General features: G+C 36.6%; 1 protein-coding gene across 1 annotated transcript; it reads right to left on the reverse strand.

The window, feature by feature from the left end:
- Window positions 1-3,616: 3,616 nt before the first annotated feature.
- Window positions 3,617-53,304, reverse strand: TRUB1 (TruB pseudouridine synthase family member 1). Its single transcript, XM_020988141.2, is given in 9 exon segments — window positions 3,617-10,525; window positions 11,274-11,330; window positions 17,104-17,243; window positions 19,033-19,105; window positions 23,080-23,161; window positions 36,218-36,273; window positions 47,044-47,142; window positions 52,900-53,023; window positions 53,025-53,304. Coding segments are annotated over 9 exon segments (1,107 nt in total). The 5' UTR covers window positions 53,241-53,304; the 3' UTR covers window positions 3,617-10,265.
- Between the last annotated feature and the right edge of the window lie 18,785 nt (window positions 53,305-72,089).

The raw sequence follows: 72,089 nt of genomic DNA on the forward strand, positions 1-72,089 counted from the left end.
GATGATCAGGATGCTCTCAGAAAAAGCTGGAGAGACTTGCATGGGCTGATGCGAAGTGAAATGTGTTGTGTATAAAGTAAAAGCATTATTGTAAGATGATCAGCTGTGAATGACTTAGCTATTCTCAGCAATGCAACAATCCAAGACAACTGTGAAGGACTTACAATGGAAAATGCTATCTATCCCCAGAGAAAGAACTGATGGTGTCTGAATACAGATTGAAACATTTTTTTTTTTACTTAATTTTTCTTGAGATTTTTTTTGGGTCTGTTTTCTTTTACAATATAACTATTATGGATATGTTTTGCATGACCACACATGTGTAACCTATATCAAACTGCTTGCCTTCTCAACAAGGAGGGATGGGGAGGGAGTTTAAAAACAAATGTTAAAAATTTTATTTAGAGGACCTGAGTTCAAATGTGGCCTCAGACACATAACACTTACTAGCTGTGTGACCCTGGGCAAGTCACTTAACCCCATTGCCTAGCCAAAAAAGAAAAAATAATAATAATTCTTTTTATATGTAACTGGAGAAAAATTTAAAAAAAATAAATGGATGAATGAAAAAGGAAAAAAGAAAAAGCCTTCCCCCTCAGATTTCTCCTAGAACTTTGTTTTCCGCTCTCTAGTGAACTTGTGTAATTTTTTTTACAATGGATATCTGTATTTGTCTTATCCCCCTACTAGTCAGGATGTTGTGTCCTTCCTAAACTTTTACTAGTGCCTAGTGCAGTGCCATGAACAGAATAAGAACCTGATAAGTGTTGGTTGTGTGATACCATCCCTTATGAGATTTAGCCATTTGGGCTCAAAAGGAGACTGCTCTGACTTTTAGAGAAAGCAATTTGATCCAGAGACACTGACCCAAGTAATCTCCTTCTTTGAGATTTGTTTTGCATTGGAGGGAAGCTAACCCTGACACACTTTATTAAATAGCTTTCAACAAGATAATAGCTAATTACAATGTTACACTAATGGAACACTAAGTTTTTAAGGAGTCATTCTTCTAACAGTAGATAACCACTGTCATAAATAGCCACACTATTTGGCTAATTCATGGTATAGTAATCAATACTGGGCTTTGTAGTTATAAGGCTTGGGTTTGAGTCCTGACCTAAATACTTAGCTAGCTAAATGAACTTGGACAAGTAGCACTTCAATAGCCCTGAATCGCAATTTCCTAGTTGAAATAATAGTAGTTGGGTGTTGACAGTGGAAAGAGAACTGGATTTAGAGTCAAAGTCACTGGATTTGAATTAATTTATTACTTTTTATTTATTTCTTACCTGTCCTCATTTTCTCAAACCTATAAGGTGGGTGGCCAGATAAAGTGCTGGATTCATTGCCAGAGGACCTGTGTTCAAATCCTAACTCATTATCCATGTGACCTTAGGCAATTCACTTAACCTGTCTGAGCATCAGTATCCTCATTGTTAACATGGTCTCCAAGGTCCTTTTAACACTAATTTTGCAGTTTCACTCTTAGGACTGTTCCGGTTTTCACCAGGAACCTTATCCTTGCAAGAAAAGTATCAATCCTTTCCCTCCCTCTCTCCTTTCCAGTTCTCCTTTATATTTTGTCTTCATCTTATCAGTAGAATGTTAAGTTCCTTGAGGGTAGGGATCATTCTGTTTTATTTTATTTGCATCTGCAGTGTTTATAGCACAGTGCCTGGAACTTAGTATGTGCTTAAGAAATGCTTTATCGACCTAAATCTGATGATAATAGTTTGCTGAGATAGTCTCTAAATTTCTTTTAGCTCTAAAATCTTACATTAGCATAAAAATTTGATTGTTGCAAATTGTTATGATTTCATTTAATCTTTATTATCTTTAATGACAACTATTAATACTCTGATTCTTGGATCCAGTAAATCACTACATTGTTAATTTTTCTTTAGAAATGTATCATATTCATCTCTTTCCATTGCTCCCCATATTCTATTTTAGGGTTTATCACCTCATGCTGAGACTACTTCATTAATCTCCCGCATCTATCTGATATATCACTTCCAAATTTATACTTTCTAAAATACCACTTCCATTATTTTGCTTTCTGCTGTTTAGTCATTTTATTCATGCCCAACTCTTCCCGACCCCACTGGGAGTTTTCTTGGCAAAAGTGTAAATTTTGCTCTTTCTTTCCCCAGCTTTTTTTTTTTTAAAAAGATGAGGAAACTGAGGTAAACTGGGTTAAGTGACTTGCCCAGGGTCATACAGCTAGTGTCTGAGGCCAGATTTGAACTCAGGAAGATGTCTCCCTGACTCCAGGCCCAGTGCTTTGTGCACTACAGTGCCACCTAGCTGCCCCTGTTGTAGAGTATGTAGGTGTATAAAGTCCCTAATTATATCGTAAGCAATTTGAGATCGGGACCCATTTAATTTTACTACACCTAGAATGATGATTTGTACTTTGCAGGTACTTAATAACCATTTGATTGCAACACTTGAATTTGAACCACTATATTACAATCTGAATCTGAGTATCCGAAGAAAACAACCATCTGTACCACTCTCATGAGCTGTGAGAATAAGAACTTAGAATATCTGGGATCCAGTCTTGGCTCTACTAATACTTTGCTCAGAGACTTTCTATGCTTGAATTCCCTTATCTAAATGCTGAATTTTTTTTTACATAAGCTTCTACATTTATTAGCTTAGTTGCAGCATTTTCTTAGCCTGAAAACCTAAAATGAATGTGAACGGTCCAAATGAATCAATTGAGTTTATTTACCATAACTAAACTTTTTAAGTGAAATAACCTATACAAAAGGAGTTTAAGTTAGAATGTGGTGTTCTTGTATAAGGGGTAGCTAAATAGCACAGACAATAGAATTCAGAAATTGGAGTCAAGGAAGACCCGAGTTTGAATTTTCCCTCAGATAATTAATTACCAGCTGTGTGACACTGGGCAAGTCACTAAACTGTACTATGCTTGTTTCTTCATCAATGGGGATGATGATAGCACCTACCTCACAGGGTTGGGTAGATCAAATGAGTTAAGGTATATAAAGCTCTCTGCAAACTTTAAAGCGCTGTATAAATGGTAGCTATTATCATTACGATATCTGAGTATCTGGTCAGATACGTCCCTAGATGTCTCTGAATGGTGTTTTCCAGTGGGATGCTTCTGATACAGGATACTTGGCACTTAGTGGAGACAAAGAGGGAGATGGAAAGGAAGAAGAGTCTAACATGACTGTGAACATGTGCCTTCCCTCTCTGGGGCCAGGGTGCAATTGGCAGGAACTTCTCTAGTACCGCAAGGCATGACATTCAGGCAGAGATCCATTCTCATCCTGCTGAGCTAGAGCAATCAATGATCAGTGCAGCATGAGGAGCCAGTGTGCCCCAGGAGCTGCTGCCAGCTTCCCTAGCCATTTTCATAAGAGACTGAACTATTACTCCCTTATCGTGCTGTGGTGGCAAAAAAGCAAGTTTAGAAGGAGGTAAGGGAATTGCCTGCCCTCCACGCCTATGGATACATGAAGCAGAGGTAGGGGAAAATCAGACTTTAGCCTAAGGGTGGATGAGATCATACTGGATTGAAATGAAAGCATTACATTATCGTTGTTTGATGCTTTTTGATATTACCACACTTCCTCTAATCTAATTAAACTGTGTCGCTTTATTATGATATGAAGTTTAAGTTAGTTTCAAAAGCTGAATCTAATTAGGAGTTTCCAGTGAGTGGGTACTGAACCAAGAGAACAGAATCGGCTCACACATACATACCAATTACACAACTTGCTACAGTTAAAAATCTTGAACTTGGAAAAGAAATAAAATGTCAATTTCAGCTATTTCAAATGACATCTAGGCATTATTTGTTTCCAAATAATTTAACTCAGAAAATTAAAATATGGTTTACCAAGTAAGCTTATTGTTAGCAAGGCAAACTAGATCTGCTAAAATGACTTAATTTAAAGTAGCTTCAGGATAACCCTATTAAACTATAGTCATTGTAACAATTTCAATGCATAAAACCCTTAACTATTTGTAATGTTATTCTTTTGAAACTGTTGTTATTCAGTTGTGTCTGACCCCATATGGGGTTTTCTTGGCAAAGACAGTGGAGTGGTTTCTCATTTCCTTCTCCAGCTCATTTTACAGATGAAAAAACTAAGACAAATAGAGTTAAGTGACTTTCCCAGGGTTACACAACTAAGAATATCTCAGGCCAGATTTGAACTCAGGAAAATGAGTCCTCCTGACTCCAGGCCTGGCACTCTTATACCTTGCACCACAAAAAGCATGGTATGCCTGAAATAAAGTACCTTTTGCTTTGCAGTGACTCATTCATTACTATTCCATCTGGCTCAAAATGTATACTTATCTGAATAGAAAATCCAAAATGATAAACTAAATCCTCACTAATTCAGACAAATAGAAGTGACATGAATTAATGAAAAAAATCTAAATTGGAAAATAAATGTTAAAGAAATAGAAGTATATTGGGCCAGCTAGGTGGCACAGTGGGATAGTGTTCCTGCCTTGCAGTCAGGAGGACCCAAGTTCAAATCCAGCCACACACATTTGACACTTACTAGCTGTGTGACCCTGGGCAAGTCACTTAACCCCAACTGCCTCATCAAAAAAGCAAAAAAAAAATTTAAAAATAAATAAAAGTATATTTATGCAAAGCAACTACAACTAGGTTAACAACTTGTTGTTCAGTACAAAATCATTAGAAACTGGCTAATAAATAGGTCAGAATGACTTATCATGGGCACAATAATATAAATGGACATTTCTGAAGTCTTTAACAAGGGTAAGGCTCTCTTAGGCATTTTAAATACTCTCTCTTCAAGTTTCATGGCACAAATACCTATACATGATCACAAGCAATCTTCTCTTGACTCTGCTATCACAGACCTGGAGAATACATTACTCAGGGAGGACACAGTAGTCTTTAAATATTTGAAAACTGTCACAAGAGAGGATTATACTTGGCCCCAGAATGCAGAACCAGGTACATTGGGCTGAACCTGCAAGAAGGCAAACTGAGGCTTCATGTCAGGAAAAGGTTCCCTAACAATTAAAGCTTCCCAAAAATGGAATGGGATGCCTCAAGGGGTGATGGGTTCTCCATTATACATAGCAACATCGTGCAATGATCAACTAAGGATGACTTAGATTTTCTTAGATATACAACGATCCAAAACAGTTCCAAAGAACTCATGATGGAAAATGCTATCCACATACACAGAGAGAAGTGACGGAGTCTGAATGCAGATCAAAGCATACTACTTCCTCTTTATTTTCTTCGTGTTTTTTTTTCTTTTAGGTCTGTTTTTTTCTTTCACAACATTACTAATATGGAAATATGTTTTACATGATTGAACATATAAAAACTATATCAAATTGCTTACTATTTTAGGAAGGGGTAAGGGGAGGGAGAAAAATTTGGAACTCAAAACTTTTTTAATCAATGTTAAATTTTATCTTTACATGTAATTGAAAAAAAATACTATTTTCAAAAAAGAGGTGGTGGGATCTCTTTCATGGAAAGTTTTCATGAAGAGGCTATACAGCGGGAGTTCCTTTTGTGTATGGGTTGAATTAGATGGCTGCTCGGATCTTTTCTATGTGATTCTGATTTCACCTGTATTTAACTTTCTTATGAATACATGCAGCAAGGTATGGGTGTAGATCAATCAAGGCAAGCTCTTCACATTAGGAAAAAATGACTACCTATTGATAGTCAACCAATGACATCAACTTTGAGTATAAATAAAAGGTTCATTTATTAATTGGCCCCATGAAGAAAGGCCTCTAGCACCAGGTGAAACAAGGTCACATGGGATAGTTAGTTCCCTAAGCAACAACATATATAGAAGCTATGTTTGAAGTTGATCAAAATTTAGACTATAAAATTTTTAAATGTCTTTATAGAAGCCTGAAAATATAATCATGGGTAGAGGGCTGGGCTAGGCTATGCTGCTTAGTGAAAAGTAAAACCCAAGTTTAGCAATTATTTATCCAAATAAATAAATAAACAAACCCCAAAGCTATTGCCCACAGATGAGGAAAGTACACAGACATGCAAAAGAATAGAGCGAAGGAAAAATACTGGGCCCTTGTGCAAAGTGCATGAGTTATTGATTAGACCTGGAATCTAGGAGTTCAGAAGCCAAATTTCCCCTAACTTTTCCTTCTTATGTTCAGTTCAACAAATATTTATTAGGCATCTAATTAATGTCCAAGGCATTATGGTAGTGCCAGAGATGCAAAAACAAACTAAAAAGGCTAGAGTAGGAAATTCAATAGGCAGTGACTTTTAACTTACATGAGCTGGGCATTTGCTTCCCCTAGTCTCTTTTCCCTTATCTTAGAGAAGCAGTTTAGGTGGATTGATGAACTTGGTATCTTTGCGAATATATCTTTGTAACAGGGGTAAGATTAGGGTAAATTACCCTTTTGGTATAAAGCACTAACCATCTCTTTGTGATATTTAACAACCCAAATGGAGAACAGACTTAACTACAAGGGTGACTCTGTTATAAAACTTTGCCTAGTTTGAGATATGCCCATACTAAGTAACAGTATAATTTTAGCCCAGCTTTCTCTTAAAATAACTTGGCATAACTTCAAATAAACGTTGGATTTGTGTATCCTCTAACAGGGGCTCCTTAAAGACAAGGACAATTATATTTTTGTCTCTGTGTCCCCAGCACTTTACACACAATGGGCATTAAAAGTTTGTTAAACTGAGTTTTAAATCAGGGAACTGCAAATTGTTAACGCTTTACTATATAATCAATCTGAAACATCATAAGCAGAGATTCTTTGATATCATTCTTTATAATTGTCAAAAGAAAGTGAGACAAACCCTTTAGGAATAGCAGAAATTAAAAATGCCAAATAAAACGCTGTGGGATTTTTCTGTTAGGAGCATATTTTGAAAAACCTTTTATATCAGGAATGTTTATGTTGGCCATAGAGCTGCCAGGGCAATGTCCTTTGAAGATTTTAGAACCTTCTCAATGGTTGAAAAAAAGAAAAAGAAAAAAAAAATCCCTTGGTTGAGGATGGGGAAGAAATACCAGTAGTGCTTACTAAATTGAAATCAAGGTAATGCCTGATATAGTATACCAAGGAAAGCATTTGAAAAGTCTATCTCTTCCTGTGGACAAGATGAAGGTATGCAGAATGATGTTAAGTGGATTTAGGAACTGGTTGAACTGGACCCAAAGAAGGATCTATATAAATTCAGAAGGAGGTTTCTAGTGATTTTCATTTTTATCAATATCCTAGATGAAGCCAAGTATAAGATGTTTAGCATATTTGTGGATAACGCAAAGCTGAAAGAATATTTTAATAGTTGGATGACAGATCTGGGACCCAAAAATGACAATCTAGGACATGAAGCCAAACCTAATAAGGAATTTAGTTGGGAGAAATGTAAAGACCTACATTTGGATTAAATAAAAAATTGCCTACAAGATGGAGTAAACTTATTTCATGTGAGAAAGAGCTAAGTGCTTTGCTGGACTACAAGCTCAATATTAATTGTGACTTGCCAGCCAAAAAAACCTAAGACCACAATTCTCCAGACACGATCATAGATGAACACAGATCCTTTCACTTTAAATTTCACTATGTTAGATACGGACTAGCTTGATGACATAAAAGGATAGCAACAAAACGATGAAGACTTGAAACTATGTATTGCTTTAAGGAACTAAGAGTATATTGACAAATCTGGAGAAGACTAGTGATAAGAAGGGTAGAAGAGAGAAGCAGACAGACATAATAGTTGTCTTTAAATTTTAAAGAAGGTTTCAACCTGTATAATAGTAAATGGGAGGAGTTTGTGGAAGGAGATTTCAAGTTAAATTAAGGAAAACCTTCTTAGTAAAGAGTCGTCTAAAAATGGAATGGATTGCTTTCAAGTGAATGCTGGATGGCCATTCAAGTGAATGTCCAGAATGCTGTAGCAGGTAGTCCTACTCACAATATAGTGACTAAATGACCTCCAAGATCCTTTTTTCAACTTCAAGACTTTATGGATTTAAAGTAAATACAAAAGAATCCTTTACCATTTTTACTCATTATAAATTTAAAATCTTTTCTTTAAAGGAAAGGAGAAGATTGGAAAGAATGTAGTTGAAAATATATAATTGAAATATATACATGAGACTCTGGAACTACTAAATTAGTTGGTTCATTTTTGCAAAATGACCAGAAGAATATAAAACAATTAAATGTCATTTTATACACTGAAATTTATAAAATAGAACTGGTCAATTACCTGTCACCTCAACATTAGGAAAAATATCATTTGAACTCAGTAACTACATGAATCGATATTATAATGTCATTAAAATACATATATTTCCACTAGTTTTCACAAGTTGTAGGGCATTAAATTTCCTTAAATTCAAATTACAAACTTTTAATTTGAAGTTCAAAAATCATTTTGCTATTACAATTAAAGTATCATTAAAAAACCATTTCTTTTTAACACTGTATGTGAAACCAAGTGGCATAAAAACTTCTCATTAACTCTGATAAATGCAATGATTAAGATTCCAGAGGACCAATGATAAGGAACGCTACCTACCTGCTGACAAAAAGGAGGTAAGACTAAATATATAGAATGATACACATTTTTTAACACAGCCTATGTGAGAATTTTTTTGACTATGCATACTCATTTAAAAAAGGGGTGGTTTGTTTGTTTCCCTAGTGGAGAGCAAGGAGAGAAAAGAAATACCTAATTTTGAAAAAATTAATTAAAAAAAACCTTCTCATTAAACATGAGTTATTATACTCTGTATATGGGGATACAGTCTACCAAAACAATTATGTCTATTTTATAGCAAATGTTAGATTAACTACAATTAAAATTAATTTTATTTTGTATTTTTTAATGTGGAATTATAATCAAATGTTTTAGAGGATAAAACAACTTAAAATGATTATCTCGAGAAATTTTCAATGGTCTTGCTTTTGAACTATAAGAATGTGAAGAGAGACTATATTAAAGACAGAATAATACGTTATACTTTCCTATAAAGTAAAATATGAAGTCCCTAGTACCCATAAACTTGAATATTGGTTAGTGACTATACTTTCTAAATTATGCAATTGCAGTGGTTGAAAGAGTTGGGGGACTCTCAGTATAACCCAATGAAAAAAGCATAATAATCAAGACTTATTTAGAGCAGAAGTCTAACTGGAAATGTAATAAAGCCATCTTAGTCAAAGCCAATGAGTATCACTCAAAACAATAACTGAAGTTTTTATAAAATGTCACAGGTAGGGATAAAGTTTTTTTTAAGAGAAAGATAAATACTTTACTTTCACTCTAGTAAAATAAATAAATAAAACTTTCCTATTCCCTGCTCCAAAATCCCCAACGTAAAAGGAAAATATGAAGGGCATGTTGCATTAGATAATGGCTTGGAGTAGATCAAGTCTACTGTATCATTGATTCAACCACTAACACAAGAGTCCCTTTGCTACCTACCAATTAATAAGCCCTAATTGCTTTATCTTTTATTTTCATGGAATAATCATCCGAGTCGATAAATATAAAGAGTACATTACCTATTTTAATCCTATTAATGAAGGCAGTAGGTAATTATAATTAGAGTCCATTTACAGATATTTATTGTATCTGGTTGGTACCTAGCCTTAAACTAACAAATATATTGTTATAGGTAGATATAGTCTTATCCAAGTAATATTTCTTTATAATGATTAATTCCCCAAAATTACGTTCATGAAGCAAATGAATTGCATAAAGGCCCACTTTAAGCTCTGTTTAAAAAACAATTCAGCATGATATTGTCTTCAGTGGATTATCAACAAAATTTCTCTGGATAGTCCAATAAATAAATTTGAATTAATGAAAACAAAGTACAATAATAATTTTGTTTTCATTAGATTAGAAAATACATTTAACTTATTTATTGGTGTAGGTTACTGATGAGTGACTAAATTCAGAAAATTAAGTTTTCTGAAATTTTAAAATTTTTATTGTCAATATGATAACACAAAAACATTCTAAAAGATCATTTAAGGATATAGCAAAGAAGTTAGATTACTGATAAACCCATTTATAATGCAATGTATCAGATGAACAGCATGTTGTAGAAATAAGAAATTACGGACTTTTTTTCCATGCAGAGAGAGAGAGAGAGAAAGAAAGAGACAGAGAAGAGAGAATTATTTTTTTTAACAATGCAGCTTGTTGTTTTGCACATAAAAGATTATAAATTCAACCAGGAAAACATAACAATCCCAGTCCAATCTTAAGATGTTCCAATAACTCCATCTTTTTCCCTAACCTGACTTATTGTTTTGTCTTCTGAGCTTGCAGCTTGTACTTTAGAATCTTCAGTTTTTAATTTTTTAACAGAAGGTTCTACTGAGAGAAGAGGCATGCAGCGCTCTAGGGATTGTGCTATTCCATCAATTGTCCATTTGTCTTCACGAAGAGCATGTTCCTCTAGTGTAAATGGTCCCTGTTTAGTTCGGGTCAATTCTTGCACAGTGGCACAGGAAGAAAGTTCTACAGCAGGAAAAAGGGGAAAAAACAACCCCTAAGACAGGTTTCTTGTTTCACATTTTATATTGGTTTTATATAAGATTAAGGTTTAAATCTCATATATATATGTATCTCACTTAAAAATAAAAATGGAATAATCCAGAAGAATAAATCACACAACAAAATCACTTGGGATTAAAAAAATAATAATATTTTCTTTTTCAATGGGAAAAGTCCTTCCCCTCCCCCCACGGAGAAAGCCAGAATATTAATATTATTTCTGCTTGTCCAAGAGATTTTGGTTTTATACCTTTTTTAAAATGGAAGCATCCCCCCAAACAACTTTTTAAAGGATAATTTTATAGCCTTGCACTTTGGACCACAGCTGACTCATTAAGGGTTCAGTTAAGTGCAACTCACCCAGGTATATTGGGTTGTTTAAAAAAAAAAAAAGCAAAATCTTTACTGATTTTCATCTATTTTGGGCAACAAAAATGAACTGAAAATTACTATTAAAAAACTGTTTGCCCCTTTATTTTCTATTCCCTTCTTTACTTTTCTGTTCATCTTTTATCTTCCTCTCCTTATCACAAGCATTTCACTGCCACTGCTGATGTTTAGAAATTGCAGGCCATAAACCTAACAATACTATCACGAAAGCAAGCAAGGGAGTCCAGAACACAGGGCTGGTAACTCACGAGATGTAGAAAAACTGAATACTGAAAAAAGAATATAGCTCCCTAAGTAGTAATTCTTTTTCATCTATCCTTACCTTTGCCAATGTCACTGACCAAGCTTCTGATATAAAAACCTCCTCCACATTCAACATCTGGAATGTTAACAGTGACATGGTAAATTGCAAACACCCCATGAAATCTACTTTACATAGAAATGATGCCTCTAAACAAATGTAAAAAATGCACTACGCAAACAATCAAGTGATGCAATATTTATGGGATAAAAGATAAATTATTCATCCTGAAGCATATGTGTGTGAGAGATTGCAAAGTCAGAGTACTGGGAAAGCAAACAGAAGCAACCCAATGAACACATTTTAAATTAACTAGCAAGTCATGGCATTTTAATAAATATTGCAGCCTAATTCATTTAAAAGGTTTTAAAAGGTTAAATATCTCACTTTGCAGTGCTGAAAAGTAGGCATTTTTAAAAGTAAATATTTCAGACTTATAGAAAGGTCAAGATCTTTTCCCAAATGATCATGGTTGTAATTCTGGACAACACACTATAGCTAAAGAAATGACATTTTTAAAGTTTCTTTTTTTGTGACTGGCTGATAACTGTTTAACAAGTAATCATAAAATAACTAATCAAATCAGAGAAACCATGCAAATTAAGCACGTACCAAAACTTTTTTTTCCTTAACTAACACTGATGGCCTTATAAGTTGAAGAGAAGGTTATAGGTCAATCTGTATCTGAGTATGGAGTTCACAATTATTCTTACAAGCTTCATCTATCAACAGAGCATCTCTTGTAAATGATCCCTCCATTTCAAATAGAAAAGGTTACTTTTTTTTGTTTTTGCTAGGCAATCAGGGTTAAGTGACTTGCCCAGGGTCACACAGCTAGTAAGTGTCAATTGTCTGAGGATTTGAACTGAGGTCCTCCTGACTCCAGGGCCAGTACTCGATCCACTGTGCCACCTAGCTGCCCAAAAGCTACTTTTTCATTCTGGTTTTAACCACACAATATTTCAGTCATGTGAAGAGTAAATCAAGACAACAGGGTGATTTTAATATTTTTATTTTATAATAAATTGTTAATATGTACTGAAGTCATAAAGCGTCATTTATTTCCACATAAGTATTAACTTTATTACTCCTAGGACCAAAAATGATCCTTAAGACCAAAGAAAGGTAATGGAATTTTAACATCACATTTGTACTCATAGACAGCCACTATGGTTATGTCCTTTCTTATACAAAAATCTTTAAAACTTAAGTCCAGGTAACAAAAAAAATCTAGGTTTTCAATCATGTTCAAATATGTTATTTTCAAAGATAATATCTTTTCCTCCAGCCAAAGAGCTATTACATTTCCATGGAATAATTTTTTTAAAACTATTCATTTTTGTGTTACCTAAGTACTTCTCAAATAATTTATGATCAGAGCTTCTTAAAGACAAAAGAAATTTCTAACTGTTAAGTACAACACCCTGTAGGCACACAAGTTATAAAATAATGCTAATGGAAAAGGAAATGAAATTTAGAAACATAACCCAATTAGGAGAATATTTCTTAAGGCATCTTTTCTAATATGCCCTGTGAACTGACTTAATAAAATTAAAGAGGGGCTAGAGACTAACTAAATCCTTGGCTCTTTAAAAATCAAGTATATTTCAAGTTTCATACATCAATCTCACTGTAGGCAGGAAGATTATGAGATTATTTCTCTGGACAAAAATAAACATTATCTCTCCCCGCCCCACTCTACCCCCAAAATCTAAGATTTAGACCAGGGGTGGAGAATCTGTGGCCTCATCTGGCCCTCTAGGTTCTCAAGTGCAGCCCCTTGACCAAAACCAACTTTGAAGAACATACCCCAGGACTAGAGGTGATTACAAAACTTAAGCTATTGCTACAAAAAAAAAAAGCACAATCAAAGGAGAAAGAATCCAACCATAGAAAGTTATTATGGGAATAGAGAAAACTGATAAGACCTCAGAGGAGGATGGTGAAGCAAAGAAACCCTCTTCTATTCTATTGCAAAAGAGTAATGTCAAATGGTCATCTGCCTAAAAAAGAATTTTAAAAATCAAATGAGAGAGATTGAGGAAAAACTAAAAAAAGAAAATAAGAACAATCAAGAAAAACAAGATTATGAAAAGAAAGTCAACCAACTGTAACAGGAAATCCAGAATCTTAAGGAAGAAAATGACACCTTAAAAATTAGAAGTGGGCAAGGGGAAGCCAGCAAAGTTATAAGAGATCAAGAAATAATAACACAAAACATAAAGAATGAAAAAAATAGAAGAGAAAGTGAAACATCTTATAAGAAAAACAACCGAACTGGAGAACAGATCGAGAAGAGAAAACATAAGAATAATCAGACTACCTGAAAGCTATGATAAAAAAAATCTTGCTACAATAATATAACAAATAATTGAAGAAAACTGTTCTGAAGCATTAGAACAAGGGGGGGAAGTAGAAATAGAAAAAAATACATCAATCTCCACTTGAAAGAGATCCTATGAGGAAAACTCATAGCTATATTATAGTCAAATTCCAAAACCCCCAACTCAAGGATAAAATATTAAGAACAACAAGAAAAAAAATTTTAATGTGATGGTGCCACATCTAGAAACACACAAGACCTAGCAGTGGAGATACTAAAGGACCACAGGTCTTAAAACATTATATATTGAAGAGCAAAAGAATGGTTCCTCATGAAGAGGTAAACAGGAAAGAGAAATCATAAGAGATTTATTAAGGCTGAACTGTTTACATTCCTGCATGGAAAGATGATATTTATAATTCATGAGACCTTTGTCAGTATTAGCGTAGTGGGAGGGGAAAAATTATATGTATGTATGTATAGATAGATAGATAGATAGACAGACAGACAGAGACAGATAGATAGATAGATAGATAGATAGATAGATAGATAGATAGATAGATAGATAGACAGATAGAGGGCACAGGGTGAGTTGAAGATGAAGGGGTGATATCTGGAGAAAACAATTAAGGGGTGAGAGAGGATTATACTAGGAGAAAGAGAAAGGGAGAGTAGAATGGGGTACATTATCTTGCACAAAACAGACAAGAAAAGGTTCTTACAGTGGTGGGGAAACAGAGGAAGGTAAGAGGAAATGAGGGAATCTTATTCTCATAGGATTTGGCTTAAGGAGGGAATAACATACACACTCAATTGGGTATAGAAATCTGTCTTACCCTACAGGAAAATAGGGGAGGAAGGAGACAAGAGAGCAGGGGGGTGATAGAGAGAAGGGCAGATTTCAAAAGGGGTAATCAGAAGGAAATACTTCTGAGGAGGGACAGGGTCAAAAGAAAGAATAGAATAAATGGGGGGGGCAGGATAGGATTAAGGGAAATAGAGTTAGTTTTTCACAATACGTCTACTTTGGAAGTGTTTTGAATAACTGCACATGTATGGCCTGTACTGACTTGCTTGCCTTTTCAATGAGGGTGGGTGGGGTGGGAAGAAGGGAGAAAATTTGGAACCCAAAGTTTTAAAAACACATGTTTAAAAAAAAATGTTTCCACATGCAACTGGGAAATAAGAAATATAGGAAATGAGGTACAGAAATCTATCCTGCCCTACAGGAAAACAGAAGGGGAAGGGGATAAGAGAAGGGGCAGGAGAGATAGAAGGGAGGGTAGACTAAGGGAAGGGGTATTCAGAATGCATGCCATCTTGGGGTGGGGGGAGGGGCAAGATGGGGTGAAAATATGGAATTCAAAATCTTGTGGTAAAAATAAATTTATACACCATAAATAAATTAAAAAAAAAAAAAGAAAAAAAAAGAATGGTTCCAGCCGAAAATATCACACCCAGAAAAGTTAAGCATAATGCTGAATGAAAAAAAAAATGGAAATTTGATCAACTGTCAGACTTTCAAGGACTTTGTTAAGAAAAAAAAAAACTGAACTTAACAGAAGATTTGCCATACAAGAGCCAAGAAAAACATAAGGTACATACCAAAGACTGACTACAAGGGATTCAATAAGGGCAGACCATTTACCTTTTACATATGTAAAATGTAACAATGTATGTCTAAGATTGTCATGAGTAACTGGGTAGTTTGTAAGAAAAACTTGGGGAGACCCAAGTATGATAGGACTTTAAAAAGTAAAATTGTTTCAGAAGAGCTAAAAAGAGTAATTATTTTATACAAATGAGGTGCAAGAAGAAGAATCAACACAAAAGAATTCGATGGGAGAGAAAGCTGGTAGTTCTGGTAACCTACTTTCATTGGGAATGGGTTCAAGAGGGAATAATATGTATATATCTAGAAGAGTTTCAAATTCTTCTAAATTCAGAAGAAATAAAACAGTAAGGGGATAGGGAGGGAGGAGAGGATAAGGAACCGATCTCTAGAGGGGAGGAGGGTGAGGGAATAGGTTAAAGAAGTAGACCTGAGTATGATATGACTTGAAAAAGTAAAACCATTTAGGAACAGCTAAAAAGTAATTATCTGTAACATCTGTGAAGTTTCGATTCAGTCAAGGGGCTGCACTTGAGGGCCATATGTGGCCTCGAGGTAGCAGGTTCCCCACCCCTAGTCTAGACTATATGAATTTTATGAATTATTATTTTTCAGGGAGAGGCAAACATGGTAAGGAAAAGCTAGAAACTCACAACCTAAATATAAATCTGATTTTTCCTAAGTAGACATACTCCTTTCCATTTATTTCCAGATTACCAAGGATCTTCAATTATAAATGTTTTAGGTTACAAGGAGAAAGAAATTATCTTTATTCTGATGAATTACCATATAGGATCATAGATTCAGAGCAGTAAAGCATGTTCTAGGTCAATTAATTTAATCCCCTTATTTTACTGATGAGACAACTCAAGCCCAGAGGTGTCAAAGGTCACATGGCTAGTGTGTGGTAGTGTTGGGGTGCTTGGGTGCTTATGCTTAGGTGCTTATGTTTGGGTGCTTGTAATCAGACCCCAATTTCTCCCTAGCCTCAGAAACACTGTCCCTTGATAATCATTTAAGCTCTGAGTGAACTAAAAGCACCTCTTCCTGTGTCAAGCAAATTCCAGGGCCAGACAGAGCTGATCAGTATTCTTCCTGTTTGTTATCACTGGGCCCAGGATGTCTGGGACCAGATACTCTCTTGAATAATGGGATTTTTCTTATCTTGAGTTTCAATTGAGAACTAACCTCTCCTTAACCACTCCCTCATCCCACCCTGATTCACCTAGTTAGCATATTGGGCACATGTTTTATTGTATTTTATGCTATATAAACTTAAACTGTACCCCTCTAAGGTTGCAGGATCCTTTAAGAATCCTTGCCCGCTGAAAAGCGTAACAATAAATCTTTGCCACCTTGAATTAAAGAATGCTTGAGTCTGTGAATTCCTTCCAGACGGCCCGTCCTGTACTCCGGTCTTTGAGGGGTCACAACCTCTCAACCTCTCAGCCCACAACAGTAGCAGAGGTAGGATTCAAACCCAATTTTTCAGACTCCAAAACCAGGAAATATTACACTATACCATTCTCAGAAAGTCTTTTGCCCCCAAAAGAAATTTCACACCAATTAAGTCTAACACTTGGTGAGGAGCTAGTTGGTACAAGCAAAAAGAGGAAAGGGTTATAAAATATTGTTATCTTAAAATAACTTTATATATTGATAGTTTGATAAATGAAAATCACAGCCTATTTAAATAGGAAAAGTATTTTTAAGGTCCCACATCATTGTGGCCACCTCCTAAACTGTGTTACAAAGAAAGCAAAGAAATTAGGAAATTTTTGCCTAAGAAAAATTGTCTAATAATCACACACACATAAATCTTCATTGTATTCCATGGATCACTTTGAATTGCATCTAAACAATAAAATAAAATGCATGAAAATTGAATCATTAGCATTTTAAACTTCTTCCCTTACCTAATGTAAATAAAGGTGGCTGGAATTTTTGAAGGGAGAGGCTATACACTGTGACTGGTCTGGCAGGTTTCGCCTCTACTACTTCACCTTTCTTCATCAAAGTAGAAAGTCTCTGTCCATCTTTCTTTAAAGCAGAATAGCTAACAAAGGTTGAAAAAAAATCTCATCAGATATTAATGTAGTACACAAATAACTGATTGCCCTGAATTAAATCTATCACTAACTGAAGCAAATCATTCCACCCTGTCAAATTTAAATTTCACTTTTGGTAAAATGGATTAATATTTTTTGCGTCACGATGGTATCAGAGATAATGACAATTCCTTAAACATCTTTGAAACAAATATATCTTATACTGGCATTTACTGAGCAATGGTGCCCTTCCAATCTTCAGTGAATTCTCTGGTGGATTTGGTCCAGTTCTCTGTGGTCCCTAGCACCATTACCCCAAACTTCAGAATTCTGTAGAATGAAATGAAGAATAGGGTGGACTAGGGTGAAAGAACAAGGTAAGATTTCTCAGGGAACCGTGCCCAAAATTTACTAAAACAATGATGTAATTATTCATGACTTCTCAAATAATGAAAGTGCTTCATTTTCATGTGGAAGAAGTTTTCATGTTTTAAGATTTCTGGCTGAATGTTAAATGATTCACTTAAGAAATCTCATTGTGTGGTCAAGCTTTATGATTAGAACAGGAAAGCCTGGAAGCAACTACTATAAAGAAGATACTAAAAACAGACTTCAGTAAATTCAAAAAATAAATATTTAATTATTGGGTCCAAAGTACAATTCACATTGCTCCTATCTGTTAAAGTCATTTATATATCAGCCAACATTTACTACTTTTCAAGTCAAACGTCACTCCAAACATTACAGTATAGCAAGTTATAATATTCTTTCCCTCCAAATAAGGAAAACTAATTTAATCAGTGTCTCTTTCAGGACTAAACTTTGTTTGGGTATATTTTTATTTTGTTACTTATAAACACCTTTTAATGACCCAAATGAAATAAAATACTGTAAGTTATTGTGAATTTAATCACGTAGATATTCTTTTAAATCATTTAGAATACTTTTCACAGGGATTCAATTGTCCTTCTGAAAACTAGCCAACACAAGTAGTATACTCAAACAAATGTTAGTAAACATAATAATTAATCAGTGTCCATTCAATCTCATCCCTGAATGTCCATGTACTCAGAGACTATATTTAACAAATATAGAAACATTATCTGTGCCTGCCAGAAGACACATTCTTGGTCTTTTTTGCCTTAGCAATATGAGGAAATGAGGGGCACCTAGGTGGTGCAGTGGATAAAGTTCTGGCCTTGGAGTCAGGAGAACCTGAGTTCAAATCTGGCCTCAGACACTTGACACTTACTAGCTTGTGACCCTGGGCAAGTCATTTAACCCCAATTGCCTCACCAAAAAAAAAAAATGAGGAAATGCAAGTTGCTAGTCCTCGAAAGCAATGTCCATACTCTGTTATTCAGTCACTCTAGTGCACATTAGGCTCTCAGATGCCTCTCACACATGTCCCTGAATCAGTCCAGATTACATAGGAACAGTGACGTCTAAGGCAGCTCTGTACTGAAGATATGATCTGCTGTTAGAAAAAGAGGCCTAGGTGATAGCAAATATTATAAATATAATCTCAAAGCTTAGTGTTCACTCACATAACATGCTATGTTGACACTCAGGCCTGGATGATAGACCACTTCCTGTGTTCTCTATGATATGACAGCATTTCTTAGAAATTATTAAAATGTTCACAGGATCTTGTCTAAATTAATCATATGCATCTGATCATTCACTATCATATTTAATGGATGTTTTGCTGATACCATATTATATATAAAAGGAACTTAAATGACTTTTTTTACTGTGGAAAACATTAAAAGTTTACTATTATTAATATTAACTTACAGAGGAGGTACTTGCATTATGTTTCCTGTAAATTTCTGGAGAATACCTTCAATATCTTCTTGCTTTATCTGATCTGCCAAATGTGAAAGAAAACAAATATTGACTCTACCTACACATGACAAAAGAAACATATATGTAAATTTCATAATGCTGACAAAGCTCTAAAAATGTATTCACTTTATTTTTTAAAGCTGCACCATGATGTACACATTACCTACCAATATCTTGTTTCTAGAAACATGAAATAGCAAAATAAATACTGCTGTGAGAAATGGGGGGGGGAAAGGGGGAAAAAATGGGGGAAAAAAATCTTTTTTAAAGATTAGATTTTTTTTGTCCTAATTTCCATGGGAAAAAATAGGCCAATGACCTTCTATGTGTTTCATCAGTTTTTACTAAGGGTTTGGGAAGATATGAAAAAAAAATCCTGCAATTTGTCCTGCAGTGATCAATATCTTAGAAAATATAAAAGATAAACACACTGCAACATATATCAGGCAATGTGTTAGGGGCCAAATATTTTAATGTCTCAATGAGGATTATGCTCTACCCTACCTTGTCACCTGCCAAATTCAGAAAACTACTAAAATGGCATAAACTTATTCTTAGATTTAGTTTTGTTTATATGAACAAGCAGACATCTTTGTCCTTCCTTCTTCCTGACTTTTAGCTCACCATCTCCAAATCACCTTGAAACAAAAAATCTATCTGGTGGGGAACCAGGGAGAGGAATGTAGTCACTAGGTAATTTACACTTGGAGACAGAGAACATACAACTTTTGACATTTGTGTTCAGTTCTTTTTGGTTCCATCCTTTTTCATATACAATAGTACACACATTATATTTCTGTCACTAAAGGGCTTCAAAAGTTCAATATAAACTTTAATTCAATAGTTACTGTTACTACTTTTGGAGATTTTCATAACTGCTGAGATCTGAGGATTTTGAACTAGTTCCCAAATATTGATAAGCAATCTAAATTACAGAAAAGTTATGTAATTTGTGGGCACAGTCAGCAGCATCACATGTTTACAATACTCCCACTAGTCTCCTTTCCTACTTTTTCTTCCTCTTTTTGGGAATTATATCTTAATAATTTTTATTCTACTATAGATTTGTTACAAGAGATCTTATATGGCAAATAGCGAACAAAAATCCCATGATTAATCTCTATTTAAGTTGTATACAAGCCTTTCTCGTGCCAAGGGCTCCACAGACTGATCAAATTTAAAAAAAAAGAAAAACAAGATGACCCATCCTCAAAGTTTAATATTAACATAGCAAGCAACACTGACCTTAGTTCGACCTCCTTTTTTTTTTAGGCAATTGGGGTTAAGTGACTTGCCCAGGGTCACACAGCTAGTAAGTGTCAAGTGTTTGGTCTGAGGCCGGATTTGAACTCAGGCACTCCTGACTTCAGAGCCAGTGCTCTCTTCTCCGACCTCAATTCTTGAAAGCTACACAGAAATAGGTAGCTAAAGTTTACTAAATTCAAACAGGAACAGAAAAAATTCGAAGTACAGGAAATACTAAGACCAAGTACTCTGGCAATATTCAAGTGCTTCAAAATAGTTGTTTGTTTATAATCTCTTCTACTAGGGGAGACCAAGGATGGTAGATCACTTGAATTTGTGAGCTCTGAGTTGTAGTACGGCTAAAATCAATTAGGTGGCCACACTAAGTCTAGACAAATATGGTGAGCCCATGGAAGTATAGGGCCGTTAGGCTGCCCAAGCCTGAACAAACAAACCCAAATTTTAAAAATGGAACAGGTTAAATCTTCCAGCCTAAGCAAGATAGGGAGACCCAATCTCAAAAATAAAAACAAAAAAAGGAAATAGTTTCAAATCACCATCATAAAAAGGCAACTTTCACTAGGAATAAACTTTTATTTAGCAGGCTTTATTCTATGTTCTTTAAGTGTTCCTTCTCTTGATTCAATTCTTCTCTGACATCTCACGGTATACAAGAAAATTTACTTCATGAAGAAAAATTTTATCTCCACTACAACATCGATCACAATTACTATTGATTACCTACCAAATGAATATTTCTAAAACACAGATGGCAAATGCTTATCATAATGTCCAGCAGCTGTTTAAAGAAGTGTCATTAATGATAACCCTGCAATGATTCATTAACCAGTCAAGGTGACAAGAAAAAAAATGCATGTTGGAAGCTGTTATGACAAAACCTTTACATGTGAAACACAAAATCAAAGAATAACCCAATTAATGGGAACTTTTAAGTAGCCTATTATAGGTTATCAGAAACATGTGTTCAGAAACCTTCAACGTTGCATCAATCCCAATATTATTAGCCTTCTATTCAAAGTCTAGCATATTGTGGCCACTCTTTAAGTATACTAAAGTTATGGCCCACTACTACCTAATATAAACCTTGTTACATAAATACAAATTACAATAAAAAATTTTAGTGATATGGACAAGTGAATTAAATATTCTAGGTAACTGAGAATTGATTTTACTTTTTGTCTGAACCCTTACGAAAATCTTTCAAATAAATATTAGTGTTATTATCATCTAAGTAAAGCATAGGCTATAGTGCTTTAGGATCACAACAATAAGTATCTGTATATCAATTCTCACTATAGTACTATAGATGTACATGAAGGAGACTGTGTTGAATGTTCATGGAAGCAGAGCATAGTAGGAAATTAATTTTATTTTTATTAAATTCTTGAGATGAGTATATTTACACGGCATTCACCCTTCCTACCTGGGGAAAAAAAAAGATTTCTAATTGGATTTCAATTAATTGAAACTTTATCATATTTTCAAAATATATGTACAAAATAACTTTTAAAATACTTGAATTGCAATATAATTCAAAAGCTCTGCTTTAAAAGAAAGCCTAAGAACACATAAGTGCATTTTAAATTTTGCTGATTGATCAAACAAGGTACAAAAGAAACTGCAGAGCTGAAGTTGTAACAGCTAGGAAGGTAAATGAGTTCCAGCAGCTACCTTAAACTCTTTCCTACCAGGACAATGGTGTAACTCAACACAAGAACACAGGAAGACTAGATGAGCATTCATCTCCTGCAACTGAGTCAAGTGGGAAAAATATCAACCACAGGCAAGAGTTTAAAAAAAACAGAAACCATACAAATAATTCACACTTTGTGACAGAATAATAGGGGTGAACTTACTGTATAAACCTACTGTTGTTATAAATAGAATGTGCACTGTGAAGGTTGCTAGGAGACCATTTCATTTATCTTTCTTTTAGAGTAGTGAAAAAAAGGGATGGTAGATAAATTAAGATGGGCCCCAATTAGTTCTATTTTACTTCCAAGAGAAAATACTCTTTTTCTCTGCCATGTTTACATGTTCCAATAACAAGAGGAAAGAATTAGTTTTAAAACAGTGACCCTATATACAAAAATTAATGGGCTTGCTTATTTAAATAGTACAGAGTAATCTGTAAAACAGATTGTAACATAGGTAAAAAATGAAAAAAAGTTCAAAATTGTAATTACAAGGATTTGGGTAGGAAGTTGGAATGAAGGAAGAAGGGAAAGTAAAGGAGTCATTTTGAAATGGTCTCCCTCAGGATTTGTTTCAAATGAAGCAATTTTAATGAAAAATGTTAATGAATATAATCCAATCCATGCGTTCATTCATTAAAATATTTATTAAGGGCCTAAATTTATTATTAACAATAGCTGAAATTTATGTAGCACAAGGTTTACAAAGATCTTTATGTGTTATTACATTTGATTATTAAATACAAGGCACTGAGCTAAGTGCTGAAGGAGATAAAAATACATGCTTCTCTGTTCTCAAGAAAATAGCAATCTAAAAGGTAACAAACAGATCCACTAATCCGCTAATTTTGATCTTCTTTCATTTATGTAAATTGTTTGGAAAATTGAAATCACTTATTAAGATTGGTTTTAAATTTAAAACAGCTCAGAGCAGCCTCCATTTCTCTTCTACTTGTTAAAACGAAATATTGAGTAAAATCTAAGTAAATGTAATATAAAGGTTTAATATAAGTAAAATATAAAGCTTACTTCCTACCATAAGGTTTTTCTTCTGTAATTTTCCCTGTTGAATCCAGTGTATCAGTAGCTTTCCCCAATTCTCCAGTAGCAATATACTTCTATAGGGAAAGGAAATGAGCAAATCATACAATGAAAAATACTAATGAGCATGTCAAGGTTCATACAAAATTTTATTTCAGTTTAAACCAATATGATTAACCTGATACAAAATTAAGGTAATAATCAATGACTACATATTTGGGGTTTTTTTAAATGCACTTTGATAAATTAAGAATAGTTTTGAAAATTTTCTGACACCCAACATTATAAAAATAGAGTCACTTTTAAAATTAAGACCTAAAAATACACGATGAAATATAGAATACAAAAATAATATAATAGCAGACAACTTTTAAAGTGATTTTCTGATGCCTAACTATGGCAAGGAGCTAGCCACTGTATGCTTGAAGACTACACAGCAGGGAAGTGCAATATAATTCATTAAGCATTCAATAAGTGCAAGGCCCCATACCAGGCACAAAAACAAAACTGTCCCTGCCCTTAAAGAACTTACTAACCTTTACTAGGGGAAAAAAATCATACACACATAGGTAAGTAAAGATAATTTTTTCTGGTCTGGAGCTGTGGTTTTAATAGTCTACGGAAGTTCTAGTGTAAAAACCAATGTTGGTATTTCTCTATAACTTCTAGTGTTACCAAATTTATTGGGGGCACTGAGAGGGTAACTTGCCCACAATCACACAGCTAGTTATGTGTCACAAGCAGGATTTGAATGAACCCCGGTCTTTCTTACTTGAAGGTCAACTCTCTCCCTACTCAGCCAACTTCCTCTTGAATGAAAACTATATGCAAAATAATTTGAGGTGTGGGGTGGAAAAAGAAGTAACAACTGGAGTGATCAGGATAAAACCTTTTATAGCAAATGTCAAAAGAGCAGAAAACTCTTACCTGGTTGAAAAAACTTTAAGTAGAGGTCTGATGACAAACTAAGGTATAGATAGAGCTTTCATCTGTAAACCTAGTTATCTTGTCTATCAGGTGACACACCTTTTTGACCATGGTAATTCATAAAAGTATTTACAGTGTGTGAAAGGATTGGCATCTTATTGGTGAGGGAATGCCCACAGTAATGAAATCATGAGTAACTTGCAACACTGTAGGGCTTTTTAAATATAACCAAAATTAATTCACCAATCCTAATGAGAGGTATTTAAAAAGCTTCAACAATTTAAAAACATGAATAAAAAGCTAAAACTACATAGAAAAGTCACCTTAAGTTCATGAACATTATATCTGTTGTTGTTGTTCAGTTGTGTCTGACTCTTTGTGACCCCATTTGGGGGTTTTCTTGGCAGAGATACTAGAGTGCTTTGCCATTTCCTTCTCTAACTCATTTTACAGATGAAGAAACTAAGGCAAATAGAGTTAAGTGACTTGTCCAGTATCACACAGCTGGTAAGTGTCTAAGGTCAGATTTGAACTCAGGAAGATGAGTCTTCCTGATTCCAGGCCCAGCACTGTATCCACTGATATATATCGTCTTAATAAAGATTATATTTTCAGATCTCTGAAGAGGGAAGTGAGTCTGTGCTCCATCTCTACTAAATTTCATTTTTATCAGAATTAATAATTGTATTACGATCAGTGAAGAATTAGCTCATTTCTAGTCCATTACTAACCAAAGGCTCTGCTTACCATTCCAGAATAACTACAGTACATTTTGCTCATTCTTCTACTTGTCTATATCTGAAACATGTTTTGTTTAGTATGTTGAAGGTACACTATAAAAAACCTAATGAAAATAATTTTTATTTTTAAAATGGGGAATTCATTGTATTTCTCAGAAATATCTAATTAATCCCACTACGACAGCATATATATATTGGCTATAAAGCCAATGGAAGACATGGTGGAGAAATGAGACAAAATTTATATGTGTGTGTGTGTGTGTGTGTGTGTGTGTGTGTGTGTATACAGACACACATACATATGTATGGACGTATGTATATATGTGGTCATTTCATCCAACTCTTAGAGATAAAGGAACCAAGTTTCTTTAAGTGATTTTTCCCCCCCAAGGTCACTCAGGTAGTAAATATATAATCTGGGATTTGAGGCCTGGTACTCTGACTCCAAGTCTAGCAATCATTCTGTTGGAATAAAAATGTCTACCTTTTATATAGTCTATAAGAAATCCATGCCCCCTTTGACAGCACCACTACTTTCATCTAATTTAATTAAATTCATCAAATATGTAGTACTATGTATGCAAGGAACTTTGTTTGCAGAGTACATATTACAGAATAACTCAAGATTTTCTTTTGTGTATACTACGCAGAAAGATTTGATTAATTTTAAAAAGCCAATATTAGTGACAAAAGTAAGCTGTTGATAACTTTTCTTAGTCATACTATATTGACTGTCCATTTTCTGCTATGATTCTGCTACATTATCTCCTATAATATGGAATACAAGTACAAAAATAGATGTTAAAATGTTTTCCATATTATAAAGTAACAGTAGTCAGAATGGTTGCTCTGGTTAGAAACAATACCTAAGAGAAATGACCCTGAACAAAGGCTTCCATATCTCATCTCACCTTACTAAACTAACTATAAACTACATGAAGGCCAGGACCATGCCTGATTCATCTTTATATTTCCCCCACTTAACATTTAAAGTCTTACATATGGTAGATAATGAATGGATAAATGCTAAAATGAGTTCATGCTGAATAGACCCTAACTTTGTAACACTTTCTATAACTGTGTAAGACAGATACAACATGAATTCCTTTACTTTCCCTCTAATTAACCTGAGACATTTTAGTTAGCAAACTTCAACTCTTTTTAGAGGGAGAAAGTTAATCAGCATCTCTCCTAAATATGCCTGACTTACTGCAGACTCTCATCTCACTTTCCCTGTTGCCTATCATCCATTTGGCAATTATGTGATATCATTGATTACTATCTATTTTAGCTGTGTTGGCACTAGCTTTGGAATAAGAAAACTTGGATTCAAAGCCTATTATTTATTACCTGTGTGACCTTAGGCAAGTCAACTAATCTAACCTCCCTAGGTCTCAGTTTCCTCATCTACAAGATGAGGGGGATGTATTAGATGGTCTCTATGGTCCCTTCCAGCTCTAAATCTGTGATCCTATGAAATAAACCATAAAGTTCTTGAGGGCTGGCATCATGCCTGATATACATGCTTCTTGTACATTCCCCACAAAGCCTTATACATACAAGATGTTTAACAGTCTATCAGAAAATTATAGGCATGCTGAAGAGTTTCTAATTTATAAAGAAAACTGTCTATTCAGCCCCCTCCCATGAAATGGAAAGTTGATAAGACAATTCTCTAGATTAGGCACATTTCTATACAGTGATAGTTGACATTCATTTAGACTTTTAAGGTTTGTAAAGATTTTATTTGTATCTATATCTATATAGTATACATGTATCTTCACAATAATCCTGTGACGTAGGTGCTATTATTAAATCCACATTATAGATGCGAAAACTGAGACTTAGGTTAATTAAGTAGCTTGTGCAGGTTCACAGGACTGTCTAACGCAGGATTCGAACTCTGATTTTCCTAACTCTAGTTCCAACACTACTTATTATTGTGCCTCCTATCCATATCTAAATCATGACAGTTCACTAATCAGATAATTTTATTTAACTTTATTTTTTATTTATTGAATGTGGAGATAAGAAATGAATCACAGAGTTTTAAGGGTTAGACGAAACTTCAGTGGCCATACAGTCTAAGCCATACCTGAAAAAGAATAGGTACTGTAACATACCCAAGAATTGGTCAGTCAACCACTGTCTGAAGACCTTTCATTGTGATGAAAAAACTACCTCCCGAGGCAGTCCATTTCATTTTTAGATAGCTCTAATTATTAGGAAATTTTTCTGACATCAAGTCTAAATTTGCCTCTTTTTATGATGTCCATCCATTGTTCTTACTTCTGCCCTACAAGGCCAAAAAAAAAAAAAGTCCAATCCCTCTTCCACATGATGTTAAAGACAGCTGTCAAGTCTCATCCTGCTCTCTCCTTAGTCCTCCAAGTCTTTTCTTCTCAGGCTAAACATTCTCAGTTACTTCAATTGCTTCTCATACGGAACAGACGAGAGGTCCTTTCAGCATTCTGATTACCTTCCTCTAGAGGCCCTCCATCTCAATAATGCCATTCCTAAACTATAATACCCAGAACTGAACACAATACCTAGACCAGAGCTGAGGACCAATGAGCTAATGCCTGCTCATTCCCAGAAGTTATGCTTCTCTTGATGTGGCCTAAGATCTCATTACCTTTTCGCTAACTTACCATAATGTTGATTCAAAGTGACTTATTCTAAGTCAATCATTAAAACCCTCAAGATCTCTTTCAGAAAAACTATCTAACCATGCCTCCTCCATCTTCTTATGAAATAGTTCCTTTGAACCTAAGTTTAAGAAATTATATTTATCATGAATGTATATGTTGAGCCTATATTAATTTACATGTTGTCTTGGGGGGCAGGTGAGAGATGGGGAAAAAATTTGGAGCTCAAAATCTTAGGGAAGTGAATGTTGAAAACTAAAAATAAATTTATTTTAAAAAAAGAAATCATATTTATCCTTATAACATTTTCTTTATTAGATTTAGTTAATGACATACTGGCAGATGTTTAACAACTGACTCTTCAAGAGAAGTATATTCAAGACACATTTTAAAATTTAATCTCATATTAACATTTTCTGCATCACTGAAATCTAGACAATCAAAAGAACAATCATTCAAGCCATGATTTATACTGTCTGCCAATTTCTGAGGTGTAAGTGCTCACACTGAAAATTTAACAATCAGCTCTTCCAAGCTAGTTCAAGATGACTCTAGCACAGCTCCGTATTTAGCCCAATATTATAACCTGTTAAGACATTTTTGGATCCTGGCTGTCATCCAGTATATTAGCTGTCCCTCCCAGTTTTGTGTCATCTGCAAATCTGATAACAACACCATCTAACTATGCCACTAAGTAAAAATGACAAACAGCATAGCTCCAAGCACATATTCCTGGGTCATACTACTAAAGACTTTACAAATTTACATTGAACTATTAGTGATTCTGAGCCTGGCCATTCAACTAGTCTGAAACCCATTTAACTGAATTATTATCCAGCCCACATCTCAATCTTTTCCACAATAATTACATGAGACATTCTATCTAAAACTTTGCTAAAATCTATATAAACCAGAGCTTCAGAAATCTCCTGGACCTACCAGTCTAATTAGTTATCCTGTCCAAAAAAGACATGTTAGTCTAGCACAAACTACTCCTGACAAAGCTATACTGGCTCTTTGTTATCACCAACCATCTCTTTAACAATACATTGTAGAATTTTTGCCAGGAATCAGTCAAACTTACTTAGCCTATAGTGTACAGACTCTATTCTCTTCCCTTTATTGCAAACTGGGAAAATGTGTCCTATACCAGTATCATGGTGACTTTCCCGTTCTTCATGAATTTTCAAATTATCATCTATAAAGGGTAAGTAGTGACATCTATCAGTTCTTTCAGTACCCAAGGACATGATTCATCTGGGCCAGCTGTCTGGAATTTATCATGGGAGCTAGGTATTTACTATCTCCTTATTTATATTGATATTTATATCAGCTCCCTATTAGCCATTTTTATTCTGTCCTTTCCAGACCCAAAGTCATCCTCCTCAGCAAAGAAAACAGAAGCAAAATGAATATTACATAGCTCTTATTTCTCTGTTATCAATTTTCATTTTGCCATACCTACCATTGAGGTTTCCTATCCCTTCTTTGATCCTTCTCTTTTCCCCCAAATAGCTTAAAGAAATATTTTATAAGGGGCAGCTAGGTGGCACAGTGGATAGAGCACCAGCCCTGAAGTCAGGAGGACCTGAGTTCAAATCTGGCCTCAGACCAAACACTTGACACTTACTAGCTGTGTGACCCCGTGTTACTAGCTGTGTTAACCCCAATTGCCTTTAAAAAAAAAAAGAAAGAAAGAAAAGAAATGTAACCAAAAAAATATTTTATAATGTTCTTAGTTTCCCTAACAACCTCATTTTATTGGGAGTTGAAATATATTTTTTCCCTGACATCTAATAGTATTTACCTTCTAATTCAATACACTTCTCAAACTATTCACCAAAACAATTCATCATCATCAAAGATACAAAAGATAGGAAGAAGAAAGTGTTGATAGTAATATATAGATGACTATACTTCTTTTTCTACTAAACTCTTACTTTCACTTTGCAGAATTAAAACATGTCAGAGTTAGAAAAAAACCTCAGAGGCCACTTGGTTAACCCCATAACTGAACAAGAAATCACTTCTGTAACATGTCTGACAAGATCATTCAGAATTTTTTTCAATACTTTTAATTAAATCTTCATTATCTCTCAAAGCCAAGTCCATTCTTCTTTTGAATAGGTTACATCATTAGGTCATTTCCCCCTATATCTAGCCTAACTCTGACTCTCTGCAACTTCCACCCACGATCCTAGTTCTTCCTTTAGAACAATTCCAACCTTTCTTCCACAAGACAACCCTTCAAATACTTGAATTCAGTTATCATGTCCTCATAAGTCTTTTCTCTGCCAGGCTAAACAGAGTCTGTTCCTTTAACCAAAACTCTTTATCATCCTGGTTATCCTCCTCTAGTTGTTTCCCAGTTTGCCAATTTACTGCAGAGAAAATGTTTATTTTCCAGGCCCTCTAACTGGGAATGTAAATTCAATTAATATTTTAATTATAACAAAATTCCACTCTAATAAAGCAATCTGCAGGATTTGTTATAACAGAATTTTTAATTGGTGCAATGTTGAGACTTTCTCCTTTGAAATTCATGACAATGAGAACCTCTTCTTGAACCATCAAATGTTCTCTTTATCCAACTACAAATATTAAGAAAACAAAATTGTCCAAAAAGTTCTCATGTTTTCAGTGGGAAAAAAATGAAATATATTATAGAAAGAAGGCACAATCATTCCTTTTCCCTTTGGCTCAGTGAGAACCTCCTCTTGAATCATTCAAATGTTCTCTGAATCCCACTGCAAATATTAAGAAAACAGAATTGTCAAAAAATATCCTGTCTTCAGTGGGAAAAAAAAGAAATGAAATACATTAAAGAAAGGAGGCACAATCATTCTTTTTCCCTTTGGCCATTCTATCCAAACAAACAAACAAACAAAAAAAGTGGTAAATTCCCCAACTGATAAATGGCAAAAGGATATAAAGTTTTCAAAAGTAGTTTTCAAAGTAAGAAATTCAAGCTATCAACAGTCATATGAAAAAAATCCTCCAAATCACTAATAATTGATAGTAGCCATTTAAATTTTAATTAATTAAAATATAATTAATAAATTAATAGCATTTATCTAGCACTTACAAAACAATTCTGAGGTTTTACCTCATTCCCATCAGACTGTCAAAGATGACCAAAAAAAAAAACGGAAAATGATCAATGTTAGAGGGGCTTTGATTAATACAGTGTGTTGAAACTGTTGGTCCAACATTGGTCCAGCTATTCTGTCACATTTTGGGGAGGGGGGGTGAGGCAGTTGGGGTTAAGTGACTTGCCCAGAGTCACACAGCTAGTGTTATGTGTCTGAGGCTGGATTTGAACTCAGGTCCTCCTGATTCCAAGGTTTGTGCTCTGTCTAGCGCACCACCTAACTGCCCCTGGTCCAGCTGTTTTGGAAAGCAATTTGGAATTATGCTGACAAAGTCATTAGACTGTGCATACTCTTTGACCCAGTGATACTAGAACTAGGTCTGAGATTAAAGAAGTAAAGAATCCTTACGTACAAGTTTATAGCAGTTTTTTGTAGGATCAAAGAATTAAAAATTAAGGGGATAGTCAACAACTAGGAAGTAGCTGAACAAATTATAATCTATGAATATAATGGAATATTATTATGTCATAAAAAAAGATACTTTCTGGGAAGACTTGTATGAATTGATACAAAGTGAAGTTTTCAGAACCAGGAAAACAATATATACAATAATGACAATAAAGACAATTTTGAAGACTTAAAATTTTTCAATATGCTTATAAAAATGTGAATATTAGCAGAGTATGAAAAGGCCCAAACTGAACTGGTCAATATATATCCTAACTTGAGAAAAGTGCATAGAACACGCAGTACTACTGTAAACTAATGCACTAACAACATGCTACACTTGGGGAATGATGGTCCCTTTGAAAAGAAAACTAAAGTAGTCTTTAAAGGAATATTGGTATTTAAGATACATCTGTGGAATTTCTTGGAACAGTGTGGAACTCTTCATTTCAACAATCCTTATGTACAAGGCAGTGTGCTAGGATCAAGGATACAAAGCAGTCCATGACCTCAAGGAGAATATATTATGTGGGAAGAGGGTAGAAGAGGTGGGAATATATATACAAGTAATGTAATACAAAGTATATACAAAGAAACTTCAAGAGGGAATGAGGCCTCACAACTGGGGGGAAGGGAGAGGATTAGTGAAGTTACATCAGTGGCAGCTGGACTGTTTTAGGCAAAGGAGAGGAGGTGGTGCACTACAAGACAGGAGGGAAAAAATCCAAGAGTGGGGGAGAAATGTTGTCTGTGATGACCAATGAGAAGGTACTAGTTCTTTAAACAAAACCTTCAGAAGCAGCTAGGTGGCACAAGGGGGAAGCTAAGTGGTGCAGTGGATAGAACACTGGCCCTATAGACAGGAGGACCTGGGTCCAAATCCGGCCTCAGATACATGACACATACTAGCTGTGTGATCCTAGGCAAGTCAATTAACCCCAACTGCCTCATCAAAAAAAACCTTCCAGGAAAACCTTTAAATGATTTTTAAATGGCTACTAGTAATGACACCAAATAACATGATTGATATTTTTGGAAATTTTTGTATTGAACATACAAATAGCTACTCCATAAAAAACATTCTTCTCTGTATCCCTTTGTATTAGGAATACCAAAATGAATGACAGCCTCCTTTGCCCTGAAAATGTGTAAAACTAAATGGGGACTGGAGAGAACATGAAAAGTAGCCAATTACTCACAAGAACATGGCAAGGAAGGACAAATGGCCAAGAAATCCAAAGTGCTGAACAAGAATATAAGGCAAGAGAGGATGGGGAGAACTGTTGAGGAAGATGTTTCACAGAGCAGGGAAACACTTAAACTGAGGCTTAAATGAAGAGTATTTCAGAGAGAGCTATGAAAGGAATACATTAAAAATATTCAGAGACTAGGGAAGCAGCAAACAGATCCACGAGACTGGAAGGTGTGAGGGAAAAGAATCTGAAATCGGGCTGGAAATGTCAGCTGCAGCCAGATTGCGGAGAGCCTTAAACGCCAAGTTAAACTTCTCATTTATTATTCAAGTAATAGGAAGCCACTTTGAGCAAAGGAATGAAATGATCACATAGTAGGAACATTTTTCATGGCAGCTTTTAAGGTCTGGAGAGGGCAGAGATGGGAGTAAGTGTGAACTATTTGGAGGTATAAAACAACAGTAAACTAATAGTACAAACAGATGTGAGATACATTACTGAGGCAAAATCATCAGGGCATGGCAACTTATGGAGAGAAGAACCTGTTCCCACAGAATCACTAAAGAAGTATGTCAAGAACGATGCTAGCATATAAAGAGTCTCTAGTTCAAAGGAATCTAATTAGTTGATAGTAATAGTTTATAGCAACAGCTAATCTTTACACAGCTATGTACTTTATGTATATTATCTCATTAGCTATTTTATCTTCAGGTTGTTCTGCTACTCCTACAATGTCCATTCCCTGAAGCTAACGGCAAAGAGAGAACAAAGGGCAGCAATTTTTTCTCACCCTATCTGGGATTGGCAGTCCTAATTGTTGTGTTTATATGTGTGTGTGTGTGTGTGTGTGTGTGTGTGTGTGTGTGCGCGTGTGTGTGGTTGTTTTGTTTTGTTTTTGTCAAGACGTATGATTTTACTCAGTTGGAGAATTTCCAATGGGGAGCAAAAACTCCCTCCAAAGCACAGGGATAACTAGAGTAGTTAAGAGTCTTAGAATTGCCTGGGGGAACTGGGAGGTTAAGGTCCACGGTCACACAGCCAGTACCTTTCAAAGGCAGGTCTTGAACTAAAGTTTCCTGACCCCCAAGGCTGGTCTTCTATCCACTAAGTCACCATGCCACTATAACTCTTTAACATGCTCCTTTGCTACATGAACAGTAACTCCACATGAAGAAAAGGATGGAGGCCTTGCACCAGCATTATATACTATGCAACCTGGACCTCAAGAATACTCCTAGAGCCCATCTTTTAGCCCCAAGATTCATGAACCAAAGCTCTAAGAATCCTGTCCCAGGTAAAGGCCCAAATCTAAGTTCCAAGCAGTATTACTGCTTATTTGGCTCTAGGCAATGGCACTATTATGTAAATAAATTCTACAGTAAAAAGACATTTACTTCTCCAAAATTCAACTTCACTAACTGGTCATTTGTCACTTTTACCTACAATATTTTTAAAAATGTATATACTAAGCAAACTGTATAAACAAAATTGCCTGGAAATATTTAAACCACTTGCTTAGCATAGTGCTTAATAAATGTTTGTTGAATTCCAGAAGAATGTCTATCTTAAATCCAAATGTTTCATGTCCATTTACTGGGGCAAGACTGAGGATAACCCTACTAGCAATTTTTCACTAGTCAATACTTCATGTCGTTTTACAGAATTGAAAGTAATGATCTATATTTCTAGGAATTCTACAAACAAATTAGGGAGCTCTCATTGTAGAAGACTACAGATCTTTCTCTAGTAGAATGTAAGCTCCTTGAGGACACATGGTAGATGTTTTATAAATGCTAGTTGAATTGAAGTGAATATGGCTCTGTTGCTTTTTAAAATTTCATCTATATCTAAGAAATCTAAATTAAGAGAAATACTAACAAATGCTTTTATTTCACACTATAGATGACTTGTTCTTTGCCCTATTTGGTCCTAATTCATATTACATATACTTCTGGCAAAACCTGGAGGCTCTGATAAGATGCTAGGACTTCATTTTGGGCTTATTTTTAATTCTTTCAAATCAATCTTAGACTAGGTCAAGATAGAAGTGTACTTATTTTGGGAAGTCTGCATTTATGGAATTATTCTTTTCAAGTAAATTCAGTAGGTGTATATTGCGTACATATAACTACACCAAGGAAAATCAATCACCTTCTGCGACTGACAAAAAAAAGTAAAGTGATGTCCAAGTTTAAAAAAAAAAGCTTTTTTCTAATTCTTTGAAGAAAGAAAGGCATGTAAAAGATTAAACTATCGATTTTTCATTTAGCAAAAACAATGGTGGGAATGGCTGAGCAAGTTGTGGTATATGAGTATAATGGAATACTATTGTGCTGTAAGAAATGATGAACAGGCTGACTTCAGAAAAACCTGGAAAGACTTATATGGTCTGATGCTGAGTGAAGTGAGCAGAACCAAGAGGACTTTGGACACAATAACAGCCACGTTATGCAATGACTAAGATTGTTAAACTGAACCCTTCTCAGCATTATGAGGATCTAAGACATTTCCAGAGGCCTCAGGATGGATAATGCTGCTCACATTCAAAGAAAGAACTATGGAAGTCGAATCGCTATCACTTATTTTTACCTTCTGTTGAGTTTTGTTTCCTCTTTCTGATGGTTCCTCATATTGGTTTTAATTTTTACTTACAACTTCACTAATGTGAAAATATGTTTAATGGGTATGTAAATGTAAAGCCTATATCAGATTGTGTGCCATCTTGGGGAGGGTGGGGGGGAGGAAAAGGGAGAAAAATTTTCAACTCAAAAGCATATGGAAAAAATAAAAAAATTTAAATAAAAAAAAAGAAAAGAAAAAGAAAATGCTAACCACTTGGTTAGCATCAGCACTATTAACAGTGCCATAGCTCCTAAATCTCTAGACTATTCATACTCTGTAGTAGTAAAAGCAGATTATATGGACCTTAGCTCCAGGTTATCCCCATCCAACCACCAACAAAGAACTCAAGTTGAAAGCTAAGTGTTCCCATACACTGCTCTACTAGTGTATTATAATTAATTTGTATGTCATAAATATTATTCTATAAAATTAGATGGATGGACTAGGGCAGAGGAGGTTCCTAACTCTGTGTGTGTGTGTGTGTGTGTGTGTGTGTGTGTGTGTGTGTGCGCGCGTGTGCTTACACGCGCGGCAACTAACCCTTTAGCAGTTTGATGGACCACTTCTTAGAATACTGTTTTTAATGCACAAAATAAAACGTATAGTATTAAAAAAAAACCAATGATACTGAAAAACAGTTATCAATTTTTTAAAGTTCACAGACTCCAGGTTAGTCACACTTGAACTAAAGTATTTAAAATACAAAACAACAGACCTATTAAAAATGAAATGTTATTATCTAACCAAGTTCTAACAAAATAGATTTCAACAATTGTTGATGAAATGTATCTTAATATATTTAAAGATAAAGTAAAAAAAGTTTCACCAAACTCCAGTGAAACAATTTAATTACCAGAAATAAACTCTATTTTATAATACTATTTTGAAATATTAACTATTTTCCAACTCTACAGATTTCTCTAAATAGTCACAGCTGTGACTATATATGCTATTCATATGTGAGGACCAGTGCCTTCCCACACCATCCTCCAGACCACTTGCCCATTACACTGTACTCTAAAGACTCTAATACTTACCACCTGCCTTGCAATGGTACCCTAAAGATCATGGGGCTTTTCCATCTGCCTTGCAGCAAACCCTCCTAAATTGTTGTCTTCTATTATTAGAATGAGAACTTCTTAAAAGCAAGGTTTTAGGGGGAGAGGTAGGAAAAAATTGGGAAATAAAAAATTTTTTAAAACCAATGTCAAATTTTTTTTACATGTCAACTGGAAAAAAATAAAATGTTTGGGGGAAAAAAAGAGCAAGGTTTTTTTCTCACTTTTCTATTTGTATCCTTCAGTATGATGCTTTACATAAAGTGACAAAAAATGCCTTTTCAAGTATGCAATCATTTATTCAACTTCTAGAATGTCCAAGAGTCTTAACATATTTTTAATCAAAAATGACCAACGCAGATCATTAAAGAGTAGTTAAAAAGCTAATAAAATTCATCATTCTTACCTTAGAACCTGATAACATACTGGTCAACATTTTTGTCCCTTTTCCAATTCCAACCACTGCAAGTCAAAGAAAAAATATGATGACATTCTCTTATGGCAACTGGATTTTAAAATCAATACGTTTGTTATTGTCTTTTGTCAGGCACTATATTAAGCCGAAAAGAGCACTATTTCAGCACAATTTTGGTGCAACTTCTATTATTCCAATCAGTTAAACTTGTTATCCAACAAAAAAAAAGGAAAGAAAGGGACTACTTCTGGAAGACGTGTGCAATTTTTTTTCATCTTTATTTATGTCAAAATGGTAGAGGCTTAAATTTAGAAAGTTATATTTTACAAAAATAAAAATTTTGATAAAAATCTTCTAAGACTGACTAGAATTTCTTATGAATATCAATGAAGAATACACAGAGCAATTAATATCCAGGGTCTGGTTTGATAATGTGTTTTACCGAGTTCATTATTAAGTATGCAAAACCATGATCATGGTTAATGGACCATTTTAAAACTGTGAAGGCCCCTAAGTACATCATCAAGAAAAAAAGACAACATTCTGAGGAATCAACTTTACACAGAGAAAAAAGAGGCTATATATGCTATGCTAAATCATCAGTCCTCAAACTTTTTTGTCTCAGAACCCCTTTTACATTCTAAAATGTGATTTATATCTATCAACATTTACCTTATTAGAAATTAAAACTGATGTTTAAAATATTTAATTCATTTAAAAATAACAATAATAAGTCCATTACATGTTAATATAAAAAGTCTTATGAAAATAACTTTTTCCAAAACAAAAAAATTTTGTGAGGAGTAACACTGTTTTACAAATTTTTCCAAATCTCTTAAATGTATGGCTTAATAGAAGACAACTGGGGGCAGCTAGGTGGCAAAGTGGATAGAGCAAAGGCCCTGAAGTCAGGAGGACCTGAGTTCAAATCTGGCCTCAGACCAAACACTTGACACTTACTAGCTGTGTGACCTGGAAGTCACTTAACCCCATTGCCTAGCCCCCCCAAAAAAAAAGGACAGCTGGATTCTCACATCTGCCTCTATATTCAATCTATTATATACGTTGTTTTGGTTGAGGTGTGTATCTGAAGAAAATTTGGCCTCATACAGATATGCAGTTGGAAAAGGGAGGAGTATTTTAATAGACCAAAAAAAATCTTAGTATTTTTGAATTCTGACCTCTTGGATACTCTTCTAGTCCCACAAAAGGGTCTCAGGGATCCCCAGGATTCACAGACTATATTTTGAGAACCACTGTGCTAAATAATGAGAATAATAATCAAAATAGCTAGCATTCATATAGCATTTTAAAATTTGCAAAGTCCTTTTCAAATATTATCTCATTTAACCCTTACAATAACCCTATTACAATAATAGGTTTATTACAATCCCCATTTTACAGATGAGGAAACTGAGACATTTTCCCAGGTTCACAAAGCTAGTAAGCCTCTGAAGCCAAATTTGAACTCATGTCTTCCTGATTCCAGGACCAGCACACTAACCACTGCACCATCTAACTGCCATATATAAATAAGCCATACATAAAAGTACACTAGAGTTCACTTGGCTCTTCAATCTGAAGCAACAGCTCACTTTATGCCAGCACATTTCACTAGTCAAATTAGGTAGGAATAGGAAAGGGACTCTGGTAGTTTCTACACTTAATAACCCAAATATTTTTTGTTATTATAGACAAAACTATAATGTGTTGGGAATGGGTATGACTATACCTAAGAATGAAAAAGAATAGAAGAGGATATATACAAGCAGTATATAACAGATTTATAAGAAACATAAGCAGAAACAAGTGCCACGAGAGAAGAGTCTTGCAATTTTTTAACATGTAAGATTCAACAAGATATATACCTATGGGTTTAAAAACAAAGACATTTAGAGCTTGCAATACCAACTTGCTTGACAGAGAAGACAAATAGATGGAAATCACTCTGGCCTCCCCATCTATTTCCGTCAACAATATCTACCACCATTTTTCTAGTCATCTAGATTTGAAACCTTAGAATAACCAATGATTCCTCCATTCTTCCCTCTGTGACATTTAGATTATTGATTATTAATTGATTAATAGGTAAGAATTTTAGTTAATCACTAATAGTTATGGATCAGATTTGGATTTAATTGTGTAGGCCTCAGCAGCAGAGTTTGTAAGAGTTTAGGTTCCCTAATTTTATGAGCTACAACCTGGTCCTGTCTCAAGGAGGTAAATGGAAGATCAGTGAACCTGGTCAGGAGATGTTTTGCCTAGCACTGGGTCTCTCTGGTGTTAGGTGGCATCTAGCATGAGACTTTCCAGAGGATACTGTTCAACTCTGCTTTTTCCCTGTTGATTCTGGAGACTCCCTTTTGCAAGTCAGCACAAGTTAGTAAATGTAAGTCCACCCTCCACCTTTGCTGTAAACCAATCAGTCTTAGTTTGTATCACTGGACCTTATGTAAAGAACTGTATAAAAAACTGCCCTGTCATATGAGTCTTTGTCTCCTGATTAAGGAAGTGCCAACTCAAAACTACCAAGCAGAGTTATAGTATCTGATTGGTTATTTTGTAGCCACTACTATTACCACAAAAAAAAGGTATTAAATAGGAATGTATTTATTTTAAAATTTAAGTAAATTAAAGTTAATTTTGTTCCTTTGAAAATTAGAATTTTTTGTGACTTGAGACAACTTCATAATTAAATCAGGATTCAGAATCATCATCATAAATTCTTAGCTCGATTTTAATTACATCTTTGCTTTTGGCCCTGTGAGAAAGTCAGCAAAAAGCAATCCATAAATGTTTTAAAGAGAAATTCCCATTGTCCCATATATATTTAACACTTCTTCTTTATCAAAAAAGTAATTCAAACATTAGTGTCTTTGTAATACTCTCTCTTGAACTATAAAATGCCAGACTTCAAAATCAATAGTTATACTGATAGTGAATACTATCACCTCAGCATAATGTCCAATCTTCAATTGTAATAATAGGCATTAGGAAGATGGTTGATATATTTGTATGTTAAATCATCATAAAAATCACTGTGATGTCATTTACAAATCAATTTTTATTTTTTCTTTCCAAGAATGCTCTTCATAGACAGTACTAGATAAAAAAAAGATTAATAGCAGTACACTGTTACCACTGACATTAGATAGAGCCTTCTCTAAAGACACTTAAATTTTGCTAAAGACAAGACTTAATCAACAAACATTTATTAAGCACCTACAGTGCTGTGTAAATCAACTAAGGCAAAGTAAATAATTAAATTTAGCAAAATAAACCTTACAACTTCAAAAAATTCAATATGCAAGATATCCTCCCTTTGCTGCAATCACTTGTTTTACAAAATTTGGCACTGACTTCACAATGTCTTGACATATATGTTTTAATTCTTCATGAAACCTGTTATCATATTGGATATTAAACCTTTGATATTTTTTTTCCTAATCAAACTTTGAATATAGCCCATAAGTTTTCAATAGGGTTTAAATCAGGCAAGCTCCCAGGCTACTGAAGCATGTCCCTTTCCATCTCTTAGATAAATTCTTTAACCTGTGACATGTTATGTGATGTAAAACTGTGCTGCAGTCTATCAGTCTAAGCATTTACCAAGCACCTATTATGTCCCAGAATTATGCTAAGCACTGGGGATACCAAAAAAAAGGTAAAAGACAGTTCCTGCTCTCAAGGAACTCAAAGTCTAATGGGGGAGAAAACATGTAAACTATGTATGAACAAGCTATATAAAGGATAAATTGGAAATAATCGAAGGGACTAGCATTAAGGGACATTAGGAAAGATTTCTTGAAGAAGCTGGGATTTTAGCCAAGACTTGAAAGAAGCCAGAGAAACCAAGAGACAGAGACGAGGAGGAAGAATTCCAGGCAGGGAATCAGCCTGCAAAAATGCACTAAGTTGGGTAATGGAGTGTCTTATGGGAGGAACAGCAAGGATGCCAGTGTCACTGGATCATGGAACACTTGGGGGTAAGGTGTAAGAAGACTGGAGAGGTAGAAGACCAGGTTATGAAGGACTTTAAACATCAAACAGATGATTTTATATTTCATTCTGAAGGTGACAAAGTCAGTAGAGAAATTACTTAATGGGGATGGGTGGAGGGTGGGAAGTTGATATGGTCAAAATCTGATCTTTAGTAAGATTAACTTTATAGATGACGGTGGACCAAAGTGGGAAGAGACATGAAGCAAAGAAGCCAACCAAAAAAGGCTATTGCAATAGTCCAGGTGTAATGAGGGAAATCCTGTAATTTTGAAACAATTCTTCGTCTCCAATTATAAACATATTTACCAAATGCATTCTCTCCTTGGGTACAAGACTCCCAAGGCCCCCATTTTTGGGGATGGATGTTTTAAAGTCTGATGTAGCTGTCTAGATTTTATTGGTTTACTTAAGATTGCTCCTGACAATGGTTTTGGCACAGTCTTGAACAAAAAAGTGAGTATCATCAGTAAAAATCACCTTTTTCCAATCTTTAGTACTGCAGCCTTTGCATAATCTTGCCCATTAAAAACTTTTTTTTTAAATCATAGCAAGTTAGCAGCTAGTTTTTTTTAAACTGGTCTTCTCATTGTTCTTCCAGTTTCAGGACCTCCGTCCTGCAAAAAAGAGGAATCAATAGCAACCCTCCCTGTTGCCAGGTTCCCCTGAAAGTCTTTGCTTGTTTTCTGAGGAAACTGAAACATAAGAAAGGTTCTATGACATAACCAAGGTCACAAAATTTGAACTCAGATCTTTCTGACTCCAAGTCCCACAATCTCTTCACCACGTCAACAAAGAAACCTATCAACTATGGAATGGCAATACAAATTACGGTAGACAAATGAAATGGAATATAACTGTACAGTAACAAATGATGAGCATGATGAATACAGAGAAAGAAGGAAAGATTTACATGAAGTAATGCAAAGTAAAGTAAGCAGAGCCACAAAAACAATGTGCAATAAGACTGCAACAATGTAAATGGAAAGACCAACAACAGCCACATAACAAATGGAACTGAATGTTGCAAAATTATAAAGTATAAGCTTAGCTCCAAAGAAGAAATATTACAAGATTACTAGATTACTTTCCTGCCTCCCCTTGGGCAGAGGTCAGAGTCTATAGGTGTAAAACACTACATATAATGACAGACATTTTCAAAGCAGTGATCAGTTTTACAGAATTTTTTTTTCTTTTCTTCTACTTTTTTTTTTAAGCCTTTGCTGCTTCATGTGGTGGTACATACCTTTAATCCCAACTGCTGGGACGGCTGAGGATAGTGGATCCATTAAGCTCAGAGGTTCAGAGCTTCAGTGTCCTATACTAAACAGGTATCTCCACCCAAAGGGGGAGTGAGCAAGAACAGGACTACTAGGCTACCTAAGAAGATTCCATTGTTTGCTCCTTTTCCCACCCTATTACTTGACTTTTTAACTCTCTGTTAAGGTAAGGCTCTGCTTCCAAGGTGGAAGGCACAATGTCCCAAGCTTCGAGGGTTTTGTGCAGCTGTTTTCAGAGATACTTCTAGGGACCTGTAAGTTTTCCGTCCTTCCAAGGTGGTCTGATCTAAGCAGAGGTGTGTTTACTCCTCTCCTGGCTTGTGCTCTGGTCTGTGAGTGACCACAAGCACTCTTTTCTGCCCTGGAACTGTGAGGAGGGTCCCCTCTTCCACTACTGCCACAAGCTCTGCTGTCCTAGTGCTCCTCCTCACCCTGGGACTGCCACCCAGGACTGTGACCAGGGTCCAAGTATGGGCAAAGCAACAGAGTCCTGCCTCAGTGCTAGCAAAAAGACCTCTGTAATCAACTTCTGACCAGTTGTTCAACCCCCTTACCGTCTGTGGGCTGAGAGCTCCAGAAACAGCCACTGCCGCTGCCGATTCAGTCACTCTCAAGGCCTGCTCCTAGTCTGCTGGGACCGGGGCTGTGCTGGTGCAGCCTGCACTGGACTGTGCTCCACTCTCACCCAGGTGCGACAGACCCTTCCTGCTGACCTTCCAGGCTGTCTTTGGTGTCTGTGCGCTGAGAGATCTGGAAACCGCCACAGCTGCTGGTGATTCAGCCACCCCATGGTCTGCTCCAAGCTTGCTGGGGCTGGGTCTGTGCTGGCATGGCCTGTGTTGAACTGCATTCCTCTCTCACCCTGGTGCAACAGACCTTTCCTACCGACCCCTCAAGTTGTCTTGGGCTGGAAACCTGTTTTGCTCCATCTTTTTGTGGACTCTGCTGCTCCAGAATTTGTTTAGACACATTTTTAAAGGTATTTGGAGGGGCTTAGGGGAAACCTCAGGCATGTTCCCACCTTTGCTCCACCATCTTGGCTCTGCCCACTACTTAAGAAGATTCAAACCAGCTCAGTTTGAAAATAGAGGATGTCAAAGCTCCTGTGCTGTAATCGGGCCTAAGAGTGGCCACTGCATTTCCATCGGGGCAAGACATAGATGCTCAAAAAAATTATGATCATAAAAGAAATTTTAAAAATAAAAAACTCTGTCATAAGAAATGGTACTCTGTGAGGGGAAAAGGAAGTGATGTGGGGAGAATCTAGGCAATGTAAAAATAAAGGCTATCAATAAAATATATATACATATATATATATTTTTAAAGAAAGAGAACTAGGTATTTAAGGGAACTTGCACACAGAGCATAAAACAACATTTTGATGTGGTCAAAAAAGTCAATGCTGTCTTAAAAGTTACAAATGCATAATATCTAGAACAAGAGAGATTAAAGTCATGCTATGCTAAACCTGAATCTGGTCACCAGGCTATATAATCCATGAGAATAGAGGCTATGTCTGCTCTGGAAGCTGTATGCTCTGCACAGAGCAGGTGCTATTTAAACTTACTAAATTATACTGCTTTGGTTAAACCACATCAGAAATATAGTACTCCTTTCTGGGAACCACATTTTTGGGGGAACACTAATAAGTTTCACAGAAGCCCTACTTTGATGCCTCATCATAGTCATGGAGCAACTCTGGGTTCAAGGTTCTATCACGTTGAAAGTTTTCAAGTAAGCTTTTAGAAATAGACTATGAAATCTAACTAAATACAGAGGGGTTTATCTCTAACAGGTTGGCCACCAAATGACAAATTCTTTGGTACTATGCATCTGGGGATGCAAAGAATAGTAAAAATAGTCTCCACCCTTTTAGAAGCTTACATTCCATATGTGTTTTATATTTATTATTTACATATAATCTATATGTTTTTGCATGCTAACATATAAATAACTAAGTACATACCAGATATACATAGAGTAGTTGGTAATATGTACCAGGAAGGAGTTTAGGAGAAACACTAGAAGCTATTATAAATATCTGGGAGTCATCTACAGAAATGATCATTTAACCCATGGAAATTAATAAGAACACTAATAAAGAGAGGAGAGAAAAAGAAAAGAGAGCCCAGAATGGAGCTTTAGGAACATCCATATTTTATGGGCAAAAGAAGGATAATGGTCAAGTAAGGAAGTGGAAGAGTGATCAAACAGGTAGGAGGAAAACTCAGGGACAGCAGTGTCACAAGTCAGATGAGAAAGTATCCAGAAGCAGGGGGTAGTTGGCAAGGTCAAAATGCAGGGAAGGCCCAGAAGGATGAAGAATGAGAAGCAGAAACTCAGCAAGCAAGAGTATGTTGATCACTCCAAAGGGATAAATGACCTAGATATAAAAGGTCACATCATAAACAAATTAGAGGAGCATGGATGAAATTAGCTTCTGGATCTATGGATAGGGGAAGAGTTCATAACCAAAGGACGGAGGGAATCACAGGAGATTATGAGACAATTTTGATTACATAAAATTTTTAAAGTCTCACACAAACAAATCCAATGAAGCTAAGAATAGAAAGGAAACCATTAAATGGGGGAAAAAATCTTTGCACCAAGTTTCTTTGATAAAAGTCTTATTCTGAGATATTCAGGGAACTGACTCAAAATGGTAAGAATTAAAAGCCATTCCTCAATTAATAAATGGTCAAAAAATATAAATAGGCAGATCTCAAGGGAAGAAATCAAGATACTTACATTCAATATTTTTTTAAATGCTCAAAGTCATTAACAGAGAAATGCAAATTAAAGCCACTCTGAAGTTCCATCTCACACCCCTCAAGATTGGCAAAGCTAACCAAAAAAACCTGACAAATGTTGGAAGGACTTCAGAAAAATGGGACCAGTAATGCACTGTTGGTGGAGCTGTGAATTAGTACAGCCATTCTGGAAATCAATTTGTAGCTAGGCTCAAAAAGCTATTAAATTGTGCATACTCTTTGACCCAGTATGAGGCCTATACCTTAAAAGAAGAGAGGAAAATGACCCATATGTACAAAAATATTTACAGTAGCTCTTTTTGTGTTGGCAAAGTTCTGGACACTAAGAAAATGCCCATCAATTGAGGAATAGCTGAACAAATTATGGTATGTGAATGCAACTGGTACTATGGTGCTGGAAGAAAAGACAAAGGAGACAGTTAAAGGGAAATTTAGAAATACTTCTATGAACCAATGCAGAGTGAAGCAAGCAAAACGAGAGATCCATTTATATTATAACAATATTACAATACACAACAATTTTGAAATTCTTAAGAATTCTGATCAACGCAGTAATAAACTATGATTCCAGAGGACCAAGGATGAAGAATGCTACCCACACCCTGACAGAGTTAGGTGATGGAGTAAATGTGCATAATGAGACACATTTTTTTTTGACATAGCCAATATGGAAATTTGATTTCCTTGACTATGAATATTTGTTACAAGGTTTTTTTCCCCAGTAGAGGCGGGAGTAGGAATGGAAGAAAAATAACTGCTTATTAATTGAAAAAAAAATTTAAGGGCTTGTAGATCATTTGTTTTGGAGAAGGAAATGGCAAGCCCCTCCAGTATCTTTGCCAAGAAAAACCCAAATGGGGTCATAAAGAGTCAGACACTACTCAACAACAAAAAACAGATAACTTGTTGGAAATGTAATACAGGAAATTCCTCTTCAGGTATGAGTAAGACTAGATGATATCTGAGCTCCCTTCTAACTCTATGATTCACAGCTCAAGGCTTCTAAAAAATAATTATTTTAAAGTAATTCCTATCACACCTACAATCTTTGCCAGATGTATTCTATACCCTACCCCCTCACAGTATTAAGATAAAATTTAAGAGTGAAAATTTCTCAGCTTTCACTCAATATGTGCTTTCGGACTTTGGAATTGTGTGACATGGGAGACACTGGCACAGGACCACTCAGCATGGCACACCCGTATCAGAGAAGGTGCTGTGCTCTATGAGCAAAGAAAAAATTGAAGTACCTCAAAAGAAACACAAGATGTGCAAATTTAGAGAATACACTCCAAATGTTCACATGGACTATTTGTGCCCAACCTGTGATGGAACATTCCAAGCTCATGTTGGTCTGATCAGCCACAGTCCAGACACACTGTAGTTTGACTCTAGCATGCTGATGTCATTTTGGTCCTCTTCGAGAACGAAGGATGACAACAACCAATCAACCAACTTTGGGACTGATTTTGTCTTTCTTTGTAACCTTAGAATTAAGAATAGACCCTGGCATATGCTAAGAGCTTAATAAATGCTTTTTTAAGTGACTGAAATAAATTGAATCGTATCTGTCACAATTTCCTGTATGACAGGAGAAGGTACTATGAGTGGAAATAATTTATCGAAGCTAAAATAGAAGATGCATTTTATCTATTGTTGTTTTTAAGTCTTTACAGTATGACATAATAGAAAGATAAACAAACAAAAAAAACCATGATTTTTAACTGGTGAAAATACATCCATCAACATTTTCTAATTCATTTAAACAGATTTTCACCTTGATTATTTTCCTAAACTAGTTTTCCTAAGATTTGTAAAGATTCAAAAATTAAGACTCTACTTCACTCTCTTTTCAATTGACTTCCTAACAATGCCCTCATGGGACTGATGATTTTAGTAAACTGTTTTAATGAATAAAATTATATTTGAAATAGGTGTATAATCTAGAAGGCAAATTTTGAAGTGGAGGAAATGTGAAAATAACTAGTGTAGGTTAGTTTGTTTAAAATGAGAAAATTTTCTACTTCCATGAAGTTTTTTCCACCATATCTAGAATTTTTTAAAAGTACAAAATTGCACATTTTTAAACTGTTTGAAAAGTGTGTTTTTGTCACCATTTTAAAAATTTTTCTGAGTAGTATACATTTGCTTTATTTCTAATGTTACCTTCATTTGGCACTAAACTTATAGAGGTTTTTTTGGCTTTAACTGCTATAGTATACATACATACATACATACATTCTGTCAAGCCCCAGATATGTGCTGCAAAGCCTAACAAATGCCAATACGCAAAACAGGAAATAAAAAGCATTAATGATTTTCCCTCTTCAATCAATTCTACTGACTTCTCTAAACAAACAATAATGTTCTCAATGGGAGCTTATCTGTAAAACAACATAACTTTCCTTCAGAAACTCTAAGTAGTTCTTGCTACAGAGTAACAGATAACTGAAGAAAATAAATTTTATTTTTAAAAAACTGGATATAAGTAGGAAAAAAGACTACATCATTCTTTAAAGGTCCATTTGTACAAACGAGTGGCTAGTTTTTATTTCTTTTCATTTTATTTTATTTCCTGCTTTTAAGCAAAAAAGGCAACATATGTCCTATGTAACAAAACAGTTGTGCAAGATTCTAAAATATTACATCATAAATTAATCTACATTATATCCTAAATGAAACTACTTTAAACAACTTTCTCTCTTACCAACCTAGGAAAACCACTGTAAAAATGAAATTATATTAAAATGTTGCTTATATCTATTACCCAGAACTCCTGTGGCAGCACTGTCCAAAGTACCTCCGTGACCAATTTTTAATGCCTGTTTCTTCCTCTTGTTCCCATCTTGAGGAGGCATACCAGCTTCTATTAAAGAAAAATGAATGAAAAAAGTAATTACCCACTGTATCTTCAAATAAAGTGAGACAGTCCCCTAACTAATACAAACAAGTCATTTTAAAAACACACACAATTAACTTATCCTAACAAGAATATAATTAACACTACTAACAAAAGATTATGACAAATACAAGAGAAAGGCTACCAAATTAAAATGAGTTATATCCCGAAAGCTCACTTGTAAAATCAGTTGTTTGAACCTAAGAACACATTTTTTCTAAAGAAACAATGTTGTAAAGAGTTGTTTGGTTTCCAGATTATTCCACAAGTCTATTTAACATAACACAGAATTAAGGATACATGCTAAGGTGAACTTTATTGTTCTCTAAAATAACATGGTTAATGTATTCCAACATAAGGTCACAAAAGACTGGTATAATATCATGGGGGCAATAGTCAGTTTATAACTGCCCCTATTACATGAATTTGCCTAATATATTACAAATTAACAATGGGCTGAGTTTGCCAAGTCTGTCAAGTTCTGCTAGAACTAGCTGTGTTTGGAGTTCTGAGAGTAGGGAGGGGGGTCATCACACCTCAAAAGTAAAAGCAAGAGGTTTTTTTTTTGTCAGTCCTATGAGAAAAATCTGTCAAAGTTTGTCTTTGATAGCCTCCAACTACATATCCTTCTCCACAAACATCCAAGTGCCAAGTATCTTCATGTAGACCTAAGTCCTCCATTTACTTCTCCTCTAAGCCCAAAGTATTCCAGACTCCCAAAGTATCTGCCTCCTTTCCCTAAGCAATCAATAAATTAATCTCAGTGCAAAGGATTCAGCTACAGGTTAGAAGAAAAATGTGACTGGTTTAATTCACATTCACACAGCCTTCCTAACTACATATTTTCTTAAATGTGTATCTTTAGACATGTTGGCTTAACCAGTAAAACATAATCTTGAGGGCAAATACTGTTTTTTGCTTTTGTATAGGAGCTTAATTAATGCTAATTGATTGTTCAACCCTTCCGCAGTTGACAGGCATCTATTTTGTTTCTGGTTTTTTGCTCTCACAAAAAGTCCTACTATAAATATTTTGGCATATATGAGATCTTTCTGCTTTTTATAAGGTATAAATCCAGGAGAGGGCTGTCTAGATTAAAGGATATGAACAGTTTAGTGATTTTTCTTAATTACAAAATCTTTTCTAGAATATTTGGCCAAAGTCCCAACTCTACCAATAGTATATTGGTGTGATAGGTCTTTTCTAGTCCTTCTAACATTGACTATTTCTCTCTTTTATTATCTTCAACAATTTGATGCATATGCAGTGAAAGGTCCCATATACACCAGAATATTTACAACACTTTTTACAGCAGCCAAAAACTGGAAACAAACTAGGCACTCATCAACCGAAGAATAATAAAGAATTTGGGGTATATAAATGTAATAGAGCATTATTGCCCTGTAATAAATTATTAGAAACAGAGACACAAGGGGAGGAACACTTATATGAACTGACACAAAATGAAGTAAGCAAAACCAGAGTAACCATATATACAATTACTGTGACAATATAAAAGGAAAGCATAACAACAAAATAGATGAAATTAAATGCTGTGCAATTACAATGACTTAAACTTTTAATCCCAGAGATAAAAATACACCTCCCCCCTTCTTTACAAGGGAAGGGACTATGGGTGTGGAACTCTCAATTTAACTTCAAACGTGATTGTATTAGGTTGTTTTTTCTAATTTTTAGGCAATTGGGGTTAAGTGACTGGCCCAGGGTCACACAGCTAGTGAATGTGAAGTGTCTGGTCTGAGGCCCCATTTGAACTCAGGTCCTCCTGACTTCAGGGCTGCTGCTCTATTCACTGCGCCACCCATTGTATTAGTTTTGCTTGTTGTTTTTTTTTCCTCATTTTTATTTTTTATAAAGGAAGGTTGACTAGATGGCTTCTAAAGTTCCTTCCTGATCTAGATCAATAATCTTATTAATTGGATGGCTACCCAGGAGCAGGAATATCCTGGGAAATGTAGATGATCTAAAACCAATAGATATCAATAAGAATTGTTTAAAAAAAAAGAAAAAGCATTGGTGGAAGAATTCTTAACCAAACATGACTTAAGAGAGAGCATTAAAGAGGTTAACAATTTTAACTTCATAAAATTATATAAAGAGGCATTGTAGAGTTGATAGCAAACAAGGCTTGAAATCAGGAAGACTTGGGTTCAAGTTCCACCTCTAACAGCACTGGCTGAGAGCCTGAGAAGTCATGTCCAACAGGAATTCAGTAGACTGAAAGAACACTGAACAAGGGTTGGTCAAATAAGACTTAAAAGGGAAGGAGGAAGTGTACTGAAAAGAACACTAGACTAGTCAGGATACCTAGTTCTTTCTAATCCTGTGAATTCACTCTCTTTACTGCTTTCAAAATCCTTCAATTGCTTTCTCACTGCCTAGAGAATCAAGTCTGAAGTTCTCAGCCTGGCATTTAAGGACCTCCAGTTGGCCACTGAGGCAGCTAGATGGCAAAGTGGATACCACTTAGAACAACTGCCTATGAAAACAGTGCTGGGCCTGGAGTCAGGAAGATTCCTGAGTTCAAATCTGGCTTCAGATACTTACTAGTTGTATGATCCTGGGCAAGTCATTTAACCCTGTTTGCCTCAGTTTCCTCATCTGTAAAATAAGCTGGAGAAGGACGTGGCAAACCACTCTACTGTCTCTGCCAAGAGAACCCCATATGTCACAAAGAGTCAGACACAACTCAAATGACTAAACAACAGCAGCAGCAACAACAGTTGACCACCTGTCTTTAATGAACCTTTCCTGCCTGGCCTCTTAATATTCCCCTTTCCCTAAGAACATGATTTATATAGCTCTTTAAGGTTTACACATTGGGGGCAGCTAGGTGGCACAGTAGATAGAGCACTGGCCCTGGATTCAGGAGGACCTGAGTTCAAATCTAGCCTCAGATACATACCACTTACTGTGTGACCCTGTGCAAGTCACTTAACCCCCACTGCCCAAACAAAAAAAAACAAAAACAAAACAAACATAAAGTTTACCAACTGCTTTCCTCACCACATAAGGTAGTTAAGTAATACCAGTATTATTTACTCCCATTTGTCAGAGGAATAAGCTGATCGATGAAGTCTAGTAATCTGTCTAAAATCACACATACCTAGTAAAGGTTAGAGCCTAGCCATCACATCAGATTTTCTAACTCTTTCCATCACACCATTTAGTTCACACAAACCAAAGGCTTTCCAAGTTCTTTGCCATTGTTCACATCATTTTCCATGCCTAGAATGCTCTATTCCCCCTTCCCATTAATCACTATAATCATTCATACCCATCCTTTAAGGCTCAGCTTAAAAGGACTACCCAAGTTCATGCTAGCTGTTCCACTTACCATCTGACCTAACACAAGTCACTTAATCTTTGTTCCTCAGCTTCCTCAACTGTAAAACGAAGGAGTTAGACTAGATGACTTCTGAGATCCTTTTCAGTTCTAAACTTATGATCCTATGAAGGATCATCTCTTCCATAAAGCTTTCCCTGATCCCTTTAACCTAGACAGAAGTCATCTCTCCCTCTGAACCACTTTTTTTATACCTCTCATATACTTATCACATTCTATTTTGTTTTGGTCTGGACCTGTGGTTTCAAATTTGTGGGAAATTTCCAGTACTGAAATTCCCTTCACTGATGCAGACTGGCAACTCATCTGTAACTTAACAGTTTTAAATCACTGAATGCAGCATCGATGGGTTAAGTCACTTGTTTATGGTTACATAACTAATACATATCAAAGGCAGCACTTGAAGGCAGGTCTGATTCCGAAGCTGACCTGTTAGCCATAATAGGATGACCTACTTTGTGTTATAAGTCCATAAACATTAAATAAGAACACAGTATGTACTCGGCACTGTACAAGGTGCTGAGGGGCATGAAAAAAAAATGAACGTGTGAACATGTGCTTCTGGCTCTCAAAAAAATTTAATCACCTAACAGGGGAGCAATGGGGATCTTTAGGAAATATTGGGTCCTGCCTTACTACAAATTTTCGAGCTAGAAGTCTCACTTGTCAGGGATACTGGAGAAGGGATTCTTGGCCAGATGTGGGTTGACCTAAATTAGCCTCTTAAGTGTTTCAACTCAAAAGATTCTGCAATTCTGATTCTGAAACTGCTTATAAACAAATCTACAAAGGGGGAGAAAAATTTTAAACTCAAAAGCATAGGAAGTGATTGTTGATAAATAAAAATAAATTAATAAAATAAATTTAATAAACAAATCTACAAAGCAGAGTGGAAAGTATATAAAAGGTTCAAAGTGCTAAGATAATATCCATAACTTAGCTCCATTCTAGCTTATAAAAACCTTGAGGACAAGGACTGCCTTATAATTTGATTCTCTCCTCATATTTAGCACACAGAAATATACTTAGTAATCTTTGATAAGACTAGAATGGTACTGTGAAGGCAAACTATATAAGGTCTCATATCTGGACAAACATTACCATTAAAGGTTGTATGAAGTGATACAAGAACCATGTGGAGGGGGCAGCTAGGTGGCACCAGCACTGAAGTCAGGAGGACCCGAGTTCAAATTTGACCTCAGACCAAACACTTGACACTTACTGTGTGACCCTGAGCAAGTCACTTAACCCCAATTGCCTTAAAAAAAAAAAAAGAAAGAAAAACGTGGAATACTACTTAGAACTGCCTATGAAGAGTGTTGGGGCCTGGACCCAGGAAGAACTACGTTCAAATTTCACCTTACTTGCCTCAGATTCAAATTCCTTACCTATAAAATAGGGATAGTAATAGTACCTCTCAGAATTGTTAGGTCCAAATTAGATGTATACAAAGTGCTTAGAAGACCTTCAAGCACTATATAAATGTCAGCTATTATTTGAGGGATAATCTCAAGGAAAGTAATTACTATCATCTCCCAAAGTGCTTTGTAAACAAACTATACAGGGACATGGACAATATTACTATATTGTGCAATAGGGGGCCATGAGTTTGAGCCATTACGGTATTTATGAAGTTTTTATAGTGTTTATGCGGCCAGAAAAAAGAGGTTCTATGAAAAATAATGGCAGACACACAGACCTATGTAGAATATTGTAGAACATGGGTCCATAAATTTGACCCATTATGGTATTTATCGAGTTTTTAGTGTTTATGAGGCCAGGAAAAGAAAAAAAATTCTATGGAAAAATACCAGATGCACAAGACTAAAAGTCTTGTATCTGTTGAAAATAATAGTATCTACAATCTGAACTAAGAATACAAACTTATCGGGAAAAGGGTCCATTTCCTTTAGGTTTGTTTCTTTGAGCAGGTGGCAACACTGATTACCAAAGGCCACAGGCTCTACTGGGGTAGATACGAAAAGGAAAGTGTTAACGAGGTTGCAAAAACTACAGGTTCTTAGGCGCTGCTGCCATTCTCAAAACGCCTGGGATACAAAGGATTGCTCCCCGGGACCAGCGGCCCCGTCCTGCCTGCCGCCCTAGTTTCCATCGCCATTCATTTCGAGGTCCTTCTCCTTTCATGTTTTGTTTTGTGTTTTTTCTTTGTCTCAATGCCAGGGCCGCCAGGGGGCTGGCACCAGAGCGGCTCCCCGAGGCACGCTTGAAGAAAGGGTTAAATTAGGAAATGCCCGGTTCCCGCCTCCTCCGCCTTCCCCTCACGCCGCAGCTGCCGCCACCGCCGCCGCCTTCGCCGCCGCCGCTGCCTCGCCTCGCCCGAGCCCCGGCTGCGCTACCTGCCAGGAGTTTCTCCTTCAGCTGGTTCAGGAGCTCGGCTGAAGTGGGGCCCTTGGGTTTGTACACGGCGAACACGCCGCTCAGGGACAGCAACTTGGCGGCCGCCGCCGATCGGACGGCCCCCCGCTCCTCCCGCCGCGGCCGTTGTGGCGGCCGTCGTCTCCGTCACGGCGGCCGAGGCTGCTGCCTTCTTCCCCCCAGAGGACAGCACCGCGGCCTTGGCTGAGACCGCCGCCGACGCGACCGTCCCCGTGGTGGCTGCTTTCGCCGCCTCTTCGGCCCTTTCTGTCGCTGTCGCCACTATCGCCGCTGCTGCCACCGCCTCGCAGGCGGCCATCATGCTACAACCGAAACCTGTTCATCCTTAAGTGAGGAGCGCAGGCTGATGACGCGACCCAGAGAGCGACACGCCCACCGCTAACTGAATTCCTAGGGCTTCCACAAAATTGTAGTCCTTCGCCTTCCCGGGGGAGGACCGCGGGCGCAGAGGCTGCTGGAAGTTGTAGTGCGTATTCACGAGGCCTCGCTGCTTGCTACCCGGGGATGGGGGTGTGGAGAGGGGGTTGGGTCGGCCGCGACGAACGCCAAGGTGTCCTGGGAATTGCAGTTCTTCCTTGGCGTCTAGAGCTCTCCCCACCACCTGGCTCCATTTGGCGGGAAAATGACCGGAGCAACCTGTGGGAAAAGGTCTCCCTTGCCTTTTCCCTTAAAATGCCCCGTTTTTCACCTCTTAACCATGCTTCACACATCAGTCCATTCATTATTTCTGCAGACTCCACTAGACTTTTGTCAAAGGCTGTAACATAGTCACAATGATAAATGAACTAATAATAATATAAATAATAATTAACAATAAAATTAATAATAACTGTTCTTAAAATAAAAATAATTGTTTGCTCAAAACAAATGAGATTGGCATATCTACTTTGGATTTTTTTTAATTGTTTAATTTTTGGCAGCTTTAAATTTAGACTCATGATTTCACATGTATTATTAATATATTGCTTTCTCATTGGATGGGGAGAGACTGGAGGAAGGAAAAGAATTTAGAACTCAAAAAAAATTTTTTTCATGTTGAAAAATAATTTTTAAAACTCAAAAAAAAATTTTTGACTCAAAATGTAAAGTCTGGAACAGTAAAGGTGACAGGCTCTCTAAGTATTTTGGAGATAAACATTCCCCAAAAGTTCTGTGAACCCTTAGGATTCTGTGTATTTGTGGTTCAGTAGTCTCAGGGCAGTTTCCTTTTATAAACATTAATTAAATGTGTAGGCACTATGTGCAGGCCCAGTGCTAAGCAGAGGGAAAGGGAAACAGTCAAAGAGCTAACAGTCTTAATGGGGCTGCCAACATCAATCAATCAACTACTATGGCCCGGCATTGTTATTAAAGGTGGAGAAAGAAAAGAGGCAAAAGAAAATCCCTGCCCTCAAGGATCTTGCAATGAAATATCGTAGACAACGAACTAACAACAATGTGCAAACAATCAATAAACAGGATAAATTGGAAATAATCAACACAGGGAAAGCACTAGAATTAAGGGGGATCCCCAAGGGCTTCCTCTAGAAAGTGGGATTTTAACTGAGACTTAAGAAAGTTATTAAAGTTTAAGACTGTACTAAGACTTTTGGAACACTATAATTGTTTTTTGTTGAGGGCCGATCTTAAGAGTCTGATAAGGGTTTAAGATCCAAGGCAGAGTTTGACCTCTGCTCAGGCTTTCACCCCAAAGGGCTCAAGGATTAAGTGGTACTGCTCTCCAAATTCCTTCCTGATAAAGAGGTCTCTGAGATATCCCTTCTCTCTCTTTGAACCTTAGATTTACGTATTTACTCCTCTATGCAGGTGGCGCCTAGGCGCCTGGGAAAACCTTGGAATCTACAGCCCAATCTAGGAACCCTGATGAGGAAATTCATGATTGTTACATCCTCAGCAGATGTTCTGGGGAGTATCTCACCGGGAGGACTCTTTGAAGTTAGGCTAGATCTTCCCTATATATTCTGTGCCCTCACATGAATAAACGGAGTCAGTAATTCTACTCCGCCTGGCCCATGTCATAAGTTATTTCACGCCTCTCCGTTTGGTGTACAATCTGGTTGCAGGCAACAGTTTTTTAAACAAATTTTTATTCATGTCTTTGGGAGACTTAGGGTTTTTTTTCTTTTTGTTTCTACATCACTAAAATTTTCCCCAGTATCTCTCCCCTCTCACCTCTCAGAGAGTTATCCAGTATATAATTCATTGTTACGTCAAGTTATTGATGGACCAAGTTAACTATGTAGGGAAGTTAGAATATTTTGAAATATAAGCAATCCAAATGAAAAGATCTTTCCTCTTTTTTACCTTAATCCTTTTTTTCTTTTTTCTTTCTTTTCTTTTTTTTCGGTCAAAATTGGCATTAGTCATAATGGCTCCCCAACAGAGTTATAAATATAAAAAAAATCTTTCATTCTCAGTGAGATTGGAGCTAGAAATTGGGAGTGATGTACAGTTTTACATCTAAGTATGTATCACACACCAGCTGTGTGACTCTGGGCATTCTGTTTGCCTCAGTTTCCTCAAATGTCGAATGGGGACCATGGAGAAGGAAATGGCAAACCACTCCAGTATCTTTGCCAAGAAAACTCCATAAAAATAGAGTCACAAAGAGTCAGACATGACTAAACAACTTAACAACAATATTTAAGATTGCTAATATGTACACCTTATATAAAAGGGGAAACAAAAACAAAACTCAGGGGTTCTGGGTAGAAAAGGATCTGTCCTCAACAGTTAGATCTTATACCACTTGTCAGCCTTTCACAGTTTGTTTTAAGAAAGACAAACAAAATTAAGCTGTGTCCATGTTTAATTTCTCTCGCAAGCTGGCAACATACATTGAACGAAAGTTACGGTCCAGACCTGACTCGATTTAGGAGTTGGGGTGCCCAATTTATATACCTTTTCAACAGGGGCTGATATCACCCCACCTCCCAACAGAGGAAATAACCTCTTCTATCAGATCACCTCCCAACCATATCAGACAGCTCCTAACCTTGGGCTATCTAGGCAGAAGAATCTCTCTCCAACCAAGCCAGAGTAGAACACAAGGGAACTTCCATATCTTTGATAAAATCAATTCATGCTTGGGTTTGAGGTCTGACCAGTGTAAGACCCAATGCAATCTCGTTATCAGTAATGTCCTTGTGAAGAAATTTAGGGAAAGGGGCTGAAGAGTGGAACTCTGAGTCTCCAAGATAAAAATTATTTTTCACGCACTACAACCTAAGATTGATGCAATTGCTTAAAATGTTATTTAAGGGATTAATTGAAACAGAGTTGGAACGGACATCAGGGAAAGAATCAAAATTGAAAGATTATCTTTAAGTGTGTAAAATTTGCCCCAGAGTCAAACTATATAACCAACACACTATAAATAATTAAATCAATTATGTTGACATTATCCTAATATGGATGTGATTCCTATTAATCCTAGCAGTTATATATACTTTGCAATAATGGTGATTTTTGGGGGGTTTCTTTGTGAAATTTACTCTCCATGTAAGTACAAAAAGCAAGAGATTGTTGCAATATATAAATAAAGGGACTGAATCAGTCTACTATTCCTATTTCATCAGCGCTCTCTTCCCTCTCTGATTGGATCCTCTCCATTTAAGAAGGGGTCCCAGCACAGTCTTCTCATTTCCCATTGTAGTAGCTCTGCTTTTGGACTTCTTTGGCCCTCTCCATCATACCTCCTTTTTGGTACTTTCCACTCTCCCCTCCAGCTTTGCAGCTTCTTTTTGTGTGTTTATCTTCCCTCACTAGATTGTAAGCACCTTGAAGGCTGAGACTGTCTTGTTTTTTATTTGTATTTTCAGCCCCAGCTCAGTAGGGGCTTAATCTTATTGTTGTGTTGTTTGTCCTTCATTTTTGAAGAGGACCAGTGACATCATTGGTGATATCTTGACTTGTATGGAAATTGGATTTAAGGGAAGCAGAGTTATACAAAATAATCAGCCTCACTCTTCCAGAGTCATTGAAGTCCAGTGACAGGACAAAAGTCAGGACTACTGGCAATAGCTCAGGATGCAGTGGATGACGTTGGCATCTTGATGTCTGACCAAGCCCTCAGTGTTCCACAGCACCTGCTTCAGTTGCCCTCATGGCCATTGGAACAAACTGTTCTTATCTGCCCATTCCTCCAGGGGAAGCCTTCACATGCTTGGAGTAGACATCGCTCTAACTCACTGATGGTTTGAGACCTATCAGTTGCCCTCAACCTGGTTTAGCCCATCTGCCAAGACAGTTTACTCGGGGTATGGTTGCTGCACAAGTTATAGCTTCTTGGAGCCACATACAGAAAACTCCCACATGAGGAATCTCCCATTCTCAAGACAAGTGGGCACTTTTTCTGAAACGTAAAGTGTTAAGCATTGCCTATAGCACTGAGAAGGGAAATAAAGCCAGTATATCCAGCTGAGAGGTCTCACAACCAATAAATTATAATAGGAGGTCTTGAATCCAGATTTTGCTGGCTCAGAGGACACTTCTCTATCCACTATATCATGCTGACTCTTGTGTGTATATATATAAATACCTTTATAAAAAGTAGGATTAAACGTGGGCAACTAGTCCTGCAATGGATAGAATGCCAGGCTTGGGGTCAAACATCTTCCTAAACTCAAATCTGTCCTCAGACACTTATTAGTTGTGTGACAAGTCACTTAACCCTGTTTGCCTCAGTTTCCTCAACTATAAAATGAGCTGGAGAAAGAAATGGCAAACCACTCCAGTATCTTTGCCCAGAAGACCCCAAATGGAGTGACAAAGAGTTGGACATGACTAAACGACAGGATTAAACATTAAACCTTGTTGAATGGATGTATAGGTTGTATTTGTTTTTCAATAATAGCCTTTTTCATCTACAACAATTGGTCTATAACCTCTATCTATCCATATAACCAGATGCTGCTGAAATTTAAAATTAAAGAAAACATAACCACTTTCCAAACTTTTCTGAGTTGCCTTTTTAAAGAATGGTAGGGTCAATCACAAACTGAATTTACGATGTTTTAATAGCTTTTGGTAGTGTGACAAAATATGATCAAAATGAAACACTTTCCAATGTTATCAAACAAAGAAACAAAAAGTAAACAGGGTAGAAAAGAAACCTAATTGTATTTTGTTGCTGGACATAGGTTCATAAAGAAGTAAATGTGATTACATCTTTATTTCAAGACCTAAAGGATTGTATTTTACAGAAGACTTTGACAGATATAAAAAAAAGTCCAAATAAATGAAGCTCTAATAGTGAACTATTAGGCACTGTGATGGCAATAGGAAAGATGCTCTGAGCAGGGGAATTTTTCTGGCACCACTCAAACCACATTGTGTAGATAAGTACCTGTTCACCTTTGCCTAACATAACCCTAAAAGTAGAGATTCCAAGTCTTCCCCACCCCAATTCACTTCTAGCAAAAGACAAAGAGGAATAATTCCCTAAAATTCTCCTTCCTTAAGAGCAATATTGAACTCCTTTTCAGAAGGCAAAACAAGTTTTTTTTTCTTTAACAAAACAACAAAGATTATATGAAAACACAGATCACTATTACAACTTACTTTTAAAATACTTTTAAAAAAATTTAACCTGTTTTCAGTGCTGTCCTACTGGTCTATATCTCTCTGAAATTCCTTCTATACATTTTTAAAGATGCTTCAATGACTCCATCTCTGTCTTAATCTCTCTCTCTCTCTCAACAAATCCATACATTTACCACATCCAAAAAATGTATCCTTCTACACCTGTCTATCCTCTGGTATCATGGTTGGTCATTGCAAGAATCACAGTTTTTAAGTGTTTCCAAATTGTTTTTCTTTTCACTGTTGTGGTTACTGTATAAATTGTTCCTCTGATTCTGCTCATTTCATTCGTTCAGCAATTCCTTAATCAATGGGCATTCTTGTTTCCATTTCTTTTTGCTACAACAAAAGGAGCAGCAGAGTAATTCTTAAAGTTACATGGTATACCAAGTTTAACATGGATGAAAAGCTTTCTCAATTAAAAGTATGAAATCTTTGCCTCCTCTGTAGTATTACATTAGCCACAAGCCTTTATTGACTGACTAGAACAGAGAAACAGAGATTCTTAACTTGGAGTTGATGAATGTTTTTATTTAATATTTCAAGAACTATTTCAGCATAATAAATTTTTTTGTAATACCTATGTATTTTGTTGTATATTTAAAAACATTATTCTGAGAAGAGGTCCACAGTCTTTACCAGATCTTCAAAGGACTTGATGACACACAAAAAAGGTTGAGTTCTTGGAAAAAAGGAAATAAGCATTTATTAAGTGCCTACTATGTTCCAGACACTATGCAAAGCAAGTTACAATTATTATCTCATTTAATCCTCACAACAACCTTGGTAGGCAGGTGCTATTACTTTTCCCATTTCACAGTTAAGAAAACTGAGGCAGAAAGAGGTTGTAACTTGCCCAAAGTCACATAGATAGTCAGTGTCCAACACCAGATTCAAATTCAGTTTTTCCTAACTCCAGGTTAAATATTCTAGCCACTGCATCACTAGCTGCCTTGGCCTAAAATGTCATTACCATGATACTAAGAACATTCAAAACACTGCTTCTCGAACCCAATAGAATCTTTCCCCAAACTGTTCTTTCATTTGTTACCTCTTAACCACCACCTACCATGACGTGTTCTACTTCTTAAACTCCTTGACATTTCAGCATCATTTGATATTGTTGGCTACCCTCTCTTCCTGATGCAACCTTCTCTCTTGGCATCTGCAATACTATATTCTCTTCTAATTTCTTTGACTCTTACTTTATCTCCTTTTCTTTTTTCCAATCCCTACATCTAGGCATTCCCCAAGGTTTTATCTTGGAGAGAAAAACATCTTTATCTTGGGGGGTGAGGTGGAAAGGACCATCCTATGGGGTGAGACAGAGACCCAGGACACCATGAGATCACTGCTGAGAGCAATGGCCACTTTTTCCCTCCAAACAAAAAACAACGTTTTAGAAACTTCCTATTTTAAGTGTTGTTTTTTTTAATCAGGTGTTTAGGTCAGAGGATTTATTTATTTTAGAAAGAAAAAATCTGTCTTTTTTTTAATTTCTGGAAGGATATTTGGTAGCTGATTTCATCAATGGGGGGGAGTGAAAAGTGTTTTATCAGAATTATGGGATACAGAGAATTCTACCTATGGTATTCATACAGCTGCAGATCTAAACAATTACTCACAAATAAGAGCAGGACCGGATTTGAGCTTTTTCGCCTGGATTCATTTCAGAGTTTATAGCCAACTTGTTGTTGAGCATCTTATTTATATGGTATTCACATATCTCCTGAACATAAATTGTATTTTCCAGTTATTGTAAAGATGTGGTGAGCTTAGTCTCTGTCACCTAGCAGGTATAGAGATGTCAGGTAAGCATTTTTAGATACTATATCATTTTCCTGAAAGATACATTCTTTTCTGATAAATGACTTTGAAAGCTGCTATAAAGTCTTCCCCTTCCCTCCTTTTCTACACAGCACAGTATTAATCATTGCATCTTTGTTACCTGCCTTAAAAGAATTATAATCCACTATGTTGCTTTTCACTCCATTAATCGTTCTTCTGTGGCAGTTTCCTGAAAGAAGATATCCCTAGAGTATGTTTTCCATTCCGGTCATCCTCTTAGTTTCTTTGGTCAATCATTTAAAAAAGTTATGGCCCTCACCATCACCACCCCCTCCAAACTCCCTCCACCCTCCAGACTCGCTGTTGATCCTTGGGAAAAGAGCTAGGACAATAATTTGTCTCAGTATTCTTTCATAAAGTTGTAGTTACCATCAATTTGTAGAAAATTCACTCTAAAGACTTTTGTTAAAATGTCACTACAAGGGGGTAGTTAGGTGGCACAGTGGATAGAGCACCAGTCCTGGAGTCAGGAATTCAAATCTGATCTCAGACACTTACTGGCTGTGTGATCCTGGGCAACTCAACCCCATTGCCTCAATAACAACAACAAAAAAAGTCACTATAAGCAGGAGTCATTCTCCTAGACAGGACACTTCTTTGACAAGAAAGAAACACTTTATCCTTTGGTTTTTGCAAGAGTGAGGTAGTTCTTCACCACACATTAGTTCAAGTACATTAGGCTTATAAAGGCAAAATTTAGAGAAGTATATTGCAAACTCACTAAAAGGTGTTTTAAAAAAATGGCCTAAGTGGACAAGAATAACCAACATTGAGCCCCAGAAGGAGGCACCTTTCTTGTGTCATGGATCCCCTTGGCAATCTGTTGAAGCCTATAGACCCCTTCTTAGAACAGTGTTTTCAAACATATAAAATGAAACATATGGGATTACAAAGGAAACAAGTTAAATTGAAATAGTTATTTAAAAAATTGAGAACTCTTGCTTATCATGTCATTATCTGTTTCCAGTGCAGGCTTCTTATTTCTTATTTCCACAGCTCAATGTAGAACAGCCTAAGGAAGGTAATATGACATTGATGAGGCAGAAAGGAGTGCTCCAGGCAGTGGAGCAAACAGGAAGCAGGAAGTGACCAGACAGAAAGTGCTCATAGATAACAATCCAACCTCAAGAAGACTATGCATCACCCCCCACAATGGGTTTATCTGTACCCTTTCACAAAGCACCTCTGGTACCTGACATTCCAAACATTCCAGAGGAAGGCTCCCTTTCCCCCTTTCCTGTTCCCTTTCCTTATCTGTATGGACTACTTGACATTACAGAGCATGTCCTGTTCCCTCTCCCATTTTCTTAAACTGTAGTAGCTTCCCCCACCCCATACTGTTAAATTTTATATAGACCAGACACATAACCTGGGCACTCTGGCCTCCCATAAGGAACATAACCTGCTGGGTGCATTACCCCCAAAAATGCCTTTATTAACTTGGAGACAATCTGAATGAATTCTTTCAGTATAGATACCATGATTCACATGTGCTGATTCTTTGTCAATATGATGGAGAAAGCACTACATTTGGAACCATATGACCTGGGTTCAAATCCTTATTCTACCGATTTCTGACTATGTGACCTCAGGCAAATCGTTTCACTTTTCTGTCTCTCAGTTACTCATCTGCAAAGTTTGGACCATATGATGTCTAAGGTCCCCTAGAGATCTATGACCCTATTGCTGAAGATGGAATCTGGACCCCAAAAAAGAAAAACACTGGACTTTGCCACAAGGCCAAATCTTTGTCTTTCTTCTGAGGCTATAATCCCATCAACCGACCTTTCATTGTGGCTATGCCCAATCTCCCAATTCTATGTTACCTTTAACCTAGCCTAGCCCTCCATTGTTTTACCTTCCAATGGCCACTTCCCACCCTTAGTGGTTCCATTTTCCCTTGGCCAAGTGGTTCAAGTCCATGGCATTCTATTACCTCACAATCCCCACAGAGTACTTGCCCACTCCTAGATCTCTCCCACAGTCTTTCTGTAAATAAAGTCCATCTTGTCTCCATTAAGGTGTTCAGATTCTCGAGAGTCTAGCCAAAAGCTCAGATTCTTACAGTCTAGCCAATAGCTCACAGATGCTCAGATTCCTTAAGAGTCAGGCTAATATGACAGATACTCTAATAAACCTTGTCTTTGGCTGAAAGAATGCTTGGGTCGAATTCTTTCAGATAGAACCCGTGTATTGTGATTTTGAGGTCCCAGCACCCCTAAACCTCTAGACCTCATCACGATCACACTTTTAGGCAGGTAGGTGGTACAGAGGTTAAAGTTCCCAGCCGGAATCAGGAAGGCTCATCTTCCTGAGTTCAAATCCAACCTCAGACTCTTACTAGCTGTATGACTCTGGGTATGTCACTTAGCCCTCTTTGCCTCAGTTTACTCATTTGTAAAATGAGCTGGACAAGGAAATGGAAAGCCACTTCAGTATCTTTGCCAAGAAAACCTCAAACCCAGTAACAGAATTGGACATGACTGAATGACAAAACAACAACAATCACACATATAAGTGAAATCTTAAATCTATGATATTCATTCAGGATCTGGGGTAGGGCCCTTTAATGAAATTCTACAAAGGAACATTTTCTGATATTTCATCATGGTTTGCCACGACAAATTCCCTACAGGCTGGTTCCTTAAGTCATGAATAAGCAATTTCTGATTGCTAAGTACATAAAATGCTCAGGTGCTCCCCTATAAATAACAAATAATACAGTTATTTCTATATTTTTCATATGCAGCAGCCCTGAGAAAATCTTAGGAACATTGTATCACAGAAACATTCTGCTGTTAAATGCTCCACCAAGATATGATGAATTACAAAATTTTCAACAAATAGGATGTGTACCATATCATCAGAACTAACCCATGAAGGCCATCAATAACTGTGGTCAAGTTTGTGGCAAAGAGGAATGTGTTTAAGTCACTGAATTGTTGATGAATATGTTAACTTTAATTCCAGTTTGACCAAGAAATCTACATTGGAAGTCAAAAAGTTGATAAGATGTATTTGAACACAAGTGCCTTGATTTCTGAAACTCTAAAGAGTACAACTTGCAAAGTCCAGTGGGTGAAAGTTACAGGTTTTAGCTCAACATGGGAAAGAACTTCTCAACAATTAGAGATGCCTTAAAATGGCATGGTCTGCTTTGTAAGGTACTGAATTCTCCATCACTAACATTATCTGCTAACTTCTTAATTAAGGATATTTGGGATGGAATTTTGACAACAGGCAGAATTTGAAATAAACTAAATTTTCTACTGTACTTAAGAACTACTGTAGTTTTCTATCTGACTTGCACCTGAAATCTTCCATATATATATATATATATATACAGTCTCCCCCATTTGAAACTAAGTTCTTTGAGAAGGGAGGCTATCTTCCTTTTCTATCTGTATCTCTGATGAAGTTGGGATCTAGACCCCAGAAAGGAAAAACCCTGGACTTTCCCACTTCACCAAATCTTTGGCATTTGCCTGAGGCTATAACCCCATCAACTGGACTTTCATTGTGGCTACACCCAATCTCCTCTCCATTGTTTTACCTCCCTATGTATGGCCCTTGCCCATTTCCCACCCTTCTAGGCTCCATTCTCCCTTGGCCAAGAGGTCCAGGTCCTAGGAGCTTTGTTCACCCCAGTTTACTGGCCACTCCTAGATCCCTCCCACAGTCTTTCTGTATATGAGGTCCATCTTGTCTCCACTAAAATGCTCAGATTCTTATAATCTAGCCAATAAGCTAATAGTTCACTAATGTTCAGACTCCTTAAGAGTCTGCCCAATATGATGGACTTCTAATAAACCTTGTCTTTGGCTGAAAGAAGGCTTGGGTTGAATTCTTTTGGATAGGATCCACGTGTTGTGATATTGGGGTACCAGCACCCCTGAACCCCTGAACCACATCATCTCCAACATATACCATAGTGTTTTACACATAAGTGCTTAATAAATAACTTCATTCAGTCATTTATCTCCCTTCTAACTCTGATAGTCCATGATTCTTTAAAAGTTATTAGGTATGTATGTTGAAGAAAGACATAACATGAACATGCCCAGTGCATTTCCAACAAATAATGAAAATGATTTAGTTAGAATCCATATTTTTCCCAACTAAATCATTGTCCAAAATGAAGAGGTCTAGGACTTTTGGGGTGCTGGGACCCCAAGATCGCGGTACCGGGCCCTGCTCAATGAATTCAACTCAAATCTTCTTCAGCCAGAGGAAAAGTTTATTAGTGATAAATCACATCGACCAGGTGACACCCGTAAAGATGAGCGGGCATGAGAGGTTCTCAGCCTTGTGGGCCTGAGATTCTCATCCTCTGAATGAAGGCCAAGGTGGATCTTAAATACTAAAGTAACTTTGGGTGGCCAGAGAAGGGGGTTGGGAAAAGGATCTAGGTAACAATTCTAATTGGGGAGGTCTGAGAGATTGAATAGACAATGGGAATAGATAATGGAGGGAACAGGAATGCAGAAGTTTGAAAGGCATCTGCACAAAATCAAGATGGGGCTAGGACTTTCAAAAGGAGATAAAGGAAGGCCTTTCTGGGGCCTATGGGCAAGAGGGAGCCTAAGGCTTTCAAAGGGAGATGAGGGGAGTCGATTAGGAAATTTGAAGGTTTGAGGGATTTCCGGGTCCTGTAGATAAACAGGAGCCAGATTCTATTCAGGGCAAGGGTTGAAGGTGCATCTGAATAAGATCTAAAGGTAAGCTAGGGCTTTCAAGGGGAGATGAGGGTCTGGGGGCCTGTGAGTCAGATTCCCTTTGGGGCAAAGGGCGAAGATCTTGGCTTGGGCCCCGCCCCCATCACAAAAGTGCAAAAAATTGCATATTCTTATAACTTCTAATATTCTTCTCCATCCCCTTGTTTTGCCTCAAAATTTTTAAAGTCTCTTCTAATTATAAGTCTGTGATTGTAAATCGTCATTGATTATTCACATGGTGGCCTTATATAGAAAGGTGGAAAAAACCTTTTGTGCCTTCTCCCTCCACCTCAAGAAGTGGTGAATGAAAAATGGTGAATGAAGTTTTATTAAAGGAGCTTCAGAAAGTATGTTCTTACAATTTGCAGAGCTGAAAAGGGAGAATTGGGATGAACTAGTCATAATAAATCACTTGGTTAATTGCCAATGAGGGTTCAGAATTGGGTCACTCTTTTCCTTCAGATGTTGGAGATCTGCTTATCAAATCATTAAGCAATTGATCAACATTTATGGAACATCCACTATTTCCCCTGAATTGTGTGGGACACTGTACAAATATAAAGTGACTTTTCCTTTCAGATCAGAATTGCTTTGTTACTTCTTGAACCCTACATACTCAGCCTTAAATGATCTTGAGAAACAGACATTGGTAAAGCCATTGATAGAGCATGCTTAGCTTAGTTTATCCTATGAAAAAAGAAACAGATAGAATGTCAGTGCTTTGTAACATGAAATAGTTTGGTCTTAATAGAGCAGAGCTTGCTATGAAGAGAGCAGTGCCAGTATAGCCTAAGTGATGTTATTTATAACCTGCCACTCTATCCATGATTGCCTGTGGAGACTAGAGAGCTCTACATCTTTGTGCAGATGATGTCAGATATTTTACTGTGGGCTATTGGAACATAGTATTTTCTAAAACCATTGATATGATGGGAAATCATACCAGAGTAATAAAAATCTAACTGAATATTAGTATTCAATGATTCATTTTAAGACTCCACCTTGTTCTTTGTTTTGTTTTGTCTTTTGAAAGGAATAATTACCATCAGAAAAGCTGTACTTCTTGGTGACAGAAAGGCATGAGCCTGAATGTTTTAAACATTTCCTGGAAGTTTATACAGGCCATTCTCTCTAGATCTATGATTGATCTGATCAGAGGTTACTTCCTCTTTCAAAGAATTAACTCATTATTTCCAGTAAGGGATAGATTTTCATTTTTACTTTGGGCTGAATTAAAATACCCAATTTTCAATAATAATGGGCTACTGAGAACAGTTAGGGTACTTAGTATGATAATTATTTCTCTGAATGAGAATTGATAATGGTCTCAATTCTCTGAGGTAATTCTCCTTCATTTGTAGCCTGAGTGGAAGGAAAAGTGGGGGAAAGGAAGAAGCCATGCTCCTGACTGTAGTACATTACGGTAATGTGGATTATCAATCCTCATTTCTATAAACAAAGTTTTAAATTTTCTCTTACTCTGATTTTTTAAAAAATGATAAATGATTCAGTTAGACAAATAATTTTAAACCAATGATCAAATTAGATGCTGGTCAAGTAAAAGATATTTAATAAAGGATCTTTTTTCCCTTCAAAGAACTAAATATTAGTAAGTGTGGAAATGTAGTATGACTAATTAGCAATGTATAAGATGTAATAGTTCATCTTTGATATCTGCTTAGTTGAAACCATTAAGACAGATACCAAGCAGAGTCTGACATTAGAAGAATCAGACCACTCAGGGGAAAATAAATGAAATACATTTTACGGTCCTTTGATTTCTTCCTAACTAAAATCTCAGTGGGACTTTGATTCCTAGTTAAATTAGTGAGATTTATTATTATTCTACTTGCTATGAAAATATGCTGTTTTTCTAAGCACTGATTCCCTGATTATGAAAGGAAGAAAGAATTACTGTATCACAAAGGAATGTAGGGTTTTAAAGGGTTTTTTTTAAGGAGGCTTATGTAAATAAACAGGCATTAAAAAGGTGATAGGTCACTTTCTTGGTTGGACAAGTTAAAAGAGAATAAAGAATTCCTTATAGATTTCCTTCCCTGTCCATGACAAAGGAAGACAAAGACCAGATTCTATGCTCACATATACAGGAACCATTCACAGTGAGGGTTGTTTATGAGAATCTTAGAGCAGGAGCTGGTTCCCTGTTGAAAATGTGACAAGCCCCAGCTGTGCCCTTTAGATTGCCTCAGGATGTAAAGGCCTAGAATTTAGAGATAGTTTTCCATTTTCATTTAAAGAATACCTGAATCATACCCAGCAATCCCCCCAACTACCCACTTTTGCTCTGACTTAAGATTTAAAGAAATAAATTCATTTGAAGCATTTTTAAATTGTCACCAAAATGTACAAACCATTGTTTATTGATGTTTCTCTCACTTCCTTTGTCTATTCTCACACTTCTTTTTTCTGACACTTTTGTCAGTGGTGCACACATTGCCATTATGTGTTGAATTTGGAAAATATTAAATTTTATTTCTTTCCCCCAACAAACAAGCCAAAAAAAAAAAAGGGCTATAATAGGCTGAAGCTTCTTTTATTTTTTTTTTTTTTTTTTTTTTTTTTTTTGCTTTCAGGCAGTTGGGGTTAAGTGACTTGCCCAGGGTCACACAGCTAGTAAGTGTCAAGTGTTTGGTCTGAGGCCAGATTTGAACTCAGGTCCTCCTGACTTCAGGGCCAGTGCTCTATCCACCACGCCACCTAGCTGCCCCTGAAGCTTCTTCATCAATGTTTATCTTCAGCATGTAGGTTCAGTGGGCCATCTATAAATACAAATGACAAGCTTGTCAGTGAGGACAGAAGTTTGTCTTTTCCTTTCAGAGGCATTTTCCCAATTGCCTCAGGCCCCATCTCACTCTACCACCACCCCATCCCAGTCAAAACTATCCAAGTTCCTCATTCATGCTGAGGTATAAATGATTTATAACAACTTGAGTGAAGTCCAAGAGGAATCTGAATAAACAAGGATCAAAATCTTAAAGCAAAAAGATCATACTGATGGGGCGTGGCCCAAGCCAAGGTCTTTGCCCGTTGCCCCAAAGGGAATCTGGCTCCCCTTTGTCTACAGGTCTCAGACCCTCATCTCCCTTTGAAAGCCTTAGCCTACCTTTTAATCTCATTCAGATACCTTTCAGTTCCTTCATTATCTATTCCCATTGTCTATTCAATCTCTTAGACATTCCAATCTCTGGGAATTCTCACTCAGACCCTTTTCCCAGACCATTTTCCCAGACCCTTCCCTGGTCACCCAAAAGTATATAAGATCTACCCTGGCCCTCATTCGGGGCTGAGAATCTTAGGCTCACAAGGCTGAGAACCTGTCATGCCTGTTTGTCCTTAAGGGCATCACCTGGCCTACGTGTTTTATCACTAATAAACTTTTCCTCTGCCTGAAGAAGATTTGAGTTGAATTCTTTCAGGCAGGGCCTGGTACTATGATTTTGGGGTTCTGGCAGTACCCCAAAACCTCTAGACCTCTTCAATACCATTACTAAAGATTTCCCAGTCACTCAACTAGAATTAAGTACCTACTATGTGCTAGGCATTGTACTGAGTAATAGGGATACAAAGAAATACAGTCCTGCTGTCAAGGAGTTTACAATCTAATGGGGAAAGAGCAACCCCAAAAGGAAGCTTAACAGGGGAGGGCATCAGCTGGTATCCAGTATAGAGGCATGTTGTTCTTTCTGTGGAGTCAAAGCAAGCAACTGATGAAAAATTACTACCTCAGTACTCACCCTCACCTTCCCCACCAAGGAAGTAATCAATAAACACCATTTATTTCTTCTTCTGATCCTTAATAGATGATCTCTCACCTGACATCACCATATCCTTAATCTTTGGAGGGTAAACAATAAGCTTGTTTTATTAATTTATTTATTTTTAGTTTTCAACATTCACTTCCACAAGATTTTGAGTTCCAAATTTTCTCCCCATCTCATCCCTTCCCCCACTCCCAAGATGGCATTCATTCTGAATACTTCTTCCCCTAATATGCCCTCCATTCTATCTCCCCCCTCCCCCTTCTCTTATCCCCTTCTCCTTCAATTTTCATATAGGGCAGGATAAATTTCTATACCCCATTTCCTATATATCTTATTTCCCATTTGCATGTGAAAACAATTTTTTAAACATTTGTTTTTAAAACCCTGGATTCCAAATTTTCTCCCTTCCTCCCTCCCCACCCACCCTCATTGAGAACACGAGCAACTCTATACAGGTTATACATGTGTAGTCATGCAAAACACTTTCATAGTAGTCATGTTGTGGAAAACTATGTATATTTCCCTTAATCCTATCCTGCACCCCATTTATTCTATTCTCTCTTTTGACCTTGTTCCCTCCTTGGAAGTGTTTGCTTCTGATTACCCCCTCCCCCAATCTGCCTCCCCTCTATCATCTCCCTGCTCTCTGATCCCCTTCCCCCTCCCCATTTTCCTGTACGGTAAGTTAGATTTCCATACCCAATTGAGTGTGTATGAATAAGCTTGTTTCTTAGAGGATTTTTCTCTTTTCTCAGTGGCCATTCTTTCATCCAGGTCATATTCTTGCACCTTCAACCTTCTACCACAGGGCATGATTTTGCTCTTCCCCTTCCAGAAATACTGGAATTTAATCATATCTTAAAGAAACAAGCTGTGCTCATTGACCCAGTATATTTTTTAAATCCATAAGGCAAAGAAAATAGATAATTGGATGAAAATTTTTATTTCAAGGCTAGATTATAATAATTTTTTTTGTATCAAGTGGCATGCTTGGTCCTTCTAGTGTTCTTTTTTCTTTGTTTTTATACTTCAGCTTTTCTTTCATATTTTAAGGACTACTTCATTCTTTCTGATAAACCTGTAGAATGGAGGGATACCTCTAATTCCATTACCTCCTTTTAGAAGGGAGACTAGCCTGCTCTTTAATCATAGATTACAATCATCTTGCTGTGTCAGAAATATACCCTAGCCATTGCAAAATATACCTATGCCACTGAAAAATTTTGCTATCCATATTTGCAGGAGAGTTAAACAATGCTTTTTAACAATGAATTTACTCTGCTCATATTTCCCTGATGGCCAGATTTGTTACATTTCACCTTTCTCCAGGGTTCTCCAGTAGCCTAAAAGTTTTGGAGGGTCTGGGGGGAGATTCTCATCTCTGCCATTGGCTATTGCCTCCACTGATTATGTTTTCCCTATTTTTGAAGTCTGAGGACTCCACTCCTGGCAGGTACCAGCCCTGGGAAAACCCACCCTTCCTGGAACTCTCCTTGAGTTTTCTCCTATTCTCACAAGTAAAGTCTCTGGCATTCACCTAAGGCATTGTTTCATCCCAATAATCCTCTCAACTGGCTTTTCATTGTGGCTACCTCTAACCTAGCCCAGCTAAACTCCCATTGCTGGTTACCTCCTGGATTGCACCTGCCATTCCCCACCCTTAATTCCATCTAGACCCCTTCTGAGTTTGCCATGGGCACCCCAACCTTCTCAGTCACCTCACAGTCACCTCAGACTACTTGGCCACTCCTAGATCCCTCCCTTTCTGTATGTAAGATCCATCCTGGCCTCCATTAAGGTGCTTAGATTCTTAAAATCTGTCTAGTGGCTCAGACTCAGTCTAACCTGCTTGTCAACACAAGTGTCACAAATGTTCATATTCTTTAAGAGTCTGACCAATATGGCAAATCTTTAATAAACCTTGTCTTTGGCTGAAAGAAGGCTTGGGTTGAATTCATTCAGGCAGGACTTCCATGTTGCTATTTTGGGGTCCCAGCACACCTAAACCCCTAAACCTCAATAGTTTCATTTAATCATTTAATAGTCAAGTTAGCTTTTACAAAGAAATATTTACTTCAAAGGTATAATAAGAAAAACAAACATGTAAAACATATTCCTCAACACCTGGGGCATAATCCACTATATAGCCCCTCTGTTTGAGAGAAAAGGGGATTGCACTCATAGTTTTAACTCAGCTCCTACATAGCCTAATCCTATCACATTCAAGTCCCTAGTCCCTGCCTCCAGGTCTAACATCTTCCTTGCTAGCCTGGCTGCAACATCCTAGACTTCCATGAATTCAGATCCCAGGTCAGGGATTCCATTGCAGCCAATGAAAAGTGGTTGCTCCCAACCATGTGGTAGGCCAACAAAGAATGTCGGTATATGTACCACTCACTTGTCTTCCAGCAGCAAGTCCCCAGAATAGGTGATGCCATTTTAGGTGGAATGAGTATGCACCAAACTCCCATTAACCCTTCTTTCTAGAAGTTCTTGCTGCAGAACAACTACTTGAGGTGGGGAATATTTAATCTCAGAGGGGTTGTTTTCCTTCTTACCACTAGCACCTTATCACCTCACTATTATCTTGACTGCCATACTTAATTTCCTTTATATTATTTTAGTAACCTGTTACCTCACCTGACCGAAGGGCTTTTAACCAACTTAATTTACTTACCTCCCTTTATTTACTTGGTCTTACCATCTTCCTTCTTTCCTTTTCCTTACATCTACCTTTTTCATCTGCTGCTATTTAATTTCTTTTCCTTGGATTCTCTTCTCCTTTTGCTTCTCCTAATCCTTCTCTTTAGGTCTTTCTGTTTGAGTCATTATGGTATAGTGGGAAGAGCACTGTCTCTGGAGTCAGATGATCTAAGTATAAATCCTCCCTCTGATAGTTGCTACCTTTATGGTAGGCAAATCACTTGTCCTCTCTGAGCTTTAGTTTCTTCATTTGTAAAACGAAGGAGTTAGACTAGATGGTCTTCAAAGTCTTTTCTAGCTCTGTACATATGATCCTATGAATCCTCCTATAATTCATCTCTTTCAGTTGGTATTCTTTAATTACTCCCCAAATCCTCTGAAATTTCTTCTCTGCACATTAAATCTCTAGCCTTCTTCATAATTGCAATACCCTTTAAATCTCCATTTCCTTCTTCTTCCCCTTTTCACACACAGCATTCTCCCACTGAAGCCAGAAGCAGAATCATTTGATGGAACACA

The sequence above is a fragment of the Phascolarctos cinereus genome, unplaced genomic scaffold, assembly GCF_003287225.1.
Source record: "Phascolarctos cinereus isolate Bilbo 61053 unplaced genomic scaffold, phaCin_HiC Scaffold_3;HRSCAF=262, whole genome shotgun sequence".
Taxonomy (NCBI): domain Eukaryota; kingdom Metazoa; phylum Chordata; class Mammalia; order Diprotodontia; family Phascolarctidae; genus Phascolarctos; species Phascolarctos cinereus.